At 35.3% G+C, this 72,089-nt stretch overlaps 1 protein-coding gene and 1 non-coding gene across 2 annotated transcripts; both read left to right on the forward strand.

Annotated features, from left to right (window-relative positions):
* The first annotated feature begins 37,731 nt into the window (after positions 1-37,731).
* TRNAD-GUC (transfer RNA aspartic acid (anticodon GUC)) lies at positions 37,732-37,803 on the forward strand. Its single transcript has one exon. It is a non-coding gene; the product is annotated as a tRNA-Asp (tRNA).
* Positions 37,804-37,949: 146 nt separating this feature from the next.
* Positions 37,950-50,505, forward strand: LOC149544183 (protein DETOXIFICATION 33-like). Its single transcript, XM_089798707.1, has 9 exons — positions 37,950-38,401; positions 46,941-47,479; positions 47,633-47,719; positions 48,502-48,558; positions 48,761-48,999; positions 49,155-49,273; positions 49,858-49,944; positions 50,025-50,096; positions 50,207-50,505. Exons 1-9 carry the CDS (start codon positions 38,084-38,086, stop codon positions 50,240-50,242), a joined length of 1,554 nt encoding a protein of 517 aa, XP_089654833.1. The 5' UTR covers positions 37,950-38,083; the 3' UTR covers positions 50,243-50,505.
* Positions 50,506-72,089: the final 21,584 nt, after the last annotated feature.

Here is a 72,089-nt window from a genome sequence, read left to right on the forward strand (position 1 = left end):
ATACGTGACATTGTTATGTTGGATAAACCATTCATAACCTTCAAGTTCAACAACAACAATACAATAGAGAGAAGAGTTTTTTGGGAGTCTTTGTATAGGGGCTCGTATGCCTTCTGAAGTAGAGGTACATCGAGGCTATCATCATCATCATGATCAGATACGCTTGGACTAGATGTGTCATGGATCAATGTATTTATATCATCCTCTTCAATTGTGTTTTCTGGCGCATGATCATCATCTTCCATGGGATCATTATCTTCACCTTGGATATTTGCACCTCCATGTTCCTCCACTTCGAAAACCATATTCTTCAGATTGTTGTGTTCATATCATGTACTTCCCTAGGAAGATCAACCTATATAAAATTGATTAACATAAATAAACCATGATCATCAACTCATCATCAAGTGATTTCATATGTATATAAATTGTTAAAATGATATAATGAATGACTTACCAGTGGATGATAGTCATGCCCCCATTCAATGTGACCATTCTCCCTACAATGTCTCTTAACTATTTTGATTAGCAGTCTTCTATGGTTTAAGCCCTTACAAATATTGCAAGGACAATAACATTTTCCATCACCTTTTCTTTTCAAGTTAGACCACAATCTAGCGATTGTCTCCCTATTTTGTTCTTCACTTATATTCTCTGACATGATTGTTCTTTGCAGGAAGCAAAAATTGGGCTATGAAAACTTCGGTCTACAACTTTCACAAACTAAGAAAAACTATCAAAAGTACACAAATCTTCTTAGACCTAGCTAAATACTTTAATATTTTAAAAATACTTTCTTTGACTTTATTCCTAAGATTATTTGTAAAACTTTGACCAACCACCTAAAGGTCTAATTTCAAGAGACCTCACAACATTAAGCCACTAAAAGAAATTTCAAAACATATAAGCTAAAAGTCTAGTTAAAATATACATTAGAATAAAAAATATACAATTTTCATACCCGAGTGCACGGCTATAACTCGTGCAACGGCCTTCTTGCTTAGCTGTAGAAGCTCTCCAGCAATCAAATTATACAAACTACAAGGCCTAACAACAATTTCAAAACATATAAGCTACAAGTCTAGTTAAAATATACATTAGATTAGATTCAACAATAGCAAGCAATGTTATTCAGAATTAGATTCAACAAACCTTAGCAGTGTAAATAGCCATCTCCTCTAAAATGGACTCTAGACACAAGGGGGCATTCACATACTCTTCCCCTAAAGGTATCTTGAAGAACAAAAGCCACCATTCTTGAGTTTGTGAATTGCACCTCGAGATGAATGAAGCTTAAAAGGAATGAAATTTTTTTTCATACATTTAAATCAGGATGTAATATTTATTCATAAGTATATACCTTGCAAGCACTTAAAATTGTTGTTATATGTGTTGCAGGAAAAGAAGAAGTTTCAAGATAAGTTTACATTGTTGTTATATGTGTTGTAGGAAAAGAAGAACTTTACATTGCTTTAACTTGCCATTGATGAGTATCATCTAAGACTTTTACACACTTTTATATGTATGTCCACTTGAATTTTTAGAATTGATTGAATTAAAGTCAAATGACAAACTGAACTCCCATATTCGCTGACTTTAGTGTAAGAGATGCTGAGCATGTAATTTCATGCTGCTAGTTTTTCCATACCAAAATGGAAGTTCACAATCTTCTTCCTTAAGTTTCTCTCTTTCCAATATCTGACTATGTGTTAATAGTTCCTTTGGTGAATTTAATCTATATGAAGAATTGCATAATATGTTGCCATACTATGCTAGTACATATGTTTCAATAGACCACCCCTTGAAAAACTTAACATGAATCCTCCATCGTTAATTATGCTTAGTTGTAATATGGGAATTACATCTCTTCTAGTCCTCATTTTGACATTGATGCTGACACTTGTGATCTGGCTCACACTTTTGACATTAATAGCAATATTTAATCATGAATCTCTAACATTCTCTTAATCATTATATTGTTTGAACATAAGTAGTGGGTAAGATCTAAAAATTGATCATTGAGTGCATGCATTAAATTGGTTTTTAGGATTTAGAATGGCAAAAAAATGAGGATTTACATAGTCACACATGAAGATTCTCCCCTTGGCATGGTAAAAGGGACTCTAAATGTGCCAAAATTTAGAGCAACTGTAAGATGTGATCACGAAGATGAGTAGTCTCTCGGAGGTAAAGTGCTAGACAATGTCGATCGATGTATCTAAAGAAGGTCGGTAGGGATGTACACTATCTAAAAAGACAATGAAATCTCCCTTTGATCTCATGGTAGGAGGGGACACAAAAAAAAAAAGTGGGTGTCTATTTCCATCTCAAAAGTATGCCGACTTTCACAAGGCTATGATGACTTGTGAGGGTAGTTGTACGATTCAATCTATGAGCATGTCGTGCATAGTTTCTTTAGGCTATGGGTCACTTGTGAGGACAGTACGCATAATAATTCAATATTTCAACAATATTAATGTCTCCACCAATATTTCAACACATACATTAATCAGTGCCTCCAACTGGTAATTGGCACCTTCATCCCTACTGGTCTGAGAACAGGCCATTTGTGTCAGGCAAAACAATGGAATGTGGGAATAGTTTAGGGGTCCCTGGTTGTAATGCACAAGCACAAAGTGATACTGATTTTTTGTTCATTTTTGTTAATGTTGTTAGCATTGTTGTCCTAATTTAAGTGTGTAATGATGCAACTACTTTAATGATGCAATTGCTTTAGCAATTGTAATGAACCCGATTTAGGGGTCCATCATTTATTACTGACTTAATCTCTTATTTGTATCCTTGTATTATATTTTCTCCAATCCATGCTCTATAGTCTCCTCAATATTGTTCTTTCATCATCACCGAAGCTTTTTCTACATCTTCAACAATGGTGAGCCGTGTATTTTTTTTTAGAGAACAGGTTTGGGAAGAAGGTGAGATTTTCAGCAAGCACAAATTTGTCAAGTCTTTTGGCAATGAATTGCTTGCCAGATCTTTACTGGTCCAAGAATATTTTCCTTTGATAGGAGGGATTTAACCATGTTTAGATGAATCCATAATATCTGCCACTAATTCACCATTTAGATTCTTCACTTGACAACTTCCTTTTTTCCAAAAAATTTTAGAACTATTTAGGCATGTGACGATTTTAGCATACTTGAAGAGATTCCAACAATGTTCTTTTCATAGTTGGTGGCATAAATGTTAACAATGGTAAAGGGGATGTTGACTTCTTAGAGTTTGAGACTGTTCAACGTGTTGAGCATGCTCCTTAGAGTAGGCAGTGAAAAGACTTCTAGAAGCTCTTTTCCTTCAATGATATGTATGAAACTGATTTTCCATGGAACTCAGAATACAAGAGACAAGAGACGGTAGAAGGGTCCATTATTAGATTTTTCTGCATGGGGCAAGGAATTAAGGTGTGATCTATTATATTGTCCCCATACTTCCAATGTTCAGCATTTATGCAAGTTGATAACTTTAGTAGCCTAAAATTATATTCAACGTCTGACAACATTGGAGATACTATTATTTGGAGAAACATTTCAGTCACATTTTATCGAAGGTAGACTCTTGGAGGCGTGATATATTTTTTAAAATGCATTGATGTGAATGGCCATTTGTGAAGAATCAAACCTTAAATGTTGAACACTATATTGGTTGGCAATAAATTAGGTCCAACAATTATTAGGGCTATTTGGATGGTTTAAAACTTCAGCATCTACATTATTCATCGATTGCATCTGAGTTTCATTTGATTATATTGATTGGTGTTGATGTTTGTATTATGTTCAACCACAAAGGTTTGAATGCACTCCAAAATCCCTCAAGTCTTCATTTCAGCATGCAAAAAGTTCCCAAATGCACCAATGTACCCAAAATTGTGACATTTTTCACCACAGGTCCCACCTATCCTCTTAAACAACTTAGAGCTTCATTGATAGTTTGATTTGACCCTACAACTACTAGATTCAATTTGAAGGCTCCAAGAAAATTGTCCTTTATGTGGTTGGCATGAAGTCGAAGAAAAATCGATGCTCATCCATGCCACATTTATTATTGCATGACCCAAAGATTTACATATCATCTCTAGGCTACTATTTCAGCTTCTTTTTTCCAGTGATTTCATCATCATTGCACAAAATTTAACACACCATCAAGGGTATGGTGAATGTATAGGAGGCTCTTCTAACAGGCAATAAGTGAGATCGCAGATTTTCACATGTAGGCGCTAGCGTTTACAACTATTTTTGCACAAGCACAAAGTGATAGTGATTTGTTGTTCATTTTTGTTCATGTTGTTAGCATTGTTGTCCTAATTTAATCATGTAATGATGCAATTTCTTTAACAAAATCCCCTGCATATTTTATGCTTAGTTCCAAGGGTTCCTTGGTGGGGAACTACATAGCTAGTACAACCAAAATACTTTCAAATAGAAACTATTTAGTAACCAAGACAGAAAATTCTTCTAATAGAGAACACTACATAGAACCAGATCTAAGACACTATCATGCATAGAACTTAATGTTATGGTTGTGATCTTCTTTTCAAATCTATACAGCATAGAACATTATACTTATGTGTATAGACACACTTCCTTTATGCAATCCAAAGCTCGAATGTTATCAAGTGTGTCCAATGATGGGGAGAGACCTTCGTGCAAGCAGAAGATCTACAATGAAACAAAAGAAAATAAAATTTTCTTATAGTAAGAACAAGTTTGTTGTGTTGCACAAGGTACCAACAAAATAGTGTATAATATCTTTTTCTTTACCTGGCTTTCAATTCAGCATGAGAGCCTTTAATAGAAAAGTCAAATTGATAACATATTTAACAAGAGCTGCAGGGCATCCTAGTTCCTGCGTAAGTCCAAGAAAATGTGTGAGGATTGACATAGATTTGCATAAGTCCAAGAAGATGTGTGAGCATTGACATAGATTTTATGAACATTTTCTATGTAATGAAGATTTTACTACAAATGGAATGAACCTAGGGGTCGATTGGTAAATTGATTATTTTTATCAAATGGTGTAAAATTGAAACTAAAACCATTTCAATTGGCCACGCCACTCATGGACTGTTCCTCCATATGTTATAATACTTTCATCATATATCAAAAATATGAAATAGAATATGTAGCACACCGAAATAAAGCATTAAAAGATAGTGTCTAAATGTAATTAAATATATGGAACTGGTTATAGGAATCTATACAAATCAATCAGAATGTGTTAAAATCAGTGCCCAACTTAAGAAGATCAACACTAATAATATGTCAAATATTTATTGTTAATTTTTGCTCGTAGCTGTAGGGAAATTAGCTAAGCGATCAACAAAAGAGCTAATAGTTTGTAAGAGTATACCATTTAAACTGTGCATGCTCATTTAACAAGAGAGCCCATAATTTGGCATGAAATACTCAAGACAGTAGAGGAGCTTGTACCAAATTCCCAAGAAATCTAGAAATTGGATGAACTCAGATGATTTTTTTATTTTATTTTTGCCAAAGTTTTTAGTTTCCTTTAAGCTTTCCTTGTTGGATTATATATTCTTCTACCATTCTCCTTAGAACTTATAATCGAATCAGTTAGCTAGCATATTATTGTGAAAATACAGGTCATTTTTGAAGATACCCTGCTAGGATCCCAAGGAACTTAATATGACTATTAATAATGGAAAACTCAGAGAGTACGTAAAAGAGAAGGGAAACCACGGATTCGTGTTTTAAATTATAATTAGTTTCAGGTCACTTATATGTCATGTCAGTGTCATGAAAATTATTTTAATGTGTTCTTTGATTGAGGCTTGAATATAAAGTCCATAGGAGACATTCCAGTTTATTATAACTAAATGAAAAGGTAGAAAAAGTGTTACATAATTGAAAGGCAAAGGAAACTTACGAACAGATAAATAGGAATTCAAGAAACAACTTAAAAAAGACTATGTGAGAAATTAATATATGAAGAAAGATGAAGAGTAATATCAAATATGAATTGAAAAACACAATATTATCTATTGAGAAACAAATCCCAACTAACAGGAGAGAAAACATGGAATAAAACAAGAATTGATTAATTGCTCGTCTCCAACCACCTAAAAATTTCTACGTGTTGCCATTGAAATATTTTACAAAAATCCATCAACAAAACCCTAATTAGTATTATTGTTTGGAAAATGATTCAGAATCTTGGACCCGAAGTTTGGGGCACTAGGGCCTAGATCTCATAAGCTTATCAGCCTTAGCAAGGCCAAGTACAGTAGACTCAAAAGTTGTAATATTCTGCACAATTCTCTTGTCAAACTCCTAAACCAAATATAAATTTAGGCTATGAGGCACATACAACAATTCCCATTGCCAGGCATGAAAAATGAAGTCAAGCTCATCATGCACAGAATCGTAACCGCAGGTAGAAATGCCCATGTCTGAGTTGGACATAACACAAAAGCCACAACTATATATTTGATATGCATCTTACTTCAACGTTTCATGTAACACAACCAAATCCAAAAGAAATCTCACAGACAAACTACCTGAGATTTATAACCTTTATCTTTCAATATCCAATGGCTCCTTATAGGCATTAATACAAAGAAGCCAACTGTCACAAACTGTGGCAATGATAAACATTTTGAAAAATAAAATTGTATTAGGTATAAATAAAAAATGGTGAAGAATGGTGTAGACTTGTAGCCAGAAGATAACACAGTGAAAATTGATGAGCTCTTTGTTATCACCCACCTCAAAGAAACATGCATATCAACTCCAAGTGTCAAATGTGAGCTATAAGTGCAACAATGCAAGTTTTCATCTATGTAACTTGTTTTTCTGCTACAGTCAATGTTGATACATCCTGTTTTAACATAAATAGATTCAAAAGGAAGCATTGTCAACTTAAGAAAAATAGTAAAAATATACAAATGGATAAATGATGCATTTGTTTGGTATATTTTTAACTAGTTGAGCAATAACATAAGCTACGCTGACTGCTTGAAACTTTTTGTATGTCTTTTCCTGCCCCTATGAAGAAGATGAAAAATGCCATAGATAGTAATCAAAAGGAATTAAGCCTACCAACAACAGCATGATTTGCATTGACAAAAAAAACCACAAATCCATACATTTAAAGAATGACTTGAGTGATCTTTCAAACAATTTGAAAATGAGCTATGAACAAATACTTTTAACCATATTTCCTTTTATTATGCTATGTCTCCTTGAAAGAAAAATAAATAGATCTACAAGAAAAATATTACACATGCTCATTTGCATGCCAAACTAAACATGCAATTAAACAAGTGTTACACCATTTGTAGAAATGGGAAGATCAGGAGCACCCTCTTCGAGAATGATAGGCCCAACACTTTGGTACTTTCTCCCTCATGCCAAAACGTGCCAGCAAGCACAGCAACCTAAACACTGTATGTATTTGTCTTGTGAAGTGGTAAGATAAGATAAGATAAGATAAGATAAGATAAGATAAGATAATATTATTAATGTCCAAAAAAAGACCACAATGGGGGTCTATGGGATTGGAAGATTATATCAAGAAAATAGAAGACAAACAGAGCACCAAACGGTGACCACAAAAGAACAAGAACAAAAAACAAAGAAGAAGAAGAAAGCATAAGACATCACACAAAAGATTAGGTATCCGTCCTCATAGAGAAAAAGTCCAAGAACAACTTATCAATGTAGCTACTAGAGGTATCGTAAGATTTTTCATGCACTTATAAGAACTTTAGACATTTTGGCGCAATTGGTTTTACCTAGCTATCAAACAATTAATACATTTTGACTAGTAAACTATAATATATTGATAACATATTGTTCCAAATAAAGACTGCCAATGACCCTGACAAGATCAATCTAGATTCTATGTAGATTACAAATGATGATGTTCCTGATGATCATGATCTTTATCTCCTCAGGGAGTGCAACTATGATAGTGACATGGTTGAACAACTCAAAAGATCTTGACTTGAGCTCCATCATTAGAACCTTCAACCCCCATCATTAAATCCAATCAGATTCTTCAACTTTAATATTAGTTCTTTGAAGAATAAATATATTGGTTAGGACTAATGAAATATTGAGAACTCAATTTTGAACAAAGTAGTGATGAAATAATGAATGGCATGTACCCTGAGGGTGTGTGTGGTTTCAAAGGGCTCAATTTGGTCTTGATGGCAAGGTACTTGCCCCTTGACTCTACAATGTATTACATAAGGGATGTTGCTTGTCAATCTTGCTAAGGGTACTGACCCCAAATCCCTATAAGGGACATTACCTCTTGACCCTTTTAGGTGCTCCATCCCTAAACTTGTGCTAATGATTGTCCCCAAATCAACCCTTGCTAACCACCATCCCCAAATCAAGATCTTAGGTCCCACCCTTCTCAAGACTCTAAAGGAACATAGAATTTTTTGCAACTTTTTACTTAGTTTTTAGGTTGACTTCATACAAAGGAAATTGTAATTGAAAACTATCAACAATTAGTTATCATTTATGCAGTGTGTTGTATGTATTGTGCAATACAATTTAATCAAATACAATATGAACATAAATAAGAAAAAATGTATCTCATAGTTTATGGAATAAGCTTTCATTTTATTTTCTTTTTGTATCTCTATTCTATAAAACCATGTTTTGTTAATTTTTTCATCTTTATTTTATGTGTGTTGAAAATATGATTTTTTCTTGATTGATTCGTGATAGTTTGATAATTTTTGAATCTTTTGGTTTGCCTTTTTTTTAGTAAGAATATTTTTACTACTATGGTAGATACTATAGACCTTGGCAATGAGGGCCACACTTTCATAACTATGCCAGATATATAATACCACTGCATTTCTGTGTAAGATACATGCAACCAAATGTACTTTTTATTACTGGCCATTTTGTGGACTTAGGGCCTTTCATTTCCAATGAAAATAATGTTCTATTATTACTTTTATACTTGAATTAATGAATATTGAGCAAGGATTTTTGAATTTTATTCATTATATGAACGTTTAAACTTGAATCTTGATCTCATGTAATGGGATACTTGTAACAATTTTCCAACTTGTATCCCAAATTTTTAATATATAGTCGTAAGTCTATTGTACCATCCTACCATAATGGGCTTGGGGAGTGAGATCTTACCACCCAAGGTTATGCAAAATAAAATAAGCTTTGATGCATTGGACTATGAGGAACAACAAATTTTCATGGATTTCACATGTCTTTTTGTTGACAAATCCAAGCACACTGCCATGGAAGTATGGGAGGCATCAACATGGAGCTCTCGGCATGCAATGGAAACACTTAAAAACAAGTGTCTTGTTCAAGAAATGAAAGGGCATTCATGAGAAACATTAACAGTTATAATGAGAATGCATGACCATCTGCGGGACATGGGAAGATAAATTGCAAACAGCTTGAGCCCATCGCATTTTTGGCAGCTAGGAGATAATTTACATCTAGTATGGTTGTGTCTCCTCCCATTTTCTACTTCATATATATAATAATAATAATGATTGGAGAACAAAGGATTCTAAGAGTAATGGGTTTGTTTGTTTTGCACCTTGCCATCATCCTCCTCTGAATGTTGCCCTTGGACCTTTCACCACAGAGATCCCCATAGAATATAGTAGGTCAAACAAGAAGTTAGCAGATTTGGGTCTCTACCCCTCTCAATGTGTTGAGTTAGCCGATGCGGGTCTCTGCCCCTCTCAATGCCTCGAGTTAGTGCCTCAATGCCCCTCTTAATGTTGCTAAAGTCTCCAGTGAGTCATTCCTTTCCGAAGAACCCTATGTTAATTTCTTTCAAATGAGATTTTTCAAAATTTTTTTCTCTTATATCCTAGTGGGGTCGCAATTGCGACGTCTTCCGTCACAATTGCAATGGCATCGGGCTAAAATTGAAAAAAAAAAACCGAAAACACATTACATTTTCTTGTCGTCGCAAATTGACCCCTAATGTATTAGCAAGGTCAGTTGAGGGATTGTCCATTTGAGGGTTGCGTTGGAAACTTGCATTGCCTCTAGGAACTCATTATGTGATTAGCATGGGTATGTTAGGTAGACATGTAGAGTGGCTTCTCTCCTATATCCTAGTTCTTGAAGTGGTTCAACTTGGTAACGTGAAGAAGTGTTAACCAAATAAATAAATAGGTAATAAAACTTAATGAAAAGATAAGAGAAAGCCTGTACAATTCTCCTACAGGTCTGAGGGCACAATGTGTGGCCTCCTGATTGGAGTTGATATTATCACACATATTTATCTTGGGCTTTCTAATGCCAAGAGATTCACTCTCCACTAGAGTCCCTCCATAGTTATCCTATAGTGGGTCTAACTAGTGATCTGATGTACTATATTGTATTCATGATCATATAGACATTGGTATCATATTTTTCTTAGCTTGGGTCTTATCCATGGATGATTGTCTTATGTGATTATGGCTAGTTCATTACTGTTAGAAATTAAAGTTCCCCAAGATAATTGAGAGTGGAGGGGGGGTGAATTAGTTATCAAAATAAAACAACTATCAATATCTTTATTAATTCTAAAAAATGTAATCAATAATTGCAACAACCATAGAAAGATAACCATACACAATAAAACTAGATTTGTTAACTAGGGAAACCCTTGATCAAATGGAAAACCCTAGTGGGAATGATACCCATAAGATGATGTACTAATATAAATGTTCTTTGTGAAATGATGGACCCTATTAGGAGTCAATGAAATACATTCAGTACATATTAGTCCCACTGTCCAAAAAATTTCAAAATTATTCTTACTAAATAAATCAAGTGTTCAACAAGACATTATCTTTTCAAATAGAGTCACATTGTAATCTCATTGTGCCTCAACTGCACTAAACTTTGATTTGATCTGAAAGATATCTGCATGTAAGCTTACACATTACACAATTTGGTCTCATTGATCAAAACCACACAAAAAAACACTTTACATTCCAAGAAAACGTATTTCATTTATACCATGTCCTAAAAGAAGTTATTGAGTTAAAATTGGGGATTTCTCAATTTACAATAATAAATAGGACCATCTTAAGATATTACATTACACATTACATTATAATAGTACATACCATCTTAAAATTGATGCACTTTATTTTGAGACCTTTTAGCCTCCTTAGTGTGGTTTTGATCTCTTTTTCTTCTCTCCTATTCCATTGAATTCTCCTTCATCATCTCTTTCTTTTTGACATGGTCTTTAGGTGTCATTTGTTAGAATTACAAGTGGGAAGAGAGTAAACTTCTGAGAGGAGGGGGGAGGGGTGAATCAAGAGTTTAAACTTAGACCCATAAAACTTTCACCATTCATACATCACATGCATTAATATATTGAAATAAGATATAAAGCATATGCATCAATCATGTAAATATGTAATCAAAAAAACACATAACACTAGATATAATTACCTAGAAACCCTCCAAGTGTGAAGCTAAAAATGAGGTGGGGATGACACCCACAAATCTTCACTACTGTAGTAATAAAGTGTATCCAATTAAGGTTACAATGATTCAACCATGAATCATGATTTGCCCTATAAAAGGCCTGCCTTGTTGAAGGCTTACAAAGATTGTTAAGTCCCACCTTGTTAGAGGATTTCAACACCCTATTAGAAGTGTATCTAGTTAGAAGACTTTAACTTACAATTAAGCACCATGTTAAAGGAATTCATACAGCCTATTAGGACTACTCTATTAAGAGATTTAACTAAAGTCACCTATTAAAATGTCTTAGCATAGATCTTGTGGTTAGCACTTGCTTGCTTGATGATAGATCACCTCTACATAATCTCTAATTGATCCTTTATGACTTGATGTATCAATGTTGTATCCTTCTCTATCCTCTATTCTTCACTTAACTAATTCTACAATACGCTCTTACTACTAAATCATCTTGAATGCTTTGCAAACTATATTTGATCATTCACCCCTTGTACACTATTCTCATCATTGTAAAGAATTTAGGGCTTTGTCCTCCTTAGAAAACTATGGTGGCTTAGGGTTAGGTATGAATCTACGACTGAGATTCATCTATTTTGTCACTTAAACCTTCCCATTTTCTGATTATAGAGAATCTACATATAGATTCGTCCTTATCTCCAAAAGATCAAAATGTATCCTTAAGTAAGCTTGAAAATGGTTTACATAGTTGTTTGTGCCATTTCAAACAAACATGTCCAATCTGTGTCACTTGGCATATGAAGTATCTGATGCTCGACATGCATTGTATTTCTGCTTCTAACTTGGCACTTGAACTGCTCGGCATCTGCTATTTACTCAACACTTGAATCACTCAGCATGGTCTATCTACTCAACACTCGAGTGACTTAGCACTCATTACAACTCAGCATGGTCTAACATTTATATGTTGTGCCTAACATGTATTACTAGTTTGGCATAAACTAAGTAAATGGCTTAAGTGTGTTAACACTCACTTGTCAAAACCAATTTGAGATCAATAATCTCCCCCTTTGACATGAGTGTCAAAAACACTTAAATATACAACATTCTACTTAACTTCTCGAGCGTAACATATCCATGACTCGACTTATATACAAAACTTTAAAATTTTCAAAATTTCGCAATAACCTATATACCTCAAAATTGATAACTCTCCCTGAGTTAATGTGTCTATTTTGTATCCAAAATCTATGTTTCTTTCTTACTTCAATGTGCTATATCTGATACTCTTTCATCTTATATGCTATGTCATAGTTGATTCTGTATTTGTTTACTACTTTTCTCAAAAAATGTGTCTCCAAATATGTATATGTATATCACCCCAATGATATAACCTTATTTTATTATCTTCCTTTCTTTTATTCATTTCTCCCCTTTTGTTCATACTCCCTTTCTATATTTCTTTGTTTCTTGGCTCCCCCTTTTCTTTATTATCCCCTGTGTTACATTTCTCCTTCTTGCTTTATCTATCCCCCTTTTTGGACACTTATGTAAAATGGGCTATACATGTATAGTGTGTTTGTCCAAAAAGGATTTATGGACCTCCATTATGATTTTGAAAGCTGCATCCCAGTTGTCACATGCAACTTCCAATGATTTGATCTAGATTGCAAGCTTAGCAGCAAGGCGTACTAGGCCATCTAAGGTAGAAAGATTGGGTTCTTTCTTTAGTAGAGTTTCTACATAACCTAGTTCCTTGTGTAGTATTTTTATGTGTGGGGTGAGGGACACATGTATACATGTCAATTTGGCTCTTATGCTAGCCTCTTCTATTGTTAACATAACTAATTGACTTTGTGACTAAAGCAATGTATGAAAATGATTTACTCTAAGTAGGGTTTTGAGTTAACCTTGTAACTGATATGTTAAGATTTCTCTCTAGGCTCAGAATGTGATGTCTAGTCTCTTGGGTGAAGAGTGTAGGGTCACACAATTTGGTGTACAATGATAATATATTCTCAAGTACCTTCTTCACATCCTCAACCTTTGTTGCCAATGCAACTTGAGTGAGATCTATATCACCAAATATCTTTTCATTTACCTTCCTCTGGAATTCCTTTTTAGCCTATTCTAAGAGTTTAGCATAAGTATGAATGTCTTTAGTATTTACCTTTTCCACTATATGTGACAATTGCTCTAGTAGTGGCTTGGTCTCTTCAAGAGTTGGCAGATTAAATGCATCAAAAAGGATGTCTTTAATGTCTTGAAGCACTTACTTCTGCCTTTGTTCTCTCCTAAGCATTTCTTGATGCTTTTTCTTCTCTAAGGCTTGTTGCAAAATGCCTATTTAATCTAATATCATTGTATCATAATCAAATTTTGGAATAACAATCTCTTCATCTAGAGTGATATCTCCATAGTGAATTACCCTTTCAACTTTTGAAGAGCTAGAGCCTGGCACTGAGATTTGCAATGGTATACCTTCTGTGCTTAGCTTTTGAAGAACTTTTATAGAAGAAGTACCAGATGTTGGTAGAGTTACTAATGCATGGATGGCTTCCTACTCCTTTACCTTAGGTGTTTGCTCATTCTCTTCAGATTTTCTCTTGTCTAATACAATGGCATAACTAGCACCTAGTCCTTGTTCTTTAGGTACAAAAGAATCTATGTGTCCTAATTCCTACTATCTAGTAGTAGTGTCTTTTTCTTCTTTTGTAGTCTACCTCTGCTCAACCATGTCAACTTTAATAAATGTATCAACCTTAGTAGATGTATCTACTATTGCTTGAGTTAGAGGTTATACTTGAGTAACTGAAGGGATGATAGAAGGTGGTTCTTGTGGATTCACCTTGTCCCTTGTGACATTAGTTACTACCTTTTGGAGCTCATCTATACTAACCAAAACTAGATTTTCACATAGCTTGGCTTGTAGTATAGATTGGTCCAGTATCTTCTTCAAGTCTTCTATAGTCAAGGGATTGATGTTCTGAGTTGAAAGATTAGAGACATCCTTTACAATAATGGTTTTAGTAGACTTGACTATGTCATGCAGGAGACTGACACGCGACGCTTGTGTGTCCTACACACTCTGTTCATCTTGCTACTATTTAGTTGTTGCCTTGTCATCAGTTTACTTTTTAGTTTCCTCCCCCACTGTATCATCTTTCTTATCATCTTCTTGTTTGTCATCATCATCCTTTTCATCTTCATCCTTATCATCATCTTTACCCTCAAAAGGATCAACTTCTCCTTGTTTTATAGTGGTCAACCCATAGATAAGTTTCCATATTTGGGTAGATTTTTTGACCACATCTTCAATATTGTTTTGAAGTATGCTAAAGGTTCTAAATTTAGGTGTAAACCTAACTACATATTTCTTAGTAGCCTTAGCAATCTGCCCTTTTATCAATTCTAGCATTACTTGGGCTAAAGTGGTTTCCCTTTTTTTTTTCAAAATTTAAACAATAATGTCATTTTTACTCAACTAAGTCATATAGTTTCTTAGGTATTGAGTTGACAAATTCTAATGGCATTGTCTTAAATTTAGACATCATTGCATATAAGGCTTCTTCCACTAGATTTTTCTCCTCTTTTCCCAAATCATCAAAATTTACATGTCTAAAACCAAATAAATCTATATTATTCTTGACATTTTCACATAAGTTTTCAATATCAAAGAGTAGTTTGTGACTTACCACTTTGAATTGGCTTATATCATCTGATTCAATCCTTTCTTCATCTGAATTAGGTTGTGCAACATATTTTGTTCTCTATTTCTTTTGCACTTGGCCACCTTGCTCTATTTACTTGGATTTCTCCTTGGCCTTATGTGTTGTGGCTCGTGTGCTTGCTCTAGTAGTAGGTGCTATTGGCTTAGCTAGGTTTGGTTTAACAGTTTTCTTTGCCTTAGCCATTATTTGTGTCTTAGCCCTTCTCTTCTTTGACTTGGTGTGTGTGGGTGTTTCCTCGGCTTCTCCCTTAGCACCTTCTATTTCTTACTCTTCCTTATCCTCTCCCATACCTTGAGTCAATGCAAGAGGTTCTTGAGTTTTTTCTTATTCATCCTCTTCATCTCCTTCCTCTTCTTCCTCATTTGCACCTTCACCAAATTTAGCCTTTAGCTTCTTTACTAGCTTATCTTTCTTCTTAAGTGTAGAATCATTTTTCAACTCCATTTCAATCTTTGATTTCATCACATCATAATTTCCAAATATTTTAGTAGTCTTTTCAATTTCCTCTACTAGGAGTTCAATGATGGCTACTGAAGCTTCATCAACATTGATTTCATACCCAAGTGGCCTTAACCATCTAACCCTTGGTGTGGCAGACTGTATAAAGGACTAATCAGCATCAACTAGAAAGAATATGTCATTGTAATGTTGCTCAACCAATGAAATAGGTATCCTCATTCTTTCCTTCACTGATTTCTTAAAATCTTCAAAATAACTTGTCATTAATGATTCAAAATTTTCTCCCATCTATTCAATAAACTCATTGATCTACACTGCTATTGACCTATTTGTTTTCAAACTTATAATACCAAAGGAAGGAAATTTATTTTGCACATAAAAGAATATACAGACAAGTATTGAACCAAATTTGCATTAAGCACTCTTGGTCTTTCTGATTGCTCCAAGATTTTCCATTGGTTATAGTTTAAGCTCAACTAGATCATAAGTATGATCTTTCTTCACAATCTTATAGACAACATCCACAACAATACAAGGTACACTATTCAATCTACTACATTGATAGAATTTATGAGAAATTACCCTAACAACAAAGTTCAACAATGGATTAGTAACAATATCTATTGTCATGCATCTTTTATTCCATTTTGCTCCAATGTTTTTCTCTATTACTTCATTGGAATCACTCCTCAGAGTCTTGGGCCAATATAGAGTTGGGTAGCTAGTAACCCTATGAATTATTCTCTTGGTAATATTAATTGGTCCACCCTATAGCCATAAAGATCCATCATGTATTTGACTCAAAAAAATTCTAATCCATTCAATTTTAAATACACTGGGAAAATCTAGGGCACACATCAAACCCTTCTTCTCAACTATTTTATACTCATCCTTCAGAACAACATTTTCACATAATCTATCATATGCTTCTCTAATTTCTTAGTCCCCAATGCTACCAATTTTGCAATTATAACATCTCCTTACATCTTGGACCATTATGAAATTCAATAGGATCATGGATAAAGTGACAGAAGGATCTTGTTTGTAGGCTATGTCAGGAATGGCCTTAAATATAGGTTGTTTTACTTCATTGCTGATAAGCTAAACATTTAAAACCTCTTTCCCTTCTACATTCTTCAAGCTGGATGCTATTTATCAAACTAGGGTTTATGCAAAGTAAAACTGCGTAGCTCAGCTTGTGATAAATACCTTGTGAAATCTAGAGAACTGGTGTGAGATTGCTGTCAAATTCTCCATAGATGCCATGAACAAGTTTCTAAATCACCTTTCACTCTGCTCACTCTTGCTCAAATTCAAAATGATGAATAATGAGTGAAAAATAATCATATGCCCTTCAAAACCCTTGCATTTAATGCTTAGTGCTTGTATAGCTATAAACTAAGCATCAACTCAATTTCAAGATCATTCAGCATCCATTGATATTACCATCACTCTACAGTTACTACAAACTCAACATCAACTAGCTAGGTTGGTAATTTGGCATCAACTACCATTCTATTTGGTATACATAGAAAACATTTCATGCTTGGTAACAACATGAAAACTTTAAAGATTTAACTTGAATTTACAACATCTTGCATCTTTATTCATGCTAATGTAGTCTTTTTAGTACTATCTCCCTTGGAACTAATGTATGATATTGCACTTAAATATTAGCCCCACATACCTCTTGTTTGTTCAATTTGATGAGGTGTGATCACTTGACCCATTTGGTGAAGTGATCTCTTATGCATTTGATGTACTGAAAATATCTTTCTTTTTCCATGTCTTGTTCATCTCATCTCTAATGTGTTCAACATCTGCCTTTCCTTTGCCTTTATCAAATTTACAACTTAGTGCCTTTGGCCTAGTTGGACAATGCTTACTAATGTAACCAATTTTTAAATAGCTAAAACATGTAGTTTGACTCAACCATCTTTTGTAGTTAACACTGAAGTGTGTTCTAATACAATTCTTAGGAACATGTCCATATTCTTGACAATAGTGACAGTTATATCTGGTATTGTAATCCCAATTATAAAGGATTCCATAGCTTCTTACCTTTGCTAGCTTGTTTGATTCCCACATGGATTTGGATCTACATTCAAAGGCTCTATGTCCATACTTCTAATAGTTGTAGCAATATCCTTCAAATCTTTGTTTATGCATGGTCCTAGTTTTGCATTGATGTGCCTAATGACCTTGCTTGTTGCACTTATGATAATGGGTCATGTTCTTAGGCTTGACATTCTAATTTTTATTCTTGCTCCTAGACACATTATCAGTATGCCTTTTCTTTCCATATTTATGACAAGTATGTATTACTAGTTCAACATGAACTAAGTAAATGGCTTAAGTGTGTTGCCACTCACTTGTCAAAACCAATCTGAGATCAACATCATTTTGATACCCTTTTGACCATATCTCATGATCAGATCATCATCCTCCAGTTTCACCTTTACTAGCACTTTTTGTGGTACCTAGGATTGAACCTCTAAGACCAAGTCAACTCTAGTGGACCAAGTCAACTTAGGTAGACATAGTCTAGAATAGGTCAACCTAGTCCTCCTAGGTCAATCTTGTTCTAGACCAGGTCTACCAAGGTCAACCTAGTCCCTGGTAGTTCAAATGCTCAATACTTGAAAGGTCTTAGGGTTTAAATTAGTTTTGACCGATACCTTGTCAACCCGAGTTTTTTTCCTACTTGAAAACTAGAATAAAATGAGGCTTGGGGGATTCATTTTTAGATCTCATTCTCAAGTTATCTTCTCTCCACAAGAAAGAAAGTATTCAATGTATTCTTCTTCAAGCATTCAAGTTTAAGCATCTGCTTCTTACATCAAGCTTCTTCCTTCAAGGTGGTAGTGGAGTTTGGCTCTAAGGAGAAGATCCATAATTCCAATCCATTCAAATTCTTCTATTATTCATCCATGACATGTTGCACACACTTCCATATATGAGGTTTTGGCTTCTTTGATTTCCTCATGGTTTCTTTGATTCAAGGCTATTACACTTACAGACTTAATCACACATCAAAGGAGATTGTATCTTTGATGGTAATTGTATCTTTCAATTGATATTATTTAGATCTATTACATGCAAGAATTTCCTTTACATCTACATTTATCAATTACTATTAATTCCTCAACCTAGGACTTGACCAAGGAAAGCCCTCATCAAAACCCAACCCCAAACTGATAATGCTAAGACTTGACCAAGGACTATTAATTCCTTAACCTAGGACTTGACCAAGGACTATTAATTCTTTTTCTATGTTGATTTGTAGGTTGGAAGTGAAAAGGATTATAGATTTGGAACCTATAGTTTGCAAGATTTCTAGGGTTGTCAGTTGTAGATTGTTAGACTAAATCAACCTAAGTGTAGGGTATCTTCCCAAGTCAACTTATTCCTTTATTTTTAGATTCTCGAAAGATTTTTGGATTTTATTCCTTTTATCATTTTTTTTTGAGATCTACAAATAGATGTTTAAATATAGTTCAAATCTACAAGTTTTGGAGCAAAAATCATCTTCCACTACACATTTTGAGGTGAGTCTTTCATATTTTATTTCCTTTCATATCTTTACCCTATATTTGCATCTTAATTGGGATAATTGTCTTTACATAGCATCTAGATTTATATTATTTAAGCAATTAGTTCAATTTTACATTCACATTATCCTACAAAGGGCTCAAAGAGAGTACATTTCCTTGTATTGAATTCCTCTTTATAATCTAAATTTAGTATTAGCTCCCCTCTTCCTTTGGGTCCTAGCTAATCTAATTTGGATCATAAGTGGACTTGTACTTGGAAATTCCCCTCTTTCCCTCACACACATATTTGAATGGCTTAGTGACCCTATAAAGTGGAATTCTACATCCTATTTAAAGTGCTTCCATTTTACCACTAATTTTTTTGGTGAACCTAACTTATTTAACCTTTCTTTTTTATTTTGGAGTTATATCCCTTGATCTACCTTATTAACATTGGCTATTTACCTTGTTTTGGTGAACCTAGTCTTCTTACCCTTTTTCTTAGGTCTCTTTTATCTCCATTAAGTGTTTACTTTGTCTAAGGTAAACCTTTTGAGATTTTTAATATGGCATTCTTTTGATCTATCATGCTTTTTATGGTTACTACTCTTCTTTCATGTCTTTATTATTCCTATGCCTTTTATGCAATTGTTTTATCACTTTATGTTATTTATGTCTTTACATATTTTCTTGCATTTGTTCTTTTACAGTTAACTAACACAAAGTTTCCAGATAGAGCATATTTTAAGAATATTGTTACACTTTCATGTAATTTTCTCATTTATCTTTTAGATGAGATTAGAGATTTTTTTAGTGATCCTCCCAATCCTAATCCTATGCCTAATCTTATTAATGATGAAACCCCCTCTATATTTCAAAGCATTCAAGGTATGTTTCATGATCCTGATATTTCTTAATTTTTAAATGAGACATCTCCTCCGTCACCTCCTACTTCTCAACCTTCTCTTCCAATTACTACTCCTATAATTCCTCCTTAAACTAAATTTTCTCATACTTCTCACATCATATTTTTTTCCTTCTATCCTCTATCATACTTATACTATGGGTTTTAACATTATCACTTGACAAGTTTATAAGGGTTTAGGTCTTGGTATTAATGAGCATAGTATTAAGTATCCTATTGATCCTCCTACACAAAATCATAAGCAAGGTCTTGGCCATATTCCTTCTTCTAGTGATCCTTCTTCTTCTTCTTCTCCTCCACCTTGACCTCCTTCACATTTTATTCTTCTAATTCCACACCTTTCTCCTATTGATACTAAGGAAGCTTTAGCCTTAAGGGTTTATCGTCACCTTTTGCAAGATCCTACCTTACAATATCAACCATCAATTTTGAATGATATCACTATATTTAAATGTCCTTTTTACTACACTAATGAAAATTCTCTTCATGATTTTATAGAATTTATTCTCTATATTCATGTCAACATTGAAGATGGTAAAATTTCTTATACAGAACATATTTATTACCTTCTTCACAAAGATACTTAGCACTTATAACCCCTATTGTCACCACTCCCTATTATTTTGCATAATATGTTTAGAAGTGGTACAATAGACTCTTTCTCTTTGTTTTCCTTCACTAGGGAGCAAGGATCACTCTTTCTTGGGATCTATTTTGAATATTTGATACCTAAATATCCTTTCTTAAGTGCATATTTGGTATCGGTGTAGCCTCTTATGTTATCCCTTATCCTTTTAAGTGTGTATTCAAATATGTTTACATAGATTGGTGGTACAACACAATCTTTGTATTATGTGTATTATAGGGATCTCACCTTTTCATCTTCCTTCATGTTATCACTTCTTATAAGTATAGCATGCTTCTGTATCTTTTCACTTATTTCTCTATAGATTGTATTATTTTATGATACATTTTTATCTTTAGGTTTGAAAATATTTTGTTATATGCAGGATCACGTGTCTTTTTCCTAAAAAATATCTTTTTGTATCTTGGATTCTAATATTTCTCATTCAGTAATAATCTATAACATACATAATATGTGTTAATTTCTCTTATCATATTATGATATTTAGAGTAAGCTATCCTATCATGTTTTCTTGTTCTATCATGTGAGATTAATCTATAATATTCCATGTTGATATTGAATTTTTTGTGCATAACTATTAGTTGTTTCCTGCATCTTTTTGTGGCCTAATCTTATCATAGACTTTCTTTATTGTCTCATGCTTGGGGGGCAAGACCTTTTTGTATATTGTTTCTCTTTGTCTATCTAAGGATGAGTTTTCCTTTGCACAATGGAATTTTTTTATTGGGTGACATTCTTTTCCTATAAGGAAAGATGTCTCAATCATGACTCTCTCTTTGGACAAGAGGTGCATTTCCTTGATCATAACCTCTTCTTTATTTTCAAAACTATGCTCATTATAAACATTTACTCTTAATATGTGCTCTAAAGCTTGTCATCCTTCTTCCAAGGATCCCTATTTTTCACCTATATAAGGGGCTAAATAGTTGTATCCTTGTTCTTCTTGGATGTTATATCTTTGTTCATGAAACTCCTTTTGAAGGTAGATGTCTTGAACACAAGATCTCTTCCTTTCAAGGCTATCTTCTCATTCACAACATATCCTTTCATAATTTATCTATTTCCTTAACTTATAAGAGTATAGGTTCTTTGCTAAGTTTATGGCATACATTGTTGATAAAGGATATATAGAAGTAGTTATATGCGCCCTCTTTGTACATAGTTTCCATGAATCACAAACATAGATTCTAAATATGGCTTGGAGTAATTTTGCCTTAGGTGTTTGGTATAGGTTAACCCCAAATCGATGCATTGTGGTGTCATGTCTCTTTTGCACACATCACCACAACTGCTAAATCCCATACATATGGGTAACAAATGTATTATTTTATAAATCCTCTATGAATATTAATGATACTTCTTCATCCCTAGAAGAAGCGTCTATTTTTTATTCTTTTACTAAATCCCTTCTAGGGTAACATGCACAAATACTCACTCCATGGTTATACCAGGAAATTGATCCATGGGTGGACACACATACATACACATGCATGTATAAACCATTGACAGGCGCACAAGATTGACTACCAAGCACACAAACCTGCTAGACCATTCAATCTTGTTTTTTGTTTTTAGGATTTGCGATTAGGCACATAAACCTATTAGACCATGCAATCCTTCATCATTGTGATTTGTGATAAGAAACACAAACCTTAATAATCAATCAGTCTCTCTCTTCATGCTTTTATATTGGTGGGACAAAATCATGAGGGATGCAGTCCTTTGTGGTTCTCTTGCCTTTCCTATATGGTCTCTTATGTTTTGTAATAACCTTCCAAATATGGTATTAGTGAGTGACACATTTGTTACAAGCTAGGGATTTTGTTGCACCAAAGATTGACCTATCAATGTCCGATACAATAATTAGACTTATAGAACATAGGAGAAAATTAATCCATGTCACAAATCCCAAAGGGGGAATTGGCGATTAGTCCAACAATCCCCCCTTAGTGTTACCTAAGGAGATTTGAACATATGACCTAGCTCTAATACCATTTTCTATAAGCTAGGGTTTTTGTTGCACCAAAAGATCGACTTGTCAATGCTCGATACAACCACTAGACTTATACAACACAAGAGGCAATTAAGATATGTCATGAATCCCAAAGGGAAACATTGGCAGTTAGTCCAAAAAAAAAATTCTTAGCTAAGTCTCTTTCACTACTTGATTTGGGCTTTGGTAATAACCCTTTTTGTGTCTTTTTGGCTTTTTTTTCTTTTTGTTTTCTTTTGCTTTGTTTTTGTGCTCTTATGCATGGGAAAGGAGTTAGCATCCTAGGTTTAGGGGATTATGTCCTTGAGCTTAGTGGTTTTTTATCTCAATGTGACATTATCTCCCGTATCTCCTTCCTTTACCTAGAGTATGGCTTGCCTTATACTCCTACTAAAGTGGGGGCTAAATGTACCATCTTAAAATGGACGCACTTCATTTTGAGACCTTTTAGCCCTCCTTAGTGTGTTTTTGGTCTCTTTCTCTACTCTCCTCTTCTTTTTTATTCTCCTTCACCATCTCTTTCTTTCAGACATGTTCTTCTATGTGTCATTTTCATACCTTTTTGACCATATCTCATGTTCAGATCACCATCTTCTAGTTTCACCTACACTAGCTCCTAGTACTTTCCATGGTACTCAAGATGGGACCTCCCAAACTAGGCCAACTTAGGTTGACCTAGTCTAGACTAGGTTGACCCAGGTTGACCTAGTCCTCCCAATTTCACCTAGTCCTTGATAGTTCCAGAGCTCGGGGCCTAAAAGGCCTTAGAGGTTAAATTAGTTTGTGACCGTAATTACCTAGTTAGCCTGAGTTGTTTTCCTACCCAAAAACTAGTATAAAAGGTGTCTTGGGGGCTTCATTTTCAGATTTCACTCTCAATTTATTTTCTCTCTACAAGAAATAAAGTATTCAAAATATTCTTCTTCAAGAAAGCATCTTCAAGCATTCAGGTCAAGCATCTCTTTCTTACATCAAGATTCTTCCTTCAAGGTGGTAGTGGAGTTTGGCTCTAAGGAGAAGATTCAACCCCAAACATTTCTTTTTTTTGTTGATTTGTGGGTTGGGAGTGAAAAGGATTACAAATCTATAACCTACAGTTTGCAAACTTTATGGAGTCATCAGACTTCATCATCTTAGTTGCAGGACATCTTCTCAAGTTGACCTAGTCCTTCAGTCTCAGATTCTAAGGTTATTTATGGGTTTTATTCCTGTCATCATTTCATTTTGAGATTTGTGGATGGATATTCAAATACAATAGATCTATAAGTTTTGGAGAGAAAGTACATATTCCTCTACACATTTTGAGGTGAGTCTTCCATATTTTATTTTCTTTCATATCTTTACCCTATATTTGCATCTTAATTAGGATAATTATCTTTACATAATATCTAGATTTAGATTATTTAAGTAATTAGTTCAATTTCACATTCACATTATCCTATTAAGGGCCAAAAGAGAGTGTATTTCCTTGTATTGCATTCCTCTTTAAAATCTAAATTTAGTATTAGGGTATATGCAGGACCATGGTGTGGCAAAAAGTGATGATGTGAAAAAAGTGGAGCTTGGAAATGTCTAAAAGCATTTCAAAATCTGCTCTGACTTTTTTCCACCCATCCTGATACCAAGGCAAAAAGGTTGGACCAAGCCTTTTCGGGTATCCAATCCACTATTGGGTACTCAATACCATATTAGGTATCTAACATCATATTAGGTATTCAATATGAGATCAGATACCCGAAACTTGCAACATGGAATTTTTTTAAAAAAAACTCGAGAGCAATTTTGACCACTTGTGTTTTGGGTTTGTTTATGTTGCTCCATATCGGGTATCAAATTAGGAATGGGTATTAGATACAAGTATTTTATTTTTTGCATTTTTTTATGAATTGAATGAATTTTAATATAAAATAGTTATTTTAAATAGAAATTGTTGAAATTTAGTTTTTTTAATAGAAATTATATTTTACAATTTAATAGGTATGGCTAACCCAAATGATGAAACTGAGCCAAGAAATAATGTTCCTCATAACCCTCCACCAAATGATCCAGGACCCCCTTAGAACCGTCCACCAAATGATCCCCCACCCCCTCAAAACCCTTCTCGAATTGAAGATTTGATATATGAAAATCTCACCGAACTAAGGGTTTTGCAAACCATATATAACAATATACCTACATTGGCTCCCATGTTATATATGTTAAGCAATATAGTAGATAATATTGAAACACTTACCAATGAACAAAATGTTTCTCTTCACTGGTGTGAGAAAATGCATGCCATATTTGATGATGGGTTGGACTATGATGAGGTTGTGGCCCTAAATATAACTAAAGATGATATAGTTAACTTTTTTGTAGACCCAAAAATTGGTAAAATAATAGATGCACAAAGCCCAACTTATCAATTAAATGGTGCACAAATGAGGCTATGTGTGTGAACTTTTGAGATCATTGGTGGATGGTTTTTGACAAAACTCCACACAACAATTTAGAGGTGCCATTCTATTTGATTAAAAAATTGTATGCTGATTTTGTGTTGCACCTCAAGGTGAACTACTAGAGCATGAGGCCTAATATGGGTGTAGAAGGAGGAGCTCCTCAACATAGACCCTTTACCCAGTGGAAGAAAGCTAGCACTTTTTTCCTCCCTACTATCTCCCCCCCTCCTCTAGTTTAGCATCCTAATATCATTGCAGAGGCTAGCTCTTAAACTATTAGAGCCAACATAGATTGAGTAGCCTATTGATATCCTAGGCTAGGTTAGTGTTGCCCCTCTATGTTGATGATGCTAGCCCAAGTTCATCATCGATGAGGTCATCACATTTTTATGTACCCATACTTGCATAACATGCAAGAATATTTGTCTGTGTTCCATAGGTAATATTTTTGAGTATGAGTTTTTATTTGAGGAGGATGATACACTAGAAACATGTACAAAGACTACACACCCTAATGTGAAAGAGAAGGGGCATGTCGAGGCATGTCATCCTACTATTTTTGTATGTGTATACATTTTTTTTGTTATGAAATATGTGATTTAAAGTTAATCTTTATAATAGAGTAATTTCAACCCATATTGACTTATACATGTATGTGATCTTCATTCATGTTTAGTTGATGACTGAGGAGGAGCTTAGATAGGTTGATGGTGTCATGCTCTTGGCTATTTCATTTTTCCTTGAGACATCTATGGTACATTATGTTGTGTTCTCATTATTTTTCTATTTGATATTGAAGCATATATGGTTTCTAATCTTTCTTTTCTCTTACAGGTATCACCTATTAGTGGGGGCAGAGTGTGGGGGGTGAGGCACAACCCATTAATAAGGGAAAGGTAATTAGGCGCTTTTAAAGTGATTAAATATCAATACATTCTTGTAAAATGTTTGTGGTACTAAAATTTAATTACATTCTTTATTGTACAAGGTGTGGCTACTGGTGATGAGTTTAGATAGGTTCGTCATCGCAAGCCTATAGCATTTCCATTCACAGGGAGAGCCTCATCGTATGTATAAATATCATTTATTTGTTATTTTCCATATTTTCATAAACAAATTCAAAATTAATTTCCATGATATTAACAACTAGGCTTTTGTATCTCATAGGAAACACCTAGTGCATAGGAGGCTGGATGTTAGAGTTTTGTATCTTTGCTCACACAACCATTATATCTAGCAAAGGAGTTGACTAAGGTAAGTTGTAGTTTGAATTCTTAATTATATGTTATAAATATAGTATGCTATGAATTATAATGTTATAGTTTAAGTTGTAGATCCCTCTCTCTCTCTCTCTCTCTCTCTCTCTCTCTCTCTCACACACACACACACACACACACACAAGCCACAACCAACCAGGTTCCAAGCATCTTAACACATGAGAGGACTCCTAACCAGCACAAAAGGTTGATGAGAGAGGTATTTATGATGAAAGTTTAATACTATAAATCTTCATTAAAAAAAGAATCATTATGCATTTGAGTACTTTAATGTTAGATATAAAGAGTCAAATAAATTTAGTAGTTTAACTTTGGATTTTCCTTTTTTGTTTATATAGTAGGCATCTAATCCACCTAGTGTAGTGAAGAGGTTGCATTTTGATCATCCACTAGCAGCATATGATAGTATAGTTGTGATAAGATGTGCCATAAGACATTTTGAGATGGCAAACATTGTATACAGAAACATTGATATTGTACACATTTTGATGGCATGATCAACCACATTTTGTATATGGATCTATGTATTTTGATATATATATATTTGCATAATTTTTCTATGGATACATAAAATTCGATATATATTTGTGTAATTTGTCTATGGATACACATATTTTGATATTTTTTTTGTCATTTATGTGCATAATGATATACATATGAATTTAGTATAGTATTGTTGAATTTATCGTGGATTATGAGTATTGTTCATGTTTATGGAATATCATTCATTTTGATCATGTTTGTTATATTTGATTCAAATGCAATAATTTGTGAAGAACATTTTAACAACCTTTATTATCAATTTTGATGAAATGTTTAATTTGAAATTATATCATGTATGTTTAATTTGAAATTATCTCTATAATCCCTTAAGATATCACTATGATTCACCCAACCAAATGCACTTAGAGCACCTTGGAGACTCTTCAGTACGGAGTGGCCTAGAATGTTGGAGGCTCTCCTTGGCTAGAACAATGGTGTCACTATGGTTCACCTATGCATCTAGAGCTAATGGTGTTGATTATTGGATGCCAAGATCAATGGTTTCAAAGTTACACAGTGATGCACCAACAAATCGAGGCACACTACAAGTTTTGGCATCGAGCGAGATCGTTGTGCTAAATCCAAGTGAAATGTGATCTCTTAGAAATGAGATGGTCCATTTTAGGTATTGACATGACAATCTTGTAGTATTTTATATTTCACTGATAGTCCCCACAAGCTCCAAGTTATGACCCTCAGAAGATTGACCTCCAAATGCACTTAGAGCACCTTGGAGACTCTTTAGTACAAGGTGGTCGTGAATGATAGATTCCCTTCATATCTAGAACAAGGGTTTCACTAAGGTTAACCCACCCATCCAAAACTAATGGCACTGACATTTGATGCCAAGATTAGGCAATGATGCACCTATGAACTGAAGCACAGTACAAGTTTTGGCATCAAGCGAGATCGGTATTGTTGAATCCAAATGGAATGTGACCTCTCAAAAATGAGATAAGTTTATTGTAGACCTTGGCATGACTGACCTCTAGAATTCAAAATTTCACTAATAGCCTCCACAAGCTCTCAATTATAACCCTTGGAAGATCGACCTCCAAATGCACTTAGAGCACCTTGGAGACTCTTTGGTATGAGGTGAACATGAATGATGGAGGGTCTTCACAATCAAAAAAGGGTGTCACTAGGCTTTAGCCACCCATCTGAAGCCAATGGCACTAACGATTCGAAGCCAAGATCAATGGTTTCAAAGTTACACAATTATGCACCTATGAATTGATGCACACTATAAGTTTTGGCATCGAGTGAGATCGATGTGCTGAATCAAAATGGAATATGATCTCTTGAAAATGAGATAGGTTATTATAGGCGTCAAAATGATTTTCTTGTAGCATTTGATGTTTCACTAATAGCCCCCATGAGCTTTGAGTTACGACCCTCGAAAGATTGACCTCCAAACACATTTAGAGCACCTTGGAGACTCTTTAGTATGGGATGGTCACAAATGATGGAGGCTCTCTATGGCTAGAAAAAGGGTGTTACTAAGGTTCACCCTCCCATCCAAAGCTGATGACATTGATGATTTGATGCCAAGATCAACGATTTCAAAATTGTGCATTGATGCACCAATGAACCAAGGGACCTTGGAGACTCTTTGGTATGGGGTGGCTACAAACATTGGAGACTTTCCATGGCCAAAATAGGGTTTCACTAGGGTTAGTATTAAGTAAAAAATAATTCAAGCTCCTTCAAGTTTTTGGCATTGGGTACAGTGCAAGTTTGGTGTTAGTATTAATTAAAATCATCATTTTTTAGGTCCCTCCATAAATTACATTAAGTAAAAACATATTTATTTCTTACATTAAATGAACAAGTTTTCATTTACAATATCTCAAGTGTTTCATCATTATTACATCAATATAAAACTACCAAAAATCGTAGTGTCAAAAATATAATATATTGTTCTTCATTATGCTCCTTATTTAATTTTTATCTTCATGCATGGCTACTCTTCATGATGTACCTACATTCCAATATCATAATAATATTAGTAAATAATTTTATTAAACAAGATAATCATTGGTTCACTGAATCATTATGAACAAAAGAACATAATAAGTAAATATATCTAGTCAAGTGTTCTTGTAGGGTCCTCTCTATGTTTTAGGGTCTCCAATAGGGCTTCATGATCAACATTAGTAATAGTAAAAATTTCTTTTACTTTTGGTCTTCCTTGATGTTTCAACAACTTCAAATTTGTTGCTATAATTATAAGATGTGCATATATGAGAATTATTTTCTGCTTTTGATAGTCTTTGAATGCAAGAGTTCCATTCCTTCTAAGCATGTATGTTTGCAACCATGTTCAAGCAACAACAACTAAACCAGTAGGATATGTGAGTCTATTATCATCTGTGATTGGTTGTACAAGCTTTTTTTTACCTCTTACATAATGTGCTAACCAATAATCTAATTTCTCATCATTCTCCTATGGTGCAACCAATGCAAAGACATGTCCTAGATGAAGAAGATATGATAGATGGTTATGCTCAAGTGAACTTTCCATGTCATCATTTCTGATAGAGGATATGATAGACAATGGAGTAAGATAATGTGGAGCCCGTGTGTACACCCACTCACTCAACTCACAGTGATCTCAATCACACTAAAAATAAATAGGACAAAAGCAAGCTAGTTGTCATGTCCAAATGGTCCATGTACTAGAATCGCATTTTTTGTGAGTCTCTAACTGTAACACAATCTGATCTATCACCTATGGACCCTTCCTCAACCAACCAAAAGAACTTGTATATTGTTGAATCAAGAGTCCCCCCTATGATAATTGGACATCCTCTCACAGTGAATCTATGATTAGATAGAATTATGTGTTTTCCTAAGAATAACATATTGACTTCATTTTATTTTGTCAACTCAGGAGCGTAAGCTCGAGAGGGTGGCTACAAAGTATATGCTCTAATTCCTCTTTAAGTCATTACAACTCAAGTAGAAAGGGAATGCTAAAAGAGACTTAAGCTAGGAAAAGAAATGAAATCTTATCTTACAACTTAGAGTAATGCTACAAACAGTAAATCTATTTATGCACCTATGTTGTAGGAATAGTTCATTGATTATGTTATCAATGGCTGCAAGAACAACAAAATTTTACCTTCCAAAGAAAAAAACAAGGAAATGAAATCTATCCTAATAGAGCAATTCACTCACCAAGTGGGCCCCCTTAGATGAGTGATTAGAAAATACAATCAAGATAGAAGATGTAGACTTGAACTTTGTATTATATTCATTCATAGAAAAAGATTACATTTGATTAAAAACAAGATTATATATTGTTGTTATGAAAATCAATTATTCTATCTTTATCTCAGTAAAAACTTGTTTCAAAGCTAAAATAGGGGTTATTTGAAAGAAAACTACAACAACTGCCTACTTTTATGATCACTTCTTATGACCACTTCATCAATGAGGATCAATTACAGATCCATAAAATTTACAATAGAAATATCATTAACCACAATTTAACTCCTCGAAGAATATAGCAAGTTGAGGGAGTTATACTTGTATGATGCCATAATAGAAATCACACAATAATCTACTCATTGTGGTGATTTAGTAATATGGTCGACTTTGACTTAGCACTACAGTGTTGACTTTGAATACATGCGACAAATACCTACAAAACATTGAATGCATACAACTTCCATATACATATATTCATTTCATCATCAATGTTAGAAAAGGTATGATGTTCAAACTATCACTCTTTGCAAATCCTATGGCTACATGAAGGAATCTACCCAATATAGCATGGATGAGAAAACATTTATCAACATGCAATATTCCTTCATTATACCATAGAAATCCATAGATTCAAGAAAACATAGCATATCTAAATAATCTATAGTTCAGTCTTCATGTCTTAACATATCCATAAAAACATAAGTTCATTCACATAAAACTATATAGCCATAAAAGTTTTTGCAGGATAATTGTCTTAAAACAAGATAAAAAAGGATCTCAAAATAATGGTCTTCTAGAGGCTCATCAATAATGTTGAACTACACCAATCAACAATCCTACGAGCATCAAGAAGCTCTGCTCTTGAAATCTTCAATTGCTTCTTAAGTAGAGCTCTCTTCACACAAGCCCCTACTCCATCATGTTCCCTTTTCCTATGGTCGGACTCAAAAAAAATCCAAATATGAGGAACTCCCCTCTCTACGTGCATCCTACACAACCGGTAAAGCATGCAAGCATTTTTGAATCAACCTATGCAATCATCTAACCAAATGATATGTCTATCCATATCAATGTCATGCTCATTTAAGAAATCAAAATAATTCTAGAAACAATGTTGCGCAAACTCATGATAGTGAGATCTATCATCACTCATGTAAAAATGGCACTCTCTAATAATCTTTCGATTATCTTCTATACTATTAGGGGCATGTCTATATGTTATGCCGACAAAAATAGCAATATAAATGGAGTTGTAATACCGAAATTGTGTCTCATTTTGGGGTTACAATGTTTAAGTCTCTACAAAGTCAACAATTGATATAATAGTGCCAATGTGAAAAGTCTCCTTACATGTTCTAAATTGTTGATCCAACCATCGAGACTTGTGACTATGCCTTGCATACTTGTAAAAAAGATTTGTCATGAAATCTAAAATAAAACTAGCCACACTAATTTCTTTTGCAACCAATTCACATCTAGATCCCTCACCTCCACTCTTCAATGTGTATTTCACCATTTCATATTCCATTTTTTTTTTTACTATTGTCCTCCCAAGATCTTGTTCTCACCCCTTATGGAAACATGTGTCAAACTTAGATAAGCCACCACATTTTGAACACTTCTCATTTACAAAAATATTTTTATAAAAGATACAACCATCAACTCTAGGAAATAAAAATTAATCTAGCAAGTCTCTTGATGATTTTGGAAGCCCACTAGCACCACAATTCTCCAACATTTCTTTACTATGAAAAGTAGAATGGATGGAGTGTAATATTTTATGGTGTATAGAAAACTCCACATGATATTTACAGCAATATGTATTTCAAATTTTAAGTGACACATAATAAAATGGCTTTAAGGATTCAAAAGCCCTTTGTGATATATGCAATCTTGGATGACTCTCTCTAAATTCTTTGAACAACATAGTTTGACTTACCTCCAAATAATGTTTATGATGTGGTGTGGGGTCTCTTATGTCAATTCTCAACTTCAACATGTCTTTAACATTGGGTGATACTCTTGAGCTAGAGAGCCAAAACTATATAATTTCTTGTTAGAGTAATTATTTGTTTGCACTTATTAATTAAATCACTTTGATTTAATTAATTAATTTTTCTATTACTCTAGTTTGCTTAAGCTATCTTGTAGGTGCATATAATTAATATTTTATTAATTATATTGTACAACCTAGCTTTTTAGTTTAGGGTTTCTATCTCACCTTTATAAGGATGAGCATTGTACTTTCTTCATTATATCTTATGCATTTTTCATTTGAGAGAAACTTTTCTTCTATCTCCATTTTTTAGCAAAACCCTTGCCTCTTCTCGTCTTTTTCTTCTGTGATAGGTTTTTTCATGCAAGGATTCGAAGGCTTTGTGGATTTGATTGGCTTATTTGCTCAAATCCTACATGGTATCAGAGCCAGATCTGCTGTAGCTTGTTCAGTGTTTCAAGAAAAAGGGAGAACAAGGGTTTGGCAGATCATATCTGGTGTTTTTTCAGGCTTTTTCTGAGAAAACAGGGGGGTCACTGATTTTCAGAGTAGTTTGAGGCCAAACAAACCTCACGGATGGATTCAGAAGGCGTCAAAACCCCCGTTTTGATATAAAATTTGTCCGATTTGGACAACTTTGATCTAGGAGGCAAATTTTTTTTTGTTGAATAGGGCTGTATGGCCCTGGCATGTGGATCGAGGCGAAAAAATAAAAAAATCGCAAAAAAAATTTTCACAGTGGCGTTTAAATCGGCGGCAGTTTACTAACCGCAGCGGAACCATTGGCGGTTACCGCCCAGCGGCTCGCCGCGACACCACCTCAGCTCTGTCGGAGCAATGCCTCCCGCCCTCCTCCGCTGCCTCCTCTGCTCCGTCTCAGCCAGCAAGGGTGGCGGATTTTTTAAAAAGATTTTCTTTTATTATTATTTTTATTTAAAAAATAAATTTTCATGCTTTTTCAAAGGCCTTGTCCGTTTTTCTTCCGTAACTTGAGCATACGGACGTATTTTTTCGATCCGAAAAATGCGTCAGAAAGCTGGTTCTAAGACGGAGATGATGGTATAGGATTTTTAAAGTTTTTCTATAGTTTGGTTGCCTATTTTTGCAGTCAAAGCTGGATGTTCTGTTTTGCACTCTGGGAGGCGTATCTTGAGCATCTGATCTCCGATTTTGGACTTCTTTATATCACTGGAAAGCTCTTTCTATGCTCTTTCCAGTGATGTTGGTTTTTGTTCCAGATTCTATTCCAGGCACATCCTATTCAGTCTTTTGCATTTTCGCATTCTGGTGGATACCTTGATTGTTTCAAGTCCGGAGATCGATTTTGTTGCTTCAGTTGCTTCGTTTTGGGATCTACCTTATGTTGTTTCAGCCTTATGTCTTTTCTGATCATTGTTGATATTCATTGTAAGAATTTTTATGCAACGCACTGAGATAAAGTGCCACTCTTGTGTTTCGGGATCCTTTTCATCATTGTGATTCGTTGTACTCACACTATTATATAAAGTGCCATGGGGGGGATAGTTGTTTGCCGCTTATAGGCCCTCTTTCTCTAATTCCTCATACAGTGTTGATGACACATGCCTTTATTGGTGTTTTGTACCTCACTCTCGATGTGTTTGGCTCCTGTGTTGTAGGAGATTCTTGGCCCATCTTTTCAGCTGCCTGTCACCTCACCTACCTTAAGGGGAGGTTATATTGCTGCTCTATGCTTCTTTGGTTGATGGTTCGTGCCTTCTATTTCCATGGAGGTTCCTTTGGTTGATGGTTTGTGCCTTCTATTTCCATCGAAGTTCTACAGATCAGCATTTTGACAGAGTTTTGCGGTTCTTCATGCTTCAATGATTCTCTTTTGATCTCTTTGTTCCTTCTTCTGGAACATTCTTTGCTATCTCTTTTTGGAGTAGGGTTTTTCCCATGTGGTTTTCTCTATTTCTCCTCTTTATAGAGATTTTGTTGTAATTGGGTACCTAATCAGGCCTTGTTGCCGGGACCCAATTCTACTTTCATAGCTGTGCTAGGTTAGCTTACCTCCTGAGCTTCGCTTAAGGGGGGGTGTTAGAGTAATTATTTGTTTGCACTTATTAATTAAATCACTTTGATTTAATTAATTAATTTGCCTATTACTCTAGTTTGCTTAAGCTATCTTGTAGGTGCATATAATTAATATTTTATTAACTATATTGTGCAACCTAGCTTTTTAGTTTAGGGTTTCTATCTCACCTTTATAAGGATGAGCATTGTACTTTCTTCATTATCTCTTATGCATTTTTCATTTGAGAGCAACTTTTCTTCTATCTCCATTTTTTAGCAAAACCCTTGCCTCTTCTCATCTTTTTCTTCTGTGATAGGTTTTTGCATGCAGGAATTCGAAGGCTTTGTGGATTTGATTGGCTTATTTGCTTAAATCCTACATTTCTTGCTTCACATCATTGGATAGCTTCTTATCAAAATATGGAAGTCTCCCACCAAAAGCCCATGTTTCATTTTGAAGAGGATCATCAATTATCTCTCACCTACTAAGTGCTCTTCTCAAAGTAATATGATTTAGGTTCAAGTCAATACAAGTTTGTCTCGTATATCTACCCTTTCTCAAATGATGACTTACCAAAGAGGTTTTGATAACCTTTTGAGTAGCTCTCTTATCCTTCTCCCTACTATTTTTTCCAATGCTATTGAGAGCACTGAAAAGATTATTCAAAATAGTGGCATTTCTTTCCATTTTTTATTGACAAGAATCTTCAACTTAGAAAGCATAGGTGTCATCTTTTGCATCTTTAATAAGTGCATAAAAGGTTGACATTGCTCCACCACTATCTTGTTGCCAAAAAACATCTTATTTAGTATTGAAGCCCATAATCGAATGATTCTTTGTGATTTTTTCTCTTCCAAATTGGTAATAATTGTTTCATCAGTTTCACTTATCGATTTTCATGTTCTAGGACCTTCATGTTGATTATAATTAGTAGATATGTAACATTCTTGTGCATTTTCATTTTCAACATGGTCAGTCATGGCATTTACATTATGAACTAGTAAATTTTCATTCTCCAAACTTTCAATCCCAGCATTATCATTATCAATTGATACATTTTCATTCCCCAACTGAATATATTCATTTTTTGACTTTGTTATTTCACCTTCAATCAATACATCATCAACTTGATTCAGATTTAACATACCTTGTCTCTTCTTTCAGTGATTTACCATGTCGCTTTTCCTATATGTTGCAATTTCTTCATTCAATACCTTCCTTTTGTATTTAGCCTTTTGATGACTATTGCTCCTCATTTAGAAAACAATATTGGACATCTAACCAAATCTTGTACCAACCTTTTCGATCATATGGGCCCCAAACAATCTTTTTTCTCCAAACTCGTGAAAATGGCCCAAAAAAATGTGATTGTTGGGTATACAGTGACACAGAATACTTTGGAAAAAGTATATTAGTATTTCGAGTACCCAATCCCATATCGGGTATCTAATATTATCAAGTATCTAATTCAAGATCATATACCTAATTAGATATCAGGTACCTAAAATGATCAGCCAAATTTTGGAGGGAAATCAAAATTTGGCAAGTGTGGCAATCAACAACTAAATTGTATATTATCATCTATTAGTATTTATTAGTATATTATTATTATTGAATATAACATAGTAATACATATGATTATTATTATTATATAATCTAGTAATATATTATTATTGTATTAAAATATATAGTCATATATTATTATTATATAATATAGTAATGTATTATTATTATTAAATATAATATAGTGGAATGGGTCAAAAGGGGTCATAGGTTATCCTATGACCCCCTTCGACCTATTTCATTCATTTGAATGGGTTGAAAGGATAACCTATGACACCTTTGAACACATTTCATGACAACATGTGTCCCTAGGGGTCCTAGGACCCCTAGTGACCTACTTCATTTGTTCAAATGGGTCAAAAGGGGTCATAGGATAACCTATGATCCCTTTTGATGCATTTCATGATAACATGCATCCCTAGGGGTCCTAGGACCCCTAGGGACCTATTTCATTTGTTCGAATGGATTTAAAAAGATCATAGGATAAACTACGACCCCTTTTGACACATTTCATGAGGCACCTATTTCATTTGTTTGAATGGGTCGAAAGGGGTCATAGGACAACATATGACCCCTTTCAATGCATTTAATAACATGTGTCTCTAGGGGTAGGACCCCTAGGGACATATTTCATTCATTCCAATGGGTCGAAAGGGATCCTAGCACAACATGTGTCCCTAGGGGTCCTAGGACGCCTGGGGAACTATTTCCATTGTGTTAAATGAAATGAACTTGTATGTTTTAATCATTTAAGAATAGCACTTTCAGTTTTAAAATGAATGTGTTGTAAGTGATGAGTTTATTAGGGAATATCTTTCATCATTTTTTCCCCTTCTATCTAATTTAGATTAGGGAATAAATTCAGTGAGGTCTTACTTTAATTTAGAATGCATCTCCTTTTGTATGTGTTGATTTAATGTAAATTCACTTAGCATGAATGCCTCAAGTATTTACTTGCATAATCAAGGATGAGACTGGTAAGCTTTCCATCTTTGTTGAAACCGAGGAAAGGTAGTTCCCCTTCTTTCATTGGTTGGAATCAAGATGTTTGGTCTAAATATCTTATTCTTTGATTCAGATTTGTACATTTCTACTAAGAGCTTTTTAGTTTCTTATATTGGAAATGTTATGGATAAGATTTATCACTAGGAATGAATATTTCTATAAAAGAAGCGCGTGTTTACTAATCAGTTTGGTAAGGAAGTATGTGTGGTTTATAGCATTTGCAAGACAAAGGATACCGATTGAAGAAATTAGAACAAGAGCATAATAGGGAAGATTCAATAGACAATCAAAAGAATCAACATTGTACTTGTATTCCATCTTATTGACAAAGCTTGTAATATGAGGAAATGTAATCCTTAATAATATGAGATATTCATAAAATATCATAAACTTGAAAATTTCTTCTTTATTTTTTATGTTAGACGGAAGGCTTTTTCCACTTGACTCTTTCTTATGGGTGCCATCGATTATAATATAGATTTATTAATAAAATAAGTTGTTCATAACTCTTTACGAAAAAACATCATTAAATAAATTTTAAAAATTATCATTCTTTCTTATGTTTCTAATTGATTGATTGACCAATTAAAAATAAACCTTGTACTACTTAAAATGTATTATATTAATCTTCATTTCTTTTATATATTTCTATTTTTGAGAATCAAGGAAATTTTAGATAAACACAATAATATTTCAATGACTAGTAAATAGAAATTTTGACAAAAGGAATTTTATATAAATTTTAGTATCAAATATAAAAATCCAAAATTTCGAACTAACGAATTTTATATACGCCTATCAGTTGGAAGGCAAACAATGTGAGTGCCACTTATTAGGTAGAAACGTCAAAACTTGTTGCTCCCATGGGGAAATGGTAGACTTTAAATTTTCAATTTACACACCATTATAAATAATATAAAAAATTTCTGTATATGAAAAATAAGAAAAGTCGTTGTAGTATAGTGGTGAGTATTCCCGCCTGTCACGCGGGTGACCCGGGTTCGATCCCCGGCAACGGCGATGTTTTTGTCCGTCGTCGTCATAGTTACGGCAATATCATTCAAACATGAATAAACCACGTCATCTTTAGAATTTTTTTGAATTTTTTACGTCGTTCGAGCTACTTTGGAATTTATGCTTGCTTCTGTAATCAGATCTATTCTATGCACCTGCCTTCAACAAACACACTTTCTCCGTCAAATTCAAGACAACAGAGGACAAGTATATGTCAAAAAAATCCCAGTTTTGTCTGAAACATAAGAAGATGCATGAAGATTGTTAATTCTCTCTGCTTGTAAACATGGCCGAGGTTCTTAGTTCGCCATTGTTGAAGGCAGAGGAACAAGATGGTGAGATCAGTAACCATGGAGTTGGTGGCAGAGAGAATATCAGATTGACAGACCTGGACGGTATTGTTAGTTTTCAACAGTTGGTAAAAGAAAGTTTGGCAGAGTCAAAGAAACTATGGAGCATTTCTGGGCCTGCCATTTTCACCAGAATATGTGAATATTCAATCTTAATAATCACATCAATATGTGCAGGCCACTTGGGTGTTGTGGAATTGGCAGCTGTGACAATTGAAGGCTCTGTTATTGGAGGCCTGGCTTTTGGACTTATGGTCACTATAGCCTGCCCTTGTCTTTTATTTTCTTTTTCATGCCTTTTCTTTTTCTTTTTATTGGTACTTTAGGCTAACTGAGAAGAAAATCATGTGCCTTAAAATTATGTTGGGTGTTCTAGTGTTGTTTTGGGGATTTAATTCAATTTTTACTTTCTACTCCTCATGAGAAGTGGTTCATATGAATCTGCCTAGATTGAGATTGAAAGGTACATTTAACATTGAATCATATCAATGAATTTGATACTGAAAATGCACAACTGAATTGTAATAATAATGGTATAGTATAGAGCTTCTGGATTAAGTTCTGTGTAGTTTGATTCAAAAAATGGATGCAAATAAACTACACACAACATAATCAAGAAACTCTGTACCATATTATTATAAACTCTGGAAATCTTATGTCTCAAATTCAATAGTGGTTGTATGATCTAACATACTATAGAACATACTTCCTACTCATATTAAACGTTTTACAACTATGATGTAAGAGAGGCAAGAGCCTACAGCACAATGATAACTTGTGAGTCTCTTATGTGGAAGGTCTTGGATTCAAGTCTACTCGAACTTAACACATAATAATAATTAATCTAGACTTCAGCCCATTACCCTATGATACAAGAGGACACTCTCCCTTCAAAACTTGACACAACTGATATTACAACAGCGAATTCAATGATAAAAGCTCACAACAGTATGCGAGAAATTGAGAGATTTCTGTTGAAAACTTAGAACATAAATCAAACAGAAAGCAAAAAAAAAAAAAATAATAATCAAACAGAAGGCAATAAACCTACTGACATTCAAAACAAATGTTACCCAATTTAGCTCATTAGGGGTAACTCCAATTCATAAGTGTTACCCAAATTGTGCTTTCATACAATCTTGCAAGGCTCAAATTTCTTCAATTTTAGGTTGTAATCACCAACTAGGAATCTTTCTTTCCTCGACTAAACCATAACATCATTACCAATCTGAAATTCTTTATGTCTCCTCTTCAAATAAGCTTTAGACTTGTACTAAAAATTCATTTTATCAATGTGCTTTCTTACCCCATCTTGCAGGCTCTTCATGTTCTTAGTAAAGTCTTATGCTTCTTGCACCCTCTTCTTGTCATTTCTCTCAAAAATTTTTAGATCTGAAGAATCCTTTAGGATGCTGCCATAAACAATGTGAAATGGAAATTTCCCTGTGGTTCTGTTGACAGAGTTGTATACAAATTCATCTTGAGGTAGAATCAAATCCCGTCACTTTTGTCACCAACTAGAATTCTTAATATTCTGGTTAAAACGGCTGTTTGACCATCTGTTTGTGGATGGCAGTCTGAATAAAACTTCAAATCAGTCCTCAGCTTCTTCAATAATCCTCCAAAAGTATCCTACAAACTTTGCATCTCTATCATAAACTATGCCTTTTGGGAGATCATGTATTCAACAAATCTGTAACTTGCAGAATCTTTAGTGCTTTTACATGGGATAAATTGAGTCTTCTTGGAAAATCTATCTACTACGACAAATATAGAACCATGACCTCTTTGTGTTGCAGGCAAACCAAGAACAAAATCCATTCTAATCTCCTCAAATTTCCTCTCAAATATAAGTAGTAGTTGACTAACACACGCTGCCACTTGACATACCCAGAAAATCGGAACACATCTTGTTGCAATTGAGCCCAATAATAGATTTCACCAACAAGGGCTATAGTCTTATCAAAACCATGAATGAATAATTGAATACCTTTGAATAACATACCAACCTAAATGAAACAATAGTGCCATCTTGTCCTATCAATTGCAATAGGTTCTTTGCGGATTTCCATACCTCTCGAAAATGAAGATCTTCATAGATCTCCTTGAGCTCATTAAAACCAACAACTTCAACTCGTGTTTCAATCAATGAATTCTACTTCCCGCTCAAATCATTTACAACCATGTAAGAATTCCCAATTTTATGTTTCAAAACAAATGTATAACTTTGTATGACTCTTCCCATTTCATATGTCTTCAATTTAATTTTCCTTGACTATTCATTAGTAAATAAACAAACTCCTTTGGCAAGAGATAATGTCTCCATTTCTTAAGTGCTTCAACAGTGACATAAAACTCTTGATAATAAATTGAATACTTTTTCTTGGCAACACCAAACTAGGCAATGAGTTTACATTCTCGACACAAAACAACTCCAATAACACTGCCATTTTCATCACAATCAACTTGAAATACCATGCTGAAATTTGGTAGTGCTGACACAAGTTGTTTTATTACTTTGGCCTTCAATAGATCAAAACTCTTTGTTGCCCCTATAGTATCTCCTCTTGCAGTCTCATTTAGTGGTGCACATACACCATAGAAACCTCTAATGAAATTTCTATAAAAACTTCCTAATCTATGAAATTGATCTCAACTCCATTACATATCTATGTTCTGTCCATTCTAAGATAGATTTAACCTTCGCTGGGTCTATCTTGATGCCATTTCTTGACACCACAAAGCCCAAATAAAATAATTCCCTCTTCACAAAGCTGCATTTCTTGAGGTTAATCGGAAATTTCCATTTCTGAGATTCTTAAAAGCATGTCTAACATGCATCACATGTGCTTCTAGTGTCCTAAAGATCGATATAAACAATATCTGATAATGCCCAAGAACTCTTTCAATATTTCGTTCATCAATCTCATAGATGATAGATGAACTAGGCACATTATTTAGCCCAAAAGGCATGGGTAACCATTAAATCAAATCTTAGTCTCAAAAGTTGTTTTGCATTCATGTCCTCCAATTCGTATATGGTGATAGCCACTCTTCAAATCAATTTTGGTGTAATACTGTGCTCCACTCAAGTAATCCATGACATCATCCATCCTAGGCAATGGAAATCTATATTTGATTGGATATAGAATCCTTCCATTTCCCCCTTCTTTGATGATAACATTGCAAGAACTGTACAACAATTCAAAATCTCATTGATTAAACCTTTCTTCAACAAATCTGCAACTTGTCTATTCAAATCTTCATTATCTATGGGCTGCATTTTTTTGACAAACTTTCTCTTGGAATCAAATCAATCTAGCAAATTATCCTTCTAATTGGTGGGGTCCTTCTGACACATTATTTGGGCTGCATTTTTTTGACAAACTTTCTCTTGGAATCAAATCAATCTAGCAAATTATCCTTCTAATTGGTGGGGTCCTTCTGACACATTATTTGAAACAATATCTTTAAACTCCTGCAACAAATCTGCAATCTGCATAGGGCCATCTTCCATATTTTCACAGTTAGTCTAGAAAATCAAATAAAATCAAACTTTCTCATGTCTAACATCTCCACACTTTAAATATGTTTCTCTGAAGGTTCCCCTTTTGAAACCTCTACCTAATCTACCTGTACCTCTTGAATTTCAATCTCTAAGACCATATGAATTATCATATTCTATTTTTGGCTGCTTCCTTGGTCTTCATTTTTCTGATTATCTGTATCATCATCATTCTTGTATGATCTTCCTCATGTTCTTTTCATCTCAGACTCTTCCTCTTTGCTTGTTCTCAATTTTTTTATTCAATATCTCTTCCATCATCAAGGCAAACTGGTATGCATTTTTCATTGTGTAAACTTTTACCAAAGTCGTCTGTTCTTGTATACTTGGCTTCAACCCATTAACGTAATAGGTTACCTTCTCTTTTCTGACCTTTGAGTGACCAATCCGGATCTAAATCCTATGAAACCCTTCTGTATTTTCAATCACTGTTCTTCCTCCGTGTATGACTTGCATTTTCTTTAAAAAGTCTAATTCATAATCATCTGCAATAACTGCCTTGTGATTTTCTCCACCATCCTATCCCAATTATTAATCTTATTTTCACCTCTTCATCCTCTTTCAAGATGCACCATTTTTCCACGAAATAGAGGCTTGTTTCTTCTACTTGGTCTTTGTAAATCTCACTCTGTCTGGGTGCTCAACTTCTTCAAATTCAAATTATTTTTCCTTCCCGTTTATCTAATCAATTAATTCTTCAAGGTTCAGGTTTCCACTGAATATAGGAACATCAATCTTTGACCAATGCATCATTCACGATACCCAGACCAATGCATCATTCACGATTATTTTTGCTGTTGCATCTTCTTCACCACTCGTGTCATTGTCATTTTTCCTATCTTCCTCTTCTTCTTTCACACATTTTCCCCTTTCAGTAAAACCTCTTGTAATTTCTTCTTGAAAAGGTTCAATTTGCTTTTTCAAGGCTCTGAAATCATTACCACAGACAGCATTTGGAAGATTTCTTCCTCCACTTCAAACTCCGGCTCTAACCTAACAATTTGGGGCTCCTCTTGCATACATTTCTGACAATACCTTCAGGCTCAATTTTGGTGCAAACATCTCTCTCGGGCGAATAAACCTTTTCTGATAACACAAATGTAAGAGTTCTCCCGTCAAAACTTGACGCAGCTGATTTTTCATAGTCAATGTTGAAAACTCACTACAATAAAAGCAAGAAAATTCAGAGATTTCTATTGAAGATTTAGTATTTAAATCAAAATCAAAACAATAAGCCTATTAATTTTCAAAGTAAATGTTAAAATTTGATTCAGCTCCAATATAAACCTGCCACAGCATGAAAACATAGCTATTACCACTCCAAAATCTAAACTTGACGCAGCTGATTTTGCAAATTGAATGTTGAAAACTCACAACAATATAAGCAAGAAAATTCAGAGATTTCTATTAAAGATTTAGTACATAAACCAAAATCAAATCAATAAGCCTATTATTTTCAAAGTAAATGTTAAAATTTGATTCAGCTCCAATATAAACCTGCGACAGTATGAAAACATAGCTATTAACACCCAAAAACTCTACCTCCAATCTTAATCCCTACAAAACCCTTAAAGAATTATTCTTCCAAAAGAGCATAAATGCCCACTTGTCTGCTGCGTTATTCTCAGACCACTCACATTTTTGCTAGATTTAGTGTCAAACTGTTAAGGAAGAAAGTAATGCAGAAATTAAAACTTCTGGAAATCCTGATGCCCCCCTCCACGTGGATGCCCTGCATCAAATTATTAAGATAACAATAAAGAAGATGAAAAAATCTATTTACATATGTTAGATGTACAATAGACAGAAATTTAGAAAGTACTTTTGTGGATTTACTTGTAACTGAGACGTATGCAAGTCCCTGTCAGGACTGTCATCAGTTCAAAACTTGGGATGATCTATAACTGATTTTGAAAATAGACAACTATTCAAAAATGAGAAGCAAAAGTTTTGTAGGCAATTATTAAAAAGACAGGACGAGTAAGACTACCATAAAGATCCTTTCTTTTAAACATACATCAGATCTTAGTTAAAAAGTATTTTACATTACTCCTTATTGCTCTCCGTATACAGCAATAGAAAACTCCTATCCAAGATGAAATGTGAAGAGCACTTTCATGGAATGGGTAAAGGCCTATGGCATTTAGTGTAAGCTATTGGAAAAATAGAACAGCAAAAATTTAATAGAGAATGAAAGAATTTCTAACATGATGTTATTGAATAATAGGTGCAAATTTATACAATAGTTTGACCCAACAACATTCCTAAATGACTTCTAATAAGATTGACAAAACACACAAACTTGACAGCTAACCGAAACTTATGGACACTTAACTCAACAAATCTACAATGAGAACTTAATTCAAACTAAAATTCTTTGACTCACACCTAAACTAAACTTGTGTTGCCATCAACTTGACAAGATTTGCCACATATGCAACAATTATTATTGACTACTGTTGGAACATTAACTCCAACATAAACTTGGGTGTTTGTAGAATTGACAGATTTTTTTGACTCCAAATTTATTGACGCAATGAATCCTGAGAGCTTTGTGGGGGGCGGGGGGATTCAACATGCTAACTGGCTTTTCTGAAAGTTTAGTTCTTACACAAAATTGACGAAATGTGGGAATCATAAAATAGTTGTTCCAATTATTGTATTGTTTTAGAGCTATAGTTGCTATGGTAGTTAGCCTCGGGCCACATGGACAATGGACATAATCTTGAGAATCTGCCAAGAACCAATGCAGTGTATGCTTAATTCAAAGACAACGATTGCTTTAGAGAAGGATGACAATGCCCTACTTTGCTACCACAAAGTTGTGAAGATAATCCCAGAGTGCAAAACTGAAAATACACAAAAGAAGAATATAAAAACACACAATACAAGTGTTTATTGTGGTTAGGCCAAAGTCCACATTGCAACAGGGGAATCTCTTATTACATCTTTTGGCTATGGATTTTACATCACATCTATAGCTTCAATCTGGAATGAACCTCCAAATATACATATTTATAGAGACTCACAATAATTGAATAGCCACATCAATTGGAAGGAAAGATAACAAATTGCAATAATAAATCATGAAGCTGTTGGACTTCACATACACCCAACAAACTCCCTCTACTGTAATGTGAGACATTCCCCTACTGTTATTTCATTACAATACTGAGCTGAGAGAAGCTCAACAAAACTTTAACTTCTTTCATGGAACAATCTCCAAAAGTGCATCAGTTGGTTTCTCTTTGGTGTTAATCTTCCTTACTTGAAATTTGCCGTCCTCAAATGTATTCCTGATGAAATGAAAACAAACTTCAATGTGTGAAGTCTGGCTATGAAAAACAACATTCTTTGCTGAATCAAAGGCACTTTTGCTATCAAAAAACAAAATTGATCCTTGTCGAGAACAATCAAAATCACTAGACAAACGCTGCAACCTAATCATTTATTTTGCCCCTTCGGTGAGAGAAATATATTCAGCCTCGATAGATGAAAGTGAGACCACTTGTTGCAACTTTAATGTCTAATTGATTGCTTTGCCCTGCTATTCGTAGATAGAAGATATAATAAGAAATTCCCCTGTTGGAGTGTGGACGTAGACAAAATTTTGCCAAACCTTAATAAACACTCGTGTTGTCAGCTTTTATATTCTTGTTGTTCTGTATTTTCAGTTTTGCACATTCGGATCATCTTCATAGTTGGGCTTAGAGCAAGGTAGAGTTGTTGGGCATTGTAGAACTAATATATATCACAATTTTTATATTCACAATATATAGCAGGGCAAAGCAATCAATTGGGCATCAAAGTTGCAACAAGTGTTCTCACTTTCATCTACTGAGGCTAAATATATTTGGTTGCAGATACTGTTTGGCGATTTTGATTGTCCTCAACAAGGATCAGTTTTGTTTTGTGATAGCAAAAGTGCCATTGATTTAGCAAATAATATTGTTTTTCATGGTTGGACTAAACACATTGAAGTTCGCTTTGATTTCATCTAAGTACAATCGAGGAGGGCAAACTTTAAGCAATGAAGATTAACACCAAGGAGAATCCAGCTGATGCACTTATGAAGATTGTTCCACAAAAGAAGTTTGAGTTTTGCCGAGTTTCTTTCAGCATTGTAAAGAAATAATAGTCAGAGAATGTAGCGGAGTTTCTCACATTACAGCAATTGGACTTCAAGTAGGGGTTTGTTGGGTTTATGTGAAGCCCGGTGATCTTAATGATTTATCATTGCAATTAATTACTTTCCCTCCAATTAATGTGACTCTTCAATTCTTGTGAACCTCTATAAATATGTATATTTGGAAGTTCATTACAGATTGTAATCAACAAGCTAAAGCTACAGCTATGATGTAAGTCAATAGACAAAAGATATAACAAGAGATTCCCCTAATAGTGTGGATGTAGACAAAGTTTTCTCTAACCACACTTGTGTTGTGTACTTTTATATTCTTGTTGTCCTGTATATTTAGTTTTGCACTTTCAAATCATCTTCACAAAAGTGACAGAAATCTGTAACCCTTTAGTGGCCACTTCTACAATATATCAACCCCTCTTCCCAATTACTGAAAACAAACAAAAATGATGAGACCAAGCATGAAATTCTAATACTAAGCTTGAATATGGTGATTGCCAATGCTCGACCTTGAAGTTGTGAGCCCAGTGCACTTGTGCCACATGTCAGTCTGCCTTATGTCAATGTTGTACTTCTTATCTCAATTAAATCTTGCAAATTGTGATATATATCAGTTCTACTGAGCATACACGTTTATAGCGGAAGTGGGTAATCTTATTATAGACATTAGAATATAAGTTTAGATTGCTCAAGTTTACTGATCTACATTGGAAGCTTCGTAAGCCCTAATCTGCCTCTTTGAGGCATGTGTTTGAAGGCCCAAATAGAATTTGAAAAGAGTGTGAAGACCTATATTTGTTGGAAGAGACGAGTATAGCTAAAAGTGGAACCTTTTCTAAATGTTGGAATGAACGGCTTGCAACAACTAACTTGATTGTTTGAAAGCTAATTCTTGCAGAAGTACATCTTAAATGAAAAATTGCTTCAGTTTTTCATCTTGATACTCCATAGGTCCGGATAATTATCTAAAAAATTCTAGGTGGTCTACGAAAACATATTGTCTTTATGCTTGACATTATGGCAATAGTCAAACTCGATTTCTTTCGACTATGTCTACCGTATAAGATTTCAACTGGGTTCTGTGCAGTTGGGAATGGGCAGTGCATTAGAAACCCTGTGTGGTCAGGCCTTTGGAGCAGGAAAACTTCAAATGCTTGGAGTGTATCTGCAGCGATCATGGTTTATATCTCTGTGCACAGCAGTGCTTTTGACTTCTATTTACATTTTTGCCACCCCAATTCTTAAACTTCTGGGACAGGAGGAAGATGTAGCTAATCTAGCGGGAGAATTTACACTTTGGATGCTACCACAGCTGTTTTCCTATGCATTAAACTTCCCAATGCAAAAGTTCCTTCAAGCACAGAGGAAAGTTATGTTCATGGCTATTCTTGCCTTAGCTGCATTGATAATCCATGCTCTTCTGAGTTGGTTATTAATCTTCGAAGCGGGTTTGGGATTGGTTGGAGCAGCTATTACATTAAATCTTTCCTGGTATATTATTATTACTGGTCAATTTTTATATATAGTTTTCTTTTGCCAAGATACTTGGAAAGGATTCTCCTGGCTTGTTTTTCGTGATCTGTGGCCTTTTCTTCGACTTTCAGTGGCGTCGGCTATTATGCTATGGTTAGTAGCACAGTATTTGTGTTTTTTTTGGTTCTGAACTCAATCTATGGTAGACTAATTAATTAGGAGATGACGATGAACCATATATCTCTGAGGAAGTGAGCCAATCTGAATTAACTAGTTGAACTCATTTGTATTGGCTGTCATTTTCAGTTTGGAGTTCTGGTATATGATGTCATTGATTATTATGACCGGCCATCTAAAGAATTCAGCAATTGAAGTTGATGCCATGTCTATCTGGTGAGAAGGACCTACATAAGTCTATTAATTTAAAAATCCAACTTTTTATTTAAATGTAGTTTTAGTTTACCAGCATAACTTTCACTTTAACTGGGAGAAGTGGCCGAGAAGCCAATTATGTTTCAGTGATTGTACACTCCTTGTTTACTTAATCCTTCAAAATTTTATAAAAAATGATAACTAAAAGTTCACTAATAAATTTCACAGGGATCAAAAGTCGTCTAGTTGTACCACCAATAGTTATGATTTGTAAACTTCAAGTAGAGTTGTGTAATTTTTTTGGTACCCATAGTAGATGACTACAAAGACCTTTGTACATCACTATTGACAAATTTTTTGGTGGCTATAGAGCACAATTATTGGGATGTCTTCAAATAGGTATTGGACAACACTTTGAAATGATCACTTTTTCAATCTTGCAAGTATAATAGATTCCATGAATTGTTCCTAAGCAAAAGCCAAAGTAAGCGCTTTAAGTAAATGAGACGTACGTCAAGACAAAAACAACATCAAAATCTGATGTATTATTTAAGATCTGTTTGCACTACTAATAAGCATCCCCTACTTCTGGCTTATTTAAGATCTGTTTGCACTACTAGTAAGCATCCCCTACTTCTGGCTCTTACTACTTGTGTTTACAACTAAGATATTTGAATTTCATACATCAAAGTGCCTCTACACAAATTGGGTTTCTCTAGTCATGACATATATGGCTGCTTAAATAGGTAACATGTTTGCTAAATGTATCTCTTTTGACAGTGTTCTATCTGTTCCTTCTACAGCATGAACTTGAATGGATGGGAAGCCATGATTTTCATTGGTTTCAATGCTGCAATTAGGTATGATTTTTTCTCTTGCTATATCATGTTACATATTTGTTTTGGGTTCTTTACAAATGAAATTATTAGCCAAATACTTACCTTATAACCAAGGTAGACAGATTACTTGAACAAATAAAAGCTTTTTGATTTACAAGGGGTGTCCATTTCATATCTTTGACAAACTTGCAAGCAGTTCTTAGTCTGCATTCAATGTATGCAGTGTAAGAGTATCAAATGAACTAGGAGCCGGTCGCCCTAAAGCTGCAAAATTTTCCGTCATCGTTGTAGTTGTAACATCATTGTCAATTGGGCTTATATGTATGGCAATCATTCTTGCAACCAAAAATGATTTTGCGGTACTATTCACAAATAGTAAATTGGTCATAGAAACAGTCTCAGATATGGCAATGTTGCTTGGAGCGACAATGGTTTTAAATAGTGTACAACCAGTTCTATCAGGTAGAGTATAAATACCAATTCACAAGTCTTGGTTTACATGGCTGTAAATCTGGAAGCTGAGCAGTTCATAGCGTATAATTAATGATATTTTTTATAGTGGGTTGAGACTGGATCATAAATTTTGAAGCTTCTGTTTTATGGTGTGAACAACTCAGGTGTGGCTGTAGGGGGAGGTTGGCAAGGTCTGATAGCCTATGTAAACATTGGGTGCTACTATGTTATTGGATTACCCCTTGGGCTTCTTATGGGATATAAGTTCGACCTTGGAGCCAAGGTAGACAGCTTCTTTCAATTCAGAATGCAAATTCTCAATAGCTATTTTTTTTACATTACAAGTTAGCTAAGCTGTCGATGCTGATGCGGATGCACAGGTGCGATTTTTATTGTTTTGATTTTGGATGCATTTGGATATATATATATATATATATATGCAAAGACATGCAAGAAATATACAAAAATAATGAAGGAATGAACAATGAATGGCCTCTTTTAGGGTTTATGAGCAAAAAGGAGCCAAAAAAGAATTCAAAAAACACAATAAAACACATGCTGAAATAGACATTTAAGTGATTTTGGTGTGGAAATGGCCTTTTGACCACGGGTTCTTCTTGGATGCTCGTAGGAAGCGCATCCTGGGCATGTGGATGCGTTGTATACTGGCCCTGTGGATGCTTAGTGGATGTGTTGCAACGCATCACATGCCCAGGATGTGCTTCCTGCGAGCATCTGAACAGAACCCAAAAACATCCACGCTTCCGGACGTAGCAGCATCAGCATCTGGCGCCAGGAGGAGAGCATCCGTATCTTAGCCAATAAGTATGAAGATTCTCTAAATTTGACTTCTTTATGTTGGAACAGGGCATTTGGACTGGCATGATTTGTGGAACAGCCCTCCAGACTGCCATTTTGTTGTTAATCACATCTTCCACTAACTGGAATCGACAGGTAAAGCATTATATTTCTGGATTTTCTATTGGGATCATTATCTCATTATTTTGTCTACAACTTTTTCTTTTGTAGTGTAGGCAGCTCAAGCTGAGAATCATCTCAGGGTCTTTGAAGGATCAGCTGAGTCTTATATCAATCGATCATTTAGGGTAAGCGAGTAGAAGTTAGATAGATTATTTGAAGGTACTAGGAACTCTACAATCCAAGCAAACTAGACTTTTGTCAAGTTCTGACCAATTCTCTCAAATTTGAGTTGCAGGGTGAAGATCATGTTGAAAATGAGAACATTCATTAAAAATCTAGAATATCTTTCATCTACTAATATCTTTGGCAAATGCCTTCCTTGGATAATCTCTGCTCTAAAGATTATCTAAAATGCCCTTTCCTATGAAGAGGAAAACTCTGCAAATATTTGAATTGCAGTTACAAATTCACTGGGTTGATACAGGACATACTCAAGTGGATGTTAATTATTAGGAAGATTTGTGTTGCAATTTGTAATCTGGGTTCAGTAATATGAAATACTGGAAACCGTTTGGAGACCAGCTTTACTTTTAATCCAGGTTAAGTATAACCGTATATCTTCTGGCTAGGGAAACAAAAAAATTCTGTCATGGGAAGAGCATTTCAATAATATTATTAATTGAAGGTAAAAACAGTTTTGCTTAGTTTCTAGTTTAAAATTTGAAATGATTTTATGCAACTACACTGTTTTGATAGTAAAATAATTCACTATTGATGCAGGGGCAAATTCTATTTTCGGTTCCTGATTGCAGTGTTGGGGCGGTAGTTAAAATGATTTTGAGAGTGACCTAGTAAATTTTTGTCAAATGATTTATTGGCAGCTCGTGGAGGATTGTGCCAGACTGTATTTTAGGGAAAATCTCATTAAAAGATGTCATCCTCACTTAAAACTAAAAGATCTGCTGTAGGTACTGAAGCAAATCATCGAGTGTCATAACTTAAGGGGGTTTGGGTGTCAAATAAAAGTGGTGGTGTGTGTTGCTGAATTGTGTTTTTTGTTTTTTCAGCGATATTGTCACCATAGATGGTGTTGGTGTGGTTTTCATAAAATTAGTTTGCTAGATATATTTTTTTCTTTGTGTGAGTCTTATTTTCATGAAATGGTGACTTCTGTTGATGAATATTTTTCTGGAGTCAAATAAGATCTCAAGTTGTTTTATGTAGTATAGTTCATTTTTCTTGATTTTTGTAAGCTTCCAGACTCAATCACCCTTCATTGGGTCCTTAGCTCTGAAATGCATCAACTATAATTTTCAAGTGTCTTGCCTTAATACGATATAGATCTCTTGAGGTGAAACAAATTGGCTAATGCAACTTAAGTAGACCTAATGTTGAAGCTGTGTTATATTTTATATAACAGACTCATTTTCAAATTGAAAGGTGAATGGAGGCCTACATCTTAATGAACAATATATAAGGTCAGTAGAAATACCAATCTCCTCAATGTCTACTTCCATAAGGTTCTTGTATACCAGTCTGGTTTCAAGTTATTGATGACCTTAAAAGCTACCTTCATGAGACTGTCACATATAGTCAAGGTCATCAAAGCATTCTGCAAATAATCTATATAGAAATCTGTCTTCTAGTCAAATTTCCTACAAAATTTGAAATGAAATATTGGCTCAAATAATTTGTCAATGAAGATGGAAGACAGAGTTTAACATTTTTTATAATTTAGTCATTAATGTTGAGAAGTATTCTATAATGGTGATAAGAGGTGGCATGACATAAGATTTTAAGAGTTTTACGCAACACAAAATTAGAAAAGGTGTCTACATATTCAATATTAGAGGTACAGGAACACAGTTACAATACACCCTGCTTATTTCAGAACTAAGAATTCAAAATATCTACTTGAGATCTTGGTGCAGGTGCACAAAGTCATATTGTCCATTTTGGCATCTATTAGGGGTAGACATCAAGTTTTCAGTCAGTTTGATAAGTACGGGCAAAAGTTGTAAAATTGTTTGATTAAAGAAAAAACAGGTTTTGAAGATACAAAACCCTTAACAAAGATAATACAATGGAAATATCATTGAAGTTTCCCAAAAAGAAAAAGGGAAAAAGGAAAAACCCTTTACAAAGATAATACAATGGAAATATCATTGAAGTCCCCCAAAAAGAAAAAGGGAAAAAGGCAAAACCAGGCAGGCAAAAGAAAAAAATAGCAGTAGAGAACTAGCCAAAATCCGACACAACACAAACTAAATCAAGAGAAGAAATAGAATTAACCTAGGTTCTTCAAGCTATCAGCTAACTCCTTCTCAAGAAGGTTCATCCTCTAAGAAATATTCTTCAGCTCCATGATGCTCTAAGGCATAGAAACATACTTCTTCTATAAACTGGCTCTGGTTCATTTACCCGGACCCGCAGTAGCTCTAGCAGATGCCTCTTTTTCCTGGTCAAGGTCTGCAATGGATCTTTCTTGATGGGAGCTTTCCAGACTAGCCACCAGATCTTTCATATTTTCAGTAGTAGACTTAACAATTTGATGGCTACGATCCATAATCTTCCTGAGGCTGGCATCTGTTTTGTCAATCATTTGGTTAATTTCCTCCAACTTTATCAAACATTTCAATGTTTTTTTCATCAGATTCTACATACTTATTGAGGCTATCCATCATAATCTTCTTCTCATGAGAGGTCCGAAAAGCATAAGAAGAAGGGTTTGAAGGAGGGACAAGAATAGACTGGGAAGCATTATTACCATCCTTGAGTTGCACTTCCTCAATTTTAGATGAAAGGGCACAATACTTCAGGCTAAGGCCCTTTATCTCATGGAAGACCCATCTCATCAGTTTGAAGGAATAAATGGAGCTAAATTTTGCAGTTCTCATTACCCGAAAGGAAAATTTCCTCTTATCCTGAAAATCATCAACACTCAGCTCTATAGAGGTAGACCAAGCTTCACTGTCCTTTGGGTGAGAAGAGTCCTCAGATTGGGAGGGCGAAATAGGGAGGTCATGATCAACAAAACTCTCATAATCCACTAAAACTAGAACTTTAACTTTCCTAGCATAATTCTTGCCAGTCTTATTTCCTTTAGAAACAAGAGACCCCTCCCTTTCTTAACGTTCTTGATAGTTTTGTTTATTACAGGTGTAGCCAAAACAACTTGCATTGAGTTTTACCTTTTTAACCTTAGTGACACCTAGAGCCTCCAAACTAGGGATATTCTTATGCTTCTTTTCCAGGGGAGGAGGGAAATAATCGTCCTCCTCATCCTCCTCAATATTCATCCCCTCTTTCTCCACAAATCTTCTAGTTTTGGAAGTGCCATCCAACTTCTTCTTGGGCAAGATTTTGGGTTTTTTAGCAAGGAGGGAGAGGTGGGGATTGGGGTAGCCTCCTATACTCATCTTCTTCCATCTCTTAATCCTTCTCCACTACATCAAACCTATGCCCCCTATCACCTTCAGAAAAAACTAGAAATCTAGGGGATTTTAGAAACCCTAGCCTCGAAATGCTAATAAAATTTACAAAAAAAATGCCTTGATGAAGAACCAGATTTTAGGGCTCTTCCTGTGATATTTAATGTTGGATGTGGAAAGAGAAGATAATTGGGGAAAGAAACCTAAATCCTATGCTTGAAATGATTAAGCATCACAATATGATACCATACACTCTAGTGAATCTCCCATCAAGAATGAAATACTCCATTATAGGCTTAAGAACTCCATGCCAAATTGGCTTAATCTGCTCAGGATCAAAGTAAGAATTGCTACATTTCACTAGCATTTCCTTTTCCTCTTTTGGTTTGGGGAACTTCTTAAGCACACTGTTTGACACCTTACTATCTTTGAAAAATTTAATGCCCATTGTTGAGAGGCTAGTAGCCTTAGCCACAAGGTTCTCATCTGCCATGACCTCCTTTCCAAATAGATTAAGTTTACCATTGTTCCACTCTTGGAAAAAGATCCTAGTGACCTTCCGATCATACCCGTGGATCTTTTCCAAGTAAGAAGTCACTCTTCCCTTCCACAGCCAGTACCAAATTGTGGCTTTACATTTCAATTCCTCACAAGTGGTTGGCTCAACTCTTCTCAGATCAATCATCATCTTCAAACTAACAAAGTCAAAAGAAAGAAGGTGAAAGTTCTAGGAAATATCAAAAAACAATGCACTTAAAACCAATAAAGCAATACATCACCTAGAAAGCACGAGAGATAAAAGTAGCAATAGTAAGCCTCTACATAGTCAGATGAATGTCACCTCCAAGACTGGTAACAAAATACAAAGTGTTCTTTCCATCATTAATCAAGAGATTTCCAAGTTGTTCATTAATCCGATCATATCTAAGTGACAAGGTGATGTCATTATTTAAATTACTCTTCCCTTCCCAAGTCGTTGTTGCCTTAAGTTGGACACCAAGGTTGACTAGGCCATCAACCACCTTATTGACCTCATGATATGCATGGTCAATATGACAATCTTCAAAGTTTTCTATAGTATGTGATGTTCCTAAGTATGGAGGGGCTGAAACTGGATAGAGATGAAAGCTGAGGCCTGTGTAATGTGTCTTAGTAGAGGTCGTACGGTATACAAGGCACAATGGTAGCCGCATGGGGTCTATACTCTGACTATACGGTGGATATCAAGGAGCTCATAATGTGTGGAAAGACAAGCTGTACGATGCAATGAGAGAGTTCGTATGGTGATGGGGAGGGGAAGTACAGCTGCCGACCAAGAAGGCCCTACGGTGTCCGAGCAAGGGCATAGGAAAAGGCCGTATCAGGATGTCTTCTGTACGGTGGAGACAATAGGAAGGATGGTAGTATGGTAGGCTAGTTGGCTGTATAGTAAGGTATGTCTCTAGGCTATATGGTGGAGTTAGCAAGCCGTACGATATATAGAAGTGCAATACAGATACGTTTGAAAAGGAAATCGTTTGGTAGGTGCTTGAGCTAGAAATGATAAAACATCAACTATGAATGCAATCCTGTTCATACATAAACACAATAGATTTAGATGAAATCCAGACACAATAAGAGAGACTGAACACGAATAACCCTTGAATTGATATATGCCAATATGATAGTGCTCCAACTTGCCAGATCTGAGTGAAGTCTTACAGGCGACGAAATAGGGTGAGGGTTGAATCCCACCGAAATCAAAAGAGCCAAATAGGGAAGGTCTTTCACTTCTGAAATGGTGAACAACAAAGAATCCCAATGGAATTTGTAGTACAGAGAAAATAATCCAAATTGTATACCTACGACTACCTATATGTCATGCTTAAATACCCATCAGGAAAACCTTCTAAGGGTGTACAAAGATAACCAATGGCCATACTTACCTACAGAATCAATTAAATTAAAAATGGGTCCAAGATTTATTAAATCAATTGGCCCATTAACAAGGTTTTAATTAAATACTTTTATTTTATGACAGGGACATTACAATCCTCCCATCCCAAAATTTGCTTGTCCTCAAGCAAATGCAAATTGGACTGCAGGAAACCTTCCGCAATGAGCTTCTTCAGTTTTGAGTCAGGTACTAAATAGATCTTGCTAGCGAAGTAAATGATGTCATCAATAACTTTATCATCTTTCATCCTGTATATAGCCATCCATCAGCTAACATGCAAAAGTGTTCTTGGAGTACTCGACCAGTAGATGGGCATACCAATTATCCAAGGAATGGGGTAAGGTGTTGATTGTCATGTTTTTACTTGTAGCATCTAGGATCAAATCATGTTTTAAAATGGCCTCCATCTTCTTGATTGTGACTTCCCTCGATCCTTAATTCGACATTCCTCTTAGTCACACCTTCTTGCCATCTTCCTTGACTGAAAAGTCCATCCTTTTGAAACTTTGGGTGTACTGGTCAAGAGTTTCCGACCACTTGATGCCCAATATGATATCAGTATCAACCAAATCTATGACAAAGAAATCATCTATCACGGTATAGTTTCCCATGGAAATTTGTAGCCATGGGATCACATGAGTGCAAGATAACAAGGTTCATCCTACAACCTTAACCTCAAATCCTCCATGCTCAACTACACACAGGCCTTTAATAGTGACCAAAGTTGAATTGATGAAATTGAGTGTGGCACCACTATCAATCATGATTGGGATTCGTTTTCCATGAAGTGTGCCACAAACCCTAAAGATACCACTTCCAGTCCCTGTAGTGATGGTAGCAATGGAACCCCCTTTTTGTATCAGGGCATTTATTCTCTCTTGCTAGGTAATTTCTTCATCAGTCACTGCAGGTATTTGTCCATTGTCATCAGATATCACCTCAATGTGATGAATCTTTCCCTTCCCAAGGCAATGATGACCAAGTCCTCATGGCTCTTTGCATGTGAAACAAAGCTTCTTCCTCTAGAGCTCTTCATGAGAATCTTCATCAAATTGAGGTTTTTTTTGAATTAGCTCCTTGCCTTTGTCTTCTTGTGGGGTTAGTGTTGGTGTAGCTGTGTGAGTTTTGGAAGAAGATGTGGCCATGTCATGCACCTTCTCAATAGCTTTGTTGAGTGTACACAGGTTGAACCCTTTGATCCAGTCTCTCAAAGGTTCTCTCAACCCATCCATGAATAAGACAATTCGATGTCTTTCAGAGATGTCTGTGACTAATACTAACAACCTTTGGAACTCAGTGACGTAGTTGTCTACCGTGCCCATTTGCTTTAGCTGAGCTAGATCTTTGAAGTTTAGCTCAGGATCTGTCCCATCGAAACGGTCGATGAGTCTCTCAGTGAACTCGACATAAGAGGTTACTTGGTCATGACTGAGAGTGACTAATCCATGATGCCACCACTCATGCACCACTTCTTTGAGATGAACTATTGTGAACTTGATTGCTTCCTCTTTGGGCATTGTATTGAGTTGGAAATAGGTATTTTCTTTCAAAATCCATGACTGTGTGTTAATGGCTCTAGATCCATCAAATGGTGATAAGTTTACCTTTCCAATCTTTCTCCTATGATCATCATTAAAATAACCGCGATTTCCCCCGCCATAATATCTCATTCTTAGATCAACATAGTCTCTATAAGATATATCAACTTCCATATTCGCGTTCTACCAATCTTCACGAATTTTTCTTGCATTTCCCGAAAAGTGGGTTCTCTTTCTTTGGGCGGTGCTTCCGTCCTTGGAAGGAAGATGGGTATTGAGGGTCGAGGGAGAGAGGGTTGAAAATTTGCCCTTCCTGAAACTGAGCCATTGTTATGCCCATTTTGTTCTCCTGCTAACTTTCCCTTAGATAATTTTTGTAGTGTTTCCAGCATCAACCTTTGGGTTTTGTTGATTTGTATTTGATTTCTGTAGCTCTCTTAAAAGATTCATGGGTTCTACCATAGGATCCTGATGATTTCCCATTCTAGCAATGAGGTTATTTCACCTTCTCCTTCGAGTATAAACTTGCATTCACTTCTACAGGCTGACAGAATCAAAAGCTTTGATACTACTATGATGTTCCTAAGTACGGAGGGGCTGAAATTGGATGGAGATGAAAGCTGAGGCCCATGTAAAGTGTCTTAGTAGAGGTCATACAACATACAAGGTACAATGGTAGCCACACGGGGTTTGTACTCTGACCATATGGTGGATATCAGGAAGCCCATACGGTGTGGAAAGACAAGCCATACAGTGCAATGAGGGAGTCTGTATGGTGACAGGGATGGGAAGTATAGTTGTTGACCAAGAAGGTCATACGATGTCCGAGCAAGGGCATAGAAAAAGGTCATACAGTGTAAGAGCAGCACACAAAAGGGACCTATGGTGGGTGTATCAAGATGTCTTCCATATGGTGAAGACAATAGGAGGGATGGTAGTATGGTAGGCCAGTTGGCCATACGGTAAGGTATGTCTTCAGGTTGTATGGTGGAGTTAGCAGGCCATGGTATATAGAAGTGTAGTACGGATATGTTTGAAAAGGAAATTGTTTGGTAGGTTCTTGAGCTAGAAGTGATAAAACATCAACTGTGAATGCAATTCCATTCATACATAAACACAATAGATTTAGATGAAATTCACACACAATAAGAGAAACTAAACATGAATAACCCTTCAATCGATATATGCCAATATGATAGTGCTCTGACTTGTCAAATTTGAGCAAAGTGTTACAACTTACAAGTGACAGATTAGGGTGACGGTTGAATTCCACCGAAACCGGAAGAGCCAAATAGGGAAGGTCTTTCACTTCCGAAATGGCGAACAACAGAGAATCCCAACGGGAATTCGCAGTCTAGAAAAAATAATCCAAATTGCATACCTACGACTACCTACATGTCGTGCTTAAATACCCATCGAAAAAACCTTCCAAGGGTGTACAAAGATAGCCAATGACCATACTTACCTATGGAAACAATTAAATTATATATTAAATCAATCAGCCTAGTAACAAGGTTTTAATTAAATACATGTATTTTATGATGGGGACATTACATAGTAGTTATTGTGTCATTTATTATATGGTCAGTAGTCCATGAAGCTTTGTGATACCCTTCCAAAATTTTTATAATATTGTTAGAATCTCCCTCGATCCATACCTTTTTCCAATTTAGGCATCTAGCAATGTTTAAAGTTTGGAAGGCACTCATGGCCTCTACAAGGTGATTAGACTGGACTCCCAAGGGAAGAGCCACCGCAACGGTACAACTTCCATTCTCGTCTCTTATCACTCCCTTGCACCCAGCCGGCCCAAGGTCCCCCTTAGCCATAAAAAGACGCAAAAGCTACATCAACAACTCTTGCAACTTTCTAGTGCAAAAATGTAATTTTCAAATCCAACAGCTATCTATTCAAAAATCAGTTAGGGACCAGTGGGAATGGGCTGAATAATATTTATAAGGCCTCTTGGGGTGAAGGCACAAGTTGTTCTTGAGATTTGTATGGATCTATGTTGTAAGGTCAAGACACAAGTTGTTTCCTTCTTTTTTATTACTTTTCATGTGTTTTAGAGAGTTGTACGGATCTCTATTGTATCTTCTCACCTTGCAACCCACACAAATGTAAAAGAGAGGAGAGTCTAGTTTGTAGAGAAATTGATTTGATTGTTTTTCATTGAAGATTGAGGGAGTTATCATCATTCTTTTGGAAGTGGGTATGAAGCCCTTGTCAACTAGGGTTTGACATTAAAATGGTTGTAAGTCTCATTTCCATCATAGAAAAAAGATGAATCTTGATGGAATGGTAGAACTTGGAGTCTACTTAAAGAAATGTTTGGTGTCAGAGAAAGAGATGGAGTTGGAAGAGAGAAAATGGAAGGCCTATGCCTAGAATTTGCTATGTGACAGGCTTGTTTTTGTAACTCTAAGTACAAATTGTGAGTCTAAGAAAAATTTGAGAGGTTTGGGCACCCAAGTTTGTCAAAAAGAAAAGTTTAGTGTTGAATTCCATCTGTTGGTGGTGTTGGTTAAGAATTTGTCAAAGGTTACCAGGCACTTGCTTTAGAAAATATTGCTAATCGTGCCCTCAAAACCAGTAGAAAACCTAGTTTTCCCTTGATATTCCAATACAACATATAAGGGTTCTTGGTTATGTAACTCTGAAAAGGGCATCTTAAAATTCCCTTTGTCAGTGCATAAAACCAGGGGTTGGAGATTTAAAGCACATAAATCAGTCAGATAGCACTAGTAGGCCTAGGTGCCATGGATGAAGGAAACATGAACAAAACCTGTCAAGGGGTTTTGCAGGGTCTCTGGTTGGGGTGATTGGGATACAAAGAAGTCACTAGGGTAATAATAGATCCTTGGTTTGAAGCATTTCATGTTAAGCACAAGTTTGGCTATATGATTCTTTGTTAGAATGTCTAAATGGATCAGGGAGAGGAGTCCATTTGAGGAGTCATCTTTGGAACTTGTTTGAATTTCTTTATTGTGTCCTTGTCATCCCAAGAAGGCCTCTGCATCAGATCCTCCCTAAATTTCTTCGGCAACTTATTTTTTAAATCTACTGGAATCAATCACTTGTTATATTAGGTACCTGACAAGAATATTTGATCAGTTTTCTCGGAATTTATTCTTTAGCCTCCATCAATGACCTACTTGTTACTGTCTATCTGTTGGAGATTTCTTCTTTAGGATCATAATCCTTTTTTTCCTTGACACATAGCAGACACAGCTATTATTTTGCCAATGAAGTAAATTTTGTGTGGTGATTTTAAATTGTGAATGTGAGAGGGCGTTTTTGTAAAAAGACAATAAAATACAAACAGAGAGAATGTTTTGCAGTGGGAAATTGGTCGAGAGAAGAGAAGAACAGTTCTAGGAAGAGTTGAGAAGGGAATGCTTGTGCAATAGCAACAGAGAAGAGAAGAGTGAGCAGTGCAACAATAGGTAGTTCTAGGGAAGAAGTGAGCATATAGCTCTAGGTGAGTAGACGAATAGGAAGTTGTGAGCAGCTTCAGATAATTTTAGAAGTTGCAAACAGTAGCAGCTCCAGATCGCTTCATAAAATATGTTTATAGTTTTTTATAATCTGAATAAGAAACACTTTTGTAATTGAATAGAAAATAGAAGTTATCTGTAGCCATTATTTATGTTTGTTGTTTTGTTATTGTTCTTTATTTGTATTGCCAGTTGAGTGACATAGGGGTGCATTTTGAGAACTTTATTTCCACAGTTGATCTCAGAGCATTTAGTCTCTGTTTGGTTTGGAGATTTAACTTCAGCAACTGGTATCAATATTTAGTGGCACCATTTTGTTACATTAAAATATCTTTTAAGTAGATGAGTTTATAGGTACAACTATAAAGGAAAACATGAACCATCATAACAGGGGAAGCTTGTCACCATTTTCTAATATAAGTTCATTGCAATCTAAATAAACAATTGTTCATTCGACTATGTTGATTATTATTGCCTCCTTATTATACTTCTCTGAAATTGAATCATAGCATAACCAGTATTCTTCCTCTTCCTCTTTCATGCCTTCTACAGAAACCAGTAATGGCATAAGCAGGACACTTCCTCTTTCCTCTCTCTGTTGAATGATTGTCTTAATCTGTAACACTAGTTCAGGTAGTCAATCATAACGAATCATGAGAGACCAATGCTGGGAAACTGGGTAGAGAGCTACTTATAAAGTTATAAGCCCTTATGAGACTGCATACACCTTTGAAAGTATACTCACTCATATTATAATCGAGGGCACCATTGAAATAGTTGAAAGAACATTCTGTAAATCTGCAAAAACATGCCGGTCATCTAAGAAACAACAATAAGGAGGTCTTCATGAGGGCAATTGCAGAGCTTGAAGAATTCAAAAATGGTTATGCGTGGCATTAGATCTTTGAATGCCGTCTGATTGGCCAGATTCAAAAACTCACTTGGAAATTTCCTGAAGTGAAAGTCATAACCATTCATATGAACTCATTTCTTCATCCCCTTCCATTGCGAATGCCATAGCCATTGAATAAAAGTACAATCTTGAAAATGCCCCAGCTTTCTCCAGCGACGGTCGATAATGGGCAGTATTTTTGGATCCAAGTCCAAAACTACTAGTTTGATGGGTTCAATAGGAGCTTCAAGACAACTCTTTTGGTATTGCAGCCCTTTCGAATCTATAACTGTACAATACCCATGTTCACTGCCTCAACCAGCTCTTCTAGCAATGTGTATAATTAACTGAGTCTTTACGATGTTGGGATATGAAGCCCAACAGTGACATGACCATTCATTTCCCCTCCTCTCTATTCAGAGAACTCTTTATATATATGTGTGTATGCAGTCTATGTAAATCAGATCAGATATTAAATAAGAAAGTGATTCCCTGCTAGAGTGTGGACATAAGCATGTTTGCTGAATCGCGATAAATATTGTATTCTTGTGTTTTGTCTTCTGAGTTTCTATTTTTCATTAATTTCTCTGTTTGTTTACATTTACCATTGGTATCAGAGCCAAGGTAAGGCTAGAGAAGAGATGGAGGAAGATGAAGTTGATTTTATCATCCATGAATTTCTTGGAAATTTGAGGTCAGGAGAGAAAGAGATTGTGCTTGCAAAGATAAAAAGAATTTGCCATGTGGACTGGTGGGATGGCTAGGAAAATAAGCCTGAAGCTGAACCAGATGATTTAAAAGCTCTTAAATCTGAGCTTAATGCAATTCTTGAGCACACGGGCAAGCATAAGAAAATCATCATGGAACAATTGCAGAAAACAACAAGGGCAGACAAGATTGGCAAGTCTGTAACATGCCTGGTGTTGGCCTATCATAAACTGCAGATTGTTTGATTGGAGAGGGTTTCAGTTGTCAAGAACTTGTTGATTGTAGTGCACCCCTAAACTTACACCTGTGTGTATTGGCTCTGCTTTGAGACAGCCAATTCGGAACACAAATTTGACTCCTTCAAAAAGTACTAATGCCCATCACTACCACTTATCACTGCCAATGAAGTGGCACGTTAGATGTCTGGTTTTGGAAAAGATTACATTTCAGTTTATGTGGAAGAGAATTCATTGGTAATTAAGGGAGGAGCTCTGTTGGATGGTAGTGGTAAAAAATATAGGAGTCGCATTGATGCATTTGATGTAGCAATAGCACTCCAAGCGCTGGTGTGCGAGAAAGTGGATGTGCAGAATGACTTGTGGTGTGCAAGGGAAGATTTTCTTCAGCTTAGGTTGGGTGAAAACACCTGTTATAAAATAGAAACACTTCCCCAGCCTAGTTCGGGTGCGAGCACAATAACAAGCTCAAACTCATCTCATAGAAATGGATTGGAACATGGTGTTTGGTGTCACCAGTTATTTCTAGAAGAATACATTCCTGAATGCAGACCCGTTGCTAGAGGACTATATGGAAAGGGACTTGACTCATTTATTGACAGTGTTAGGCTGCAATCCGACGGTGAACAAAAAACGTGTATTATGGACAGTGAATTACGTAGACAACAAGGGGCCACTTTCGGTTGGGTGAATTACAACAGTTGCTAGAGTCAGGGATGATGGCAAATGGAACACTAATAACTGTTGACAACAACTCACCGCAGGTTGTTCCTAGTCAAATTTGAAGCATTAGCTGTGTTAATTCAAAACTGCCAACATATCAGAACAGTGATATTGGCTTGAAAGGATTGGTCATTGGCATGGACAACTTGGTAACCAACATGGATAGACGAGGCTTTTCTCGAGCGCTTGAAAATAACAGTGGCTTTAATTCACAGAATAATACTCTGCCTAATATACAATTCCCAGCTACACATTGTGGAAATCAAATGCAGCTTTTTGGTGATTTGGGTGGCTTGAGCAAGACCTCAACAGTAACTAATAATAATAATAGTGGACATGTTGACTTAAATGATTGTAACCATAAGAATGATGCAAATTATGTGAGCAACGGATTGCAGTACAGAGGAGAAGATACTGTTGACTCTGATTTAATTTGGAGAAGATTCATTCGGAGTGTGTTGGAACGAAGTCTGGCAACCTTGAGATTGTCTCAAGGCCTCATTCCGGATGTTGCACTGCATAGCTGTACTAGTTGGACTTCAAGGGGGGGTTGTTGGGGTATGAAGCCCAACAGTCACATGACTGTTCATTTCCCCTTCTCCGTATTCAAAGAACTCTTTATAAATGCACGCGCTGTATGTAAATCAGATCAGATATTAAATAATAAGGTGATTCCCTGCTGGAGTGTGAACGTAAGCATGTTTGTCTAACCACAATAAATATTGTGTTCTTGTGTTTTGTCTTCTGAATTTCTGTTTTTCATTGATTTCTCTGCTTGTTTACATTTACATACAGGGCTGCAAAATTTGTAGTGGTTTGATCCGTGATACTTTCTTGTCTCTGTGAAAATGACATGTCCTGAATGGAAGATTGAGGCTCATAACAATGGCATCAGTGGCTAAAAACACGCTCTTTTGGGTCTTAGATTCTTTCATGAAATTTTTGGCTGCTTCAATGGTAGTTTCTTGTAGGAGGCTGTCATATAACAGGATACATTTCACAAAAGGCTGTTATTTTAAAATTTATTTATTGATTTCTCTTAGCTTACACACTAAAAATCCAAAGAACCAGTCCCCTGATTCAATTTCACTTTCCCTTATAACGAGGACCCCTTCTTCCACAATCAATTGGGTTCTCCTGTGGTGTTGCACCATTCTCAATCTGTCCCCTGTTAACTTACAAAGATCTTGAATGAATTCCACCACGTTGCTCTCTCCACACAAGTGGATTTCATCAGCATTTAGCCCAATAAATGCCCTTGTCCAGGCCCCACCTCTGCATCTATCTGCGATCATCTGAATCTCATCGATCATACTCACATCCCACTTTTCATTCAGATCCATCATTTCCACCCCGCAACAACATTTTACAGAGCCTGGATTATGCCTAATATCCTCCCCTGTTTCAAGATCACATAAGATTCCTTTCTTACTCAAATCTAGGTAAACGTGAGTTGCAAGAAGGTTCAATGGGGCACAATAAATTGTAGATTTTCCTTCTGCCTTGAAGTTTTTCAAAGCCTCAAAAGTTGTTCACTGTATGTTGGGCCAAAATGGAAAGTCATTACACGCCTGGAATCTGTGCTTTTTATTGAAAACCATTGCAGAGGGCCGCACAAATTCAACAGCCTCCGGGGCTCCGGGGTTATTCTATCGCGGACCATATACGTCACAAGCAAACTGTCAAAGAAAATACAATCATCGAAGTTTACAATGATATCCATTAGGGTTGTAGGACAGTAACTTTTCAAGAAACTCAGGTAGTCTAATTGCATCCAACGGAGGTCAAGTCTACCAGCCCACTCTTTCATCAGTTTTGTGTGTGTCTATCTTCCGATGACTACTTGAATAGTATCTTTCAAAATTATATATAATCTCAGCTGAGCTGATTGTCAGCAGCTAAATTCGGGACTATCTTGCATTTCCTGCTGAGAACATTCAGAGGACTATAAAGACATTCAGTGGCTACGGGGCAACTTATATGCACCTCTAGTGTGTTAAAAGTGAAAGTCTTTTTATATTGAATAAAGGTACATATAAGTTGCACCATGCCTTGATAAGATCGTGGCCAGACTTTAATTTAAATATTTTATAAATTAGAAAATAATAAATATTAATTAATAATATATATAAAGGCAAGAGCCTACAACGCATCGGTAAATTTTGAGCCTCTCATTGGAGAGGTCTTGGGTTCCAATCTACTCGTGATTAACACATAATAATAATGAATAATCATAAATAACCTAGGCTTCGGCCGTTCACCCATCAAAAATAAATAAATTAATAATATATATAAAAGTCTTTATCAATAACTTATAATTATTAATATAAAAAAAATTCAAATAATATACTAATTAGTTACTTTAAAAACAAATTTAAATTAATATAATTATATAACAAGCAATATTAAAGCATACCTATTATATTATATTTAATAAAACAAGATTATAAATTAATATAAACATACAATCATCAAAATATAGTATCTAAATAGAAATATATACTAGTTCACTCTCTCTCTCTCACACACACACACACACATAGCAAGAGTAATCCTTCTCTAGGTGCCTATTTTTCATCAAATTTTAACCCACACAAAAAAACCTTAGGATTTGATGAATGAAAAATAGGTGCCTCGAGAAGGATTACTTTCGACACACACACATATGGAAGACATTTTTGAAGATTTTAGATGATAATAATTTATTTTTTCTATTTTTAAAAAATTTAATTTAAAAAAAATATAACATTTTTTAAAAATTCTATTATGGATATGGTTGCAATTAGGCTTAGGGTTCAGAGTGCAATTATTAGTTCTATTTTTGTAAGTTTAGTATAAAAATATTCTTTTAGATACTTTAAACATATTCTATATGTAGTACTTTAGTTGCATAATTTGAACACATGACTGGTTTTCTTCAACTTAGTATAATTTTATTAATTTATTCAAGTTTGAATTATGTATACCTTTAATTTATATGTTGTATTTTTAGAGTTAGAAGCATGGTTATGGATAGGGACACAAATAGACTTAGTGAAAGGATTTCGAATTAGAAGTAGGGTTATAACTAGATTTAGCATTAGGAATATGGCTAGGAGAAGAATTAGACTTAGAGTGAGGATTAGGGTTAGGAGTCATGTGAGCTAAATATTAAAGTGGTAAATAGTATTATTATGTTTACAACTATGATTAAATTTTATAATGGTTAGGGTTATAATTATGATTTTGTGTCAAGATTATGGTTAGTATTAGATTATAGTTAATCTGGGTTCATATTAAGGTATACATGCATATGATTAAGGTTATAGAGGTTAGGATAAAGTTTATAATTGGAGTTTAAGGTTGAGTTTATGGGTAGGGTTAGAGTTAGAGTTAAGATTTTAGTTATAGTTAGAACTCTCTCTCTCTCTCTCTCTCTCTCTCTCTCTCTCTCTCTCTCAGACACACACACACACACACACACACTTGTATCAATTCATAATCCATTTAAATATACCTTCTCTCACTCTCTATTTATCTCCCCTACCGCTATTTAACTCTATATTAAAAACAAAATATAAACCTCTCTCTCTCTCTCTCTCTCTCTCTCTCTCACACACACACACACACACACACACACACACACACACACATCCCTTTCTACTTTTTCTAGATATGCCCTATAATAACCATCTCTTTCTTTCCACCCTCCCTCATCTTACCATCATTGTACTATCTACCTCCCCTCCCTCTCTCATAAAAATAAAATATGAGGATCTCTCTCCGCTCCCTTATCTATTTTCACTCTCTAGTTATGCCCCCTAGATCTGCACCCCCCCCCTATCTATCTATCTATCTATCTATCTATCTATCTATCTATCTATCTATATATATATATATATATATATATATATATATATATATATATATATACATATATATACATATATCTCTTTATCCCTTCCCCTATCTCTCTGTCAATTTCTCCCCTCTCTCTCTCTCTCTCTCTCTCTCTCTCTCTCTCTCTCTAAATACACACACACACAACCTAATCACCCTCTCTCTACTCCTATCTCTAAGTTCTCTTTCTATCAAAAATATAATAGGATCCCTTACCCATGTGCTCTCTCTCTCTCTCTCTCTCATGATGGTGCACAACAAATTTTCATTTTAGTCATTTAGTGTAGTTTTGCAAAGCTAAATTTAGATAATGGAACACCTTGTTCCATATGCAACATTATGTTCTATTCAATTGTCTATAAAGTTGAGTAAGGCGGTAGGGGCTCACACCATGTGCAAGAAGCATTTACCTCCAAAGTTGAAGCATTTATGAGACATGCATTAATTGAAACAAGCTAACAATTGATGGAGATGTTTCAACTGATTGCTTAATTGGATCTCTCTCTCTCTCTCTCTCCCCCCCCCCCCTTCCCCCCCTTCCCTATTAATTCTCCCTAATCACCCTCTCTCACTACCCCCCCCCCCCCTCTCTCTCTATATATGCCCCTACTCTCTCTCCCCCCCTCCTTGTCCCTCCCCCCAGTAATTCTCCCTAATCACCCTCTCTCACTATTTCCCCTTCTCTCTCTCTCTCTCTCTCTCTCTCTCTCTCTCTCTCTCTCTCTCTATATATATATATATATACATATATATATATGTATATATATGTATACATACATATATATATATATGTATATATATGTATACATATATATATGTGTATATATATATGTACATATATATATATATGTATATATATATATGTACACATATATATATATATGTATATATGTACATATATACATATATATATATACATATATATATGTATAGATATATATAGATATATATATATGTACATATGTATATATACATATGTATATCTATATATATCTATACATATATATATATATATATATATGTATATATGTATATAGATATACAATGTATATATATACATATATATACATATCTATACATATATATATGTATATATATGTATATATGTATATAGATATACAATGTATATATATACATATATATACACATATATATATATATATACATATGTATATATATACATATGTATATATATATACATACATATATATATATATACATACATATATATATATACACACACACACACACACACACACACACACACACACACACACACACACACACACACACATATATATATATATATATGCCCCCTACTCTCTCTCTAGATATTCCACATAATATCTATCCCCTTTTCTCTCCCTTTCTTACTCTTTCCCCACTCTCTCTCAATCTCTTGCTCCCTCTCCTATCTATTTCCTCTATTTATAAATGTGCCCCCTAATTGCTCTCTCTCTCTTAGATATTTCCATCATATTCCTCTCTAACCCCCCCCCCCCCCCCGCACCCCCCACCCCTCTCTCTCTCTCTCTCTCTCTCTCTCAAACATAATAAGATCCCTTACCTCTTTCTCAAGATATGCCCACTATACTCTCTCTCTCTCTCTCTCTCTCTCTCTCTCTCTCTCTCTCTCTCTCTCTCTCGTAATTCCCCCTAATCACCCTCTCTCACTATTCTCCCCTCTCTCTCTCTCTAATATCTCTCTATTAAAAACATTAATAGGATCCCTTGCCTCTCTCTACTTATACCCTCTAATCACCCTCCCCTTCTATCTCTATATGTATGCCACCTAATCACCCTCTCTCTCACTCTCCCCTACCTTATCTTACCATAATATCCCTCTATCTACCCAAATCTATAAGATCTCTCAATTAAGATAATCTTTGGCTATTGAAAATGTAATATGAGTTCCCATCTATCTCTCTAGATATGGCCCCCTCTCCCCCCTCCCTCCCTTTAACCAAATGTCACTCTATCTTCCCTCCATTAAAAACATAATATGTGTCTTTTTACAATTAGACCATGACCATTATTATGGTTAGATTTTATGTTAACACATGTTATAATAAGATGGATAACTATGTCTCCTTTCATATATATTTTGTTATTGTATTTTCTTAGATTAAATCCCAAATAAAATATATAAGAGTTGAGAAAATTATATAGTTGAAAATTTTATCAAATATTTTTTTTAAATAAAATGATCATTTAACTACATATTATTATTATATTATACTATAATATATAATATAAGAAAATTCAAATCAAAACAATTGTATAATAGCTTTTATTTTAGTGGTAGATCATATCTATCATTTGAAATGAAAATAACAACCTTTGCAGTATTAATCATTTAAAAGTAAAAATATTGAAGATATAAACAATTATATTTAATTTTATCTTTGATTTAAGTTATCTTATATCTCATTAATGAAATTGGAAACTCTTTATTTATTGGAAAATGAAATTAACAATCTTGTTATATTTAAATAAACTCTAAATTGATTTAGCAAACAAAAAATTAGAAACAATTATATTCTATTTTATATTTGATCTAGTTTTAAAATCTATCACTGATACTTACACCTCACATATTTTAAAATATAAATATAAATTTTTATTTGTTGAAAAAAAGATTGATTGTATCTTTGATTTCTTGGCAAAAAGAGAGGTAAAAATTTATTAAGACAGAAAGGAATACAACAAGGAGAGCTCAACAAGGAGCTCGATCCTGAGCAACAAGATCATCAAATTCTTGCACTATCTCAAAGGACAGTTGCCCCCTATCCCTAATATTCCAACTCGGATCATGACTAGAAGCCCATTTGGCTAAACAATCAGCAGGTCTATTCCATTCTCGCGGAATATACTTGAACCTAATGAACTGAAAAGAGGAAGAGAAGAAAAGAATCTGCTTAACAACAGTGGTCAGCTGCCAACTAACATCCTCAAGCTCTTGCGAAGAAAGCATGTTCACCACCACCTGGGAATCAGACTCACAAATAATCTTACTCCATCCCCACAAGCAACACTGTTCCACAGCATATAAAATAGCCTGAGCTTCCATGAGATTGTTAGTATAATCACCCTTATGAATTGAGAAGAAAAATTTAACATTCCCAGAACTACAACAAGCCACTCCGCCAATACCAACCAGACCAGGATTCCCACGAGAAGAACCATCAGTGTTAATTTTCAAAACTCCACAGGGAGGAGGAGTCCAGTGCCCATCCCGGTTAACCCGACCCTTCCTCTGATGGTGAAGCTACCTGGACATAGAAGGAAACCTATGAGCCGCAACCCCATCCTGCAGATGAAAATTGAGGCGATTACAGATAGCAAGATCAACCGGATCCATACCCCCATCAAGCTCACACTTCACAAGAATAGTTTCTTGGAGAGAATGTGATATTTTCCACCAAAGATGCAAAACACCAAGCCGAACATCTTGGAATATGCGACGATTCCTCTCCAACCAGATATGCCAAAGCATGAAAGATGGGCCAGCAATCCAAGTAGCATGGAGAGAAGAAGACTTGGAGGGAGCACTACCCAAGCGAGCCCAGAACTCAGGCAAAGAGGAAGCATGCCGACAAGAGCAACCCTAAGCGCTCCACCAAAGGTGCCATATGTGAGTAGAATAGGAGCAATGGAAGAACAGATGGGAGACAGACTCCTCTCCATTACCACACAAAACACAATAAGAGGGGCCCTGAAATCCACGTTTACAAAGATTATCCCAGGTAAGACAACGGTTGTGAGCCACTAGCCACATGAAAAAATTGCACTTGGACCAAGAAACTTTATTCCATACTTGCTTCCACCAAGGGACCTCAGCATCCCCAAATAATTGTCTAGTTATCTCCTGATACCCAGCAGAGACATGATATTTACCAGACAAGGTACCGCCCCAAGCCAATACATCTGAACCAAGCAAAGAGGAACACTCTCTAGAGGCCAGAATATGAGAAAGCTCCTGACGATCCATGTCTGTACCTCCAGGAGGCCAATCAGAGGAATGCTTCCATCTATAACCAACAATAGGTCCCAATTGATAAGGAGTCTTGTAATGAGCGACTTTATCCCATCCAGCGGCAAGAAAAGAGTCACAAAGAGGCTGAAGATGAGGGTATATGGATAAAATGGAAGGGAATCCATCCCAAGCATCAGACCAAAACAAAGCCTGAGAACCTCCTTTACATATCCAGAACAGACCCCTCCTCACCAACATCGCACCTGTCTTCAAAGTATGCCAAACCATTGAGCCACGACCTTCAAGAGGAAGTGCAGAAACAGAGCAAGGATCAGCACCATGAAAATATTTATGAGTGATAATACGAGCCCAAAGTTGATGCTGTCCAGAGCACCATTGCCAATAAAGTTTAGCAGCCAAAGCTTGTCTACTCAATAGAGAAGAACGAAGACCAAGACCACCCTCCTTTTTAGGCCTACAAATAGTTGCCCAATTAACCAAGCTCCATTTAGTACTACGCAAATTACCACTCCAAAGGAATTGTCGAGAAAGAGCATCAAACTCCTTGAGAAAGTAAATAGGTGCAGCATGAACCATGCTTCTATAAGTAGGAAGAGCTTGGATAATAGCTTGAAGAAGAGTAACCCGGGCAGCAGTAGAAAGCCATCTATGAGTCCAATGATTTACCTTATCCTGAAGCTTGGTAATCAAATTTTTCCAGAAGAGACGTGGCTGCCTAGAAACAGCAATAGGAATGCCAAGATAAGTCAAAGGAAGTGAACCTATCTAAAACCGTAGGATACCAACAATCCTATGCTGAATAGAATCAAGAGTGTTAAAAAAGTAAATGAAAGATTTGTGATCATTAACTTTCTGGCCTGAAGCTGCCAAATAAATGTCCAAAGCATGTCGAAAGGCTTCAGCTTCGTTGATCCTAGCAAGATCGGCAAGAGCAGAATCATCAACAAATTGAAGATGGGAAAGAGAAGGTAAGCCATTACCCCACCGCCAGCCTTGAATAGAATTCTGGGACACCTGATGCTTAATGAATCTGCCCAAGCCTTCAGCCATGATGATGAATAGATATGGGGAGAGAGGGTCACCCTGGCGGAGGCCTCTAGAAGCACCAAATAGTTGTGAAGGTTGACCATTAATAAGAATAGAAAAAGAGGCAAAAGTAACGCAACTCATAATCCAACTCACCCAGTCAGAGCTAAATCCAAAAGAAAGAAGAATACTCCTTAGGAAGCTCCATTTAACTCTATCGTAGGCCTTAGCCATATCCAGCTTAACAAACATGGCTCTCTCCCTTGAAGTAGCCATAGAGTGAATAGCCTCAGTAGCAATAACCACCCCATCCAA

Source organism: Cupressus sempervirens, chromosome 8 (assembly GCF_028749045.1).
Source record: "Cupressus sempervirens isolate cs-2001-9-10 chromosome 8, ASM2874904v1, whole genome shotgun sequence".
In the NCBI taxonomy this organism is placed as follows: Eukaryota; Viridiplantae; Streptophyta; class Pinopsida; order Cupressales; family Cupressaceae; genus Cupressus; species Cupressus sempervirens.

Excerpts from the sequence above, each read along its gene's own strand:
- LOC149544183 (XM_089798707.1), top strand. The coding sequence starts at position 38,084 with ATGGCCGAGGTTCTTAGTTCGCCATTGTTGAAGGCAGAGGAACAAGAT. Across the intron at positions 47,720-48,501 it reads GTTGATGCCATGTCTATCTG|CATGAACTTGAATGGATGGG; the intron begins GTGAGAAGGACC and ends TTCCTTCTACAG. Across the intron at positions 49,000-49,154 it reads TGTACAACCAGTTCTATCAG|GTGTGGCTGTAGGGGGAGGT; the intron begins GTAGAGTATAAA and ends TGAACAACTCAG.